We start from the raw sequence: 72,089 nt of genomic DNA, 5'->3' as shown, positions 1-72,089 counted from the left end.
TTGTGTTATTGTTAGATAAACTTTGATAATTTTCTAATAACATTCTCTCTCTCTCTCTCTCTCTCTCTCTCTCTCTCTCTCTGTATCTATCTATCTAAACGAACTATTTTCTTTAACAGGAAGATGTTTTCCTTCCTTCCTTCCTTCCTTCCTTCCTTCCTTCCTTCCTTCCTTCCTTCCTTCCTTCCTTCCTTCGCTACTCACATTTATACCGCTACTCACATTTATACAAAACCTATAACTGGATGTGATCTTCTATATTTGTAATAAACCACTGGCAGGCAGGTACTTTGAAATCTGTCAGCTTCACATGCCTCTAAAATCTGCTGGGGATGATATTAATGGAAATCCTCTACATTCTTTGAACTGCAATGATAAGCCTGAGAGCTTCATCCTATTTTATATGACTCCAGAATGCAATATTCTGCAGCTCTTCATTTTGTTTACTTGCTCCCAAGGAGAAAAACAACAGCCTGACAATAGAAGAGGCAACATTTTGGATGCAAAAAGAAAGAAGTCCCTGAAAATCAGGCACATTTGGGGAGCATGAAAATCATTATTTTCTTTTTTTCTTTTTTCAGAAAGGAATGTGAGACTTTTAATGTATTGCCTCTGAGAGATCAGCACGTACGGCATAAGTGATGGAACAACAGACAGGCTCCTCACTCTAGGGAATTTTAATTTTCTCTTTTATGCAGTTTCTTGAATCTGAATAGCTGTGATGAACACCTTCAGTATATTCTTTTTTACCTTCTCTTTGCCTCCTCTTCCTTCAGCTTTGTGATGCTAAGCACCTGGTTCAAATTTTATTTCAGTCAGCAACTTCCAAGCTACTTTCTCAGCCTCAATCACCACTTTAATAGCATGGGGATAATGAGACTGACCGACCTTACGTTGTTATTGTATTATTGATATAATGTGTGTTCAGCACCTTGAGCACTGAAAGTTGCTCATCATCATTACGTTGCTTGACACTGCTTTCCTGGTTTCCCTGTGGTTCACTGTACCTCAGTTGCATCAGGGTCGGGGGTTCAAGCCCCATGTTGGGCAAAAGATTCTTGGGTTGCAGAGGTTTGGACTAGATGGCCCTTCTGGTCCCTTCCAACTCTGCAATTCTATAATTCTTTGCATGTATATGCATATGGATGTTTGGGTGTGTGTGATTATCCATTGCATTTCCCAACAATACAATGTGCTTAGAGCAGTTCACAGAAGATTGACCAACTTGAATACATTACCAATTCATTAAGAATTTGTTAAAAACATGCCAAATATTCAACAAGCATAAACATGTGGAGAAAATGCATGGAAGAGTCTGTCCAAAATTTGCCAATCTCCCTCTCTACGTTTCCTTTGCTGCATAACAATTCTGGGTATCATTTGGTGGCAGCAGTTGTTGCTGGAATAGTAGTTTCCATGTTGCTGTGCTGATGCAACGTACATGGTTGGCTCATAATGCTGTGTGAAACAAAGCCCCAGATAAAACTTAAAATACTAACAGATGCAAAAGAAAGAGGGGGATTTGCCCTGCCGGACCTAAGGTTATACTATGAAGCTGCATCCTTCTGCTGGATGAAGGATTGGTTCTTACTAGAAAACACTGATGTCCTAGATCTGGAAGGGTTTAACAATGCTTTTGGGTGGCATGCATATTTGTGGTACGACAAGGTAAAAGTTCATAAATTGTTCAAAAGCCATATTGTTAGAAAAGCTTTATTTAATGTCTGGATTAAATACAAAGACTTACTTGAAAATAAGACCCCGAGGTGGTTATCACCAATGGAGGCCAAGGCCTCAAAATTACTTAATATGGGAGGTGGCTGGGCAAAATATTGTGAGATAATAGAAAGAGATGGAGACAATTGGAGGTTGCAGAGCTTAGAAAAATTAAAACACAAGGTGCGAGACTGGCTACACTATGCCCAAATTCAAGAGATTTTTAAAAAGGACAAAAAAAATGGTTTCCAGGTGGAAAAATCGAAATTAGAGACAGAACTACTTGAACCTAAGACGAAAGTGCTTTCAAGAATGTATAACTTGCTGCTTAAATGGAACACTCAAGATGAGATAGTTAAATCAGCCATGATAAAATGGGCTCAAGACATTGGGTACAACATTATGTTTGAAGACTGGGAACGGTTATGGACCACCGGTATGAAATTCACGGCATGTAGTGCCTTGAAAGAAAACATTATGAAAATGATATACAGGTGGTACATGACCCCAGTCAAACTTGCAAAGATATATCATCTGTCTGTTAATAAATGTTGGAAATGTAAGGAGGCTGAAGGAACATTCTTTCACCTCTGGTGGACATGCCCTAGGGTGAAGGCCTTCTGGGAAATGATCTACAATGAGTTGAAAAAGGTATTCAAGTATACCTTTCACAAGAAACCAGAGGCCTTCCTCCTGGGCATTGTGGGCCAGAGAGTGTTAAAGAAGGACAGAACCTTCTTTTTATATGCAACCACAGCAGCAAGAATTCTTATAGCCAAATACTGGAAGGCACAGGAGCTACCCACGCTGGAAGAGTGGCACACGCAACTGATGGACTACATGGAATTGGCCGAAATGACTGGCAGAATCCGAGACCTGGGAGAAGAGGCAGTGGAAGAGGACTGGAAAAAATTTAAGGACTATTTACAAAAACACTATAAGTTATATGAATGTTGAGAATTTGCTAAGTTTTGGGAAAAACATGCTTCAGTGATTAGATTTGAAAATGGTGGAAACTAAGTTATGATCGTGAAAAGTCCAAATTTTAGAGTAATGTTCCCTTTTTGGGATTGAGGATAGGAAAAAGTGAGCTAACAACATATACCCTAAATTTAAAATATAATTAGATGAAAGTACAAAAACACATGAAACAAGGTATCAATTTGCTGTCATTTTTCTTTTATTGTAAAGAATGCAGGATGTGGAGGATGTGGGGAAGTCCAGTGGATCATGAAAAATTGTTTGAAAATGTTAATTTTCTTTCTTCTAATTTCTTTTTTCTCTTCTGTAAAGTTGCTTATGCTGAGTTATTGACGATGTATTTGACCTTGGAAAAAAGCAATAAAAAAATTTATATATATATATATAAAAAAACATAATGCTGTGTGAAACAGGACAAATGATCATGTAGCAGCAGCAAACCGTTCCTTTCACAGACCCTGCACACTTATTTGATGGTACAACGGCTCCACCGGATCAAGACGTCTGTTTTATACTGACCTGAGGGCAAAGCACAACACATTTCTCAAAAAGCTATACATTTGCAGAAGTGACAGAGAAAGAACTAAGAGCTGCTGAATCCCTAGCATTTTCCATGCTGCAGGTAAAAATAGAAAGCAGGTATCTTTGTGTACAGCCAGCTTATTGGTTGCTTGGCATTCAGCTTATTGGTTTGTAGAAGCACAGTGCTCAAACTAGGGAGGGAAAAAAGGATTAAATAATCTCTACCCAGCACTGCAGTAGATCAACATGCTGGATAATATAGAGTCTATTGGTGTCGTGGAAGTAGAATTTATGTAAGAGAGAGCTTTCTCAGGAGTTGGATGAGAATGCTGAAATGTCAGTTTGCTCGATCTAAGGCTTGTTGTAATCTACTACCTTCCTTTCTAGTGCAAGGCATGCATGACCTTAGCCTCATTTTTTGAAAAAGTGAATTCAAACCATTATGTCCCATTATGATAATAAATTCCAAACAGGGGAGGAGAAAAAAAGATGAAATAGTCTCTGCTCAGCAGTAGATCCATGTACTGAATAATATAGCATTGTGAAATTTGAGTTTATATGCATAAATTTCAATTTTACATTAAGTGGTCCCTTTGGGGGAACAATGATAACTGTTACAAAGGAACAAACTATTAAGGGGGCTGCAGAACTTGAGACCCATCAAGCTGATCGCAGCCCACAAGGGGAGACTGGCATGGAGAGAGTCATTACCACCTAGCAGTCATGTGTGGTAGCCTGAGAGTGGCTTGATATTCCTGATATCCTTGCTTTTTTGGGACTGACCAGTATCTAGCTATTGGCCTATCATGTTCAGCTACATGAATGCCAGTTGTGTTTGTGCAGGCTTGCCCCATAGATGCCCGGGCCCTCGCTAAATGCAAAGGCCTTCTAGACATCTGAGATTCCATGTCATTCCCTTTGAAGTTGTGGTGTGAATCCTCAAAGGACTCACAGAAACACGAGATGGGTATCAACAGGTCTGATCAGTGACCCATCCTGTCTTCTACCAGTGCTGGCTTCAAGCATTTTTCCTTGTTGTCCTATCAGCTTACACCACTGCTTTCTTTTCTTAGTATGTGCTGTGTACACACACACACACACACACACACACACACACACACACACTATCCATAGACTATTCTAATAGGGTCTCTTGATCCTCATTCATTATAGCATTCCACATACCCTTTTACGCTTGCCTAAGCCTTAATGCCTCTTTACCCTGGACAGCTGGGACTCTTCACCTCCTCGTTCCTGCAGTAGAGTCAAATGTACAGTACTTCTTGCTAACAATTTCCATCTCCTGTAACAGGACATCAGGGGCTGGTTGGGACTGCAAGGTGGACACTGTGATTTGATTGGATAGTAGTTTGGGACCATTGCTTTTATCATAGCTGATCATCCCATCCCCAATTACCCATTGCCAGGGGCTGGCCTGAGGAGGAATGGTGGGGGCTGCCCCCACTGCACTTCCCAGAGAAGAGCGAGACAGTATAGATTTAGAACAGTGGTTTGCAGAAGGGCAAAGTTCAGAGGTTGCAGAGGGGAGAAGCTGGGAAATATTGGGGGAGGAAGAAGATGCACCAGGGGAGAGACAGCTGACAGACTCAGTGTCTTTGGAAAGCATGCCCCCACTCCCAGGCCCTGGCGAGCATTGAGAGTACAGTGGTACCTCAGGTTAAGAACTTAATTCGTTCCGGAGGTCCTTTCTTAACTTGAAACTGTTCTTAACCTGAGGTACCACTGTACTCTCAATGCTCGCTAATGCCCCCAGCTGCCACTGCGTTGCCGCCACACGATTTCTGTTCTCATCCTGAAGCACAGTTCTTAACCCGAGGTACAGTTTCTGGGTTAGCAGAGTCTGTAACCTGAAGTGTCTGTAACTCGAGGTACCACTGTAATAGAACAGAAAGCTCAGAGGCAGAAAACACAGATCAGCCAGCGCAGGGGTTATGTTTGATAGGAGAGACAGAGGGGGTGGGACTTTACTCGGAGCAACACCATTATCTAAGAGCTGCAGCATTGCTGTGTCTCTCACTGTGAATCTTGAATATAAGGCTTGGTAAGAATTCTTTTTTATCTGCTTCTTGGCTGCCACTGTGGGAGGGATCAGATTCCCTGGCCCATTGACCTTGGGCCATTCCCTACTTCTCAACCTATCTTACCTCTCAGGCCTTGTGTATACAATTGTGTTTAATAATAATGGTATTTTAAAAATTTTATATCATATCCTGCTCATCTGGCTGGGTTTCCCCAGCCACTCTGGGCGGCTTACAACATATATAAAAACACAATAAAACATCAAATATTAAAAAACAAAACAACAACAACAACAACAAAACAACAATGACCTTAACTGCAAAAGGAGACAGAACGGGGAATAGACACACTCCTATATTCTATGCTATAGAACACCTCCAATTGGTTTGCTAAGCTTTTCTGAACCAACAGATTATAAATCAAGGAAGAGACTTTGAAAGTAGATGATAGGAGAGTAAAAACAGGAAAATTTTCTGCATCCACTACACTCCCACTGCTGGTTTGGGAATCGGTGTACCCTGGATGTTAGACACCATCCATATCTATCTTGTTGTTTCTTATGAAATACTGCATTTTCACATAAATTTCCTCCAGAACTAGCTTTGATGTGAATTTAGAAAAATGACAACCTAGCTGCATTTTAAGACAGCAATGTGTACATAGCAAGGGGTGTTCTGAATATAATATGAGATAACCCCTGTATACACTGCCCTAAGGTCTTTGGAGGAAATGAAGGAGGCAAATGTGTTGTAATAATATATGATGAATGGGCTGTGTACACGCCACACATTTAAAGCATATTCCCCTCCTCCAAGTAATGCACATTAAATGTACTTTAAATGGACGGTGTGTAGGCTGCCTGTGCCTTTGTCTCTCTTTTTGCTACCTATTTTAGCAGCTAGTTGAGATGTTCATGAATGGCACATTTTGAACTGGAGCCAGAATAGCTGTGAAATGATCCCAGGTAAAACTGCTTCTAAATACTTGTCACTTTGCCATTATGCTCTTTGACTACACACCTTAGTTTTGTTTAGCATCACGCAGATAGAAATGTGATTGAAGCCAACATAGTACGCCTGGATTTTCTTACCGCGTTGCCAAAATTAATATTTACCAGCTCAGAATGAGGGCCAGCCTTGTGTATCTGCATTATTTTAGCCTTTTTATCAGCTTAGCACCCATAATTGAGAACCACTGTGTATAAAATGGATTTGGCACACATAATCTTAGCCATCAGTCTCATTGACATAATTACATTGTTTAACAGGATTAGGATTAAAGTACAAATTTGCTACAATACCTTTTGCTTTCTATATAATTTTTTTTTTACAATATTTTCAGTTTAGGCAAGCTTCTTCTTCTTCTTCTTCTCCTCCTCCTCCTCCTCCTCCCCCCCTTCCTCCTCCTCCTCCTCCTCCTCCTCCTTCTCCTTCTCCTTCTCCTTCTCCTTCCTGCCCTCTTCCAAATGAATATAGTCTGAATGGGTAGTCATTCTCCTACATTATTATGCTATTTGAGAAATTTTAAGATTAGTTTGAGGGTGAATGCTACAGAAAATAACGAACACTAGCCCTTGGAGGGTCAATGGCGCAGGGTGTGCCATGTTGGACTGCCATCATGATTTTTCAAGGCCATGCTGATTCTGCTTCCAACAGTGGAAGTTCCAGCTGGCCGGCGTTTATCTTAGTGGAAATAACAATAAAAAAGCCAAAGGAAAATGCATTATATAGGGAACTACCATCTAGCATTCGCTAGGACTTTTGTGTGTGGCTTGTTTGATGAGCAGTAAGCAAAGAAGAAGATGCAAAGAATTGTTCACATTGGATGCACATACAGAAGACATATCCTGGTTCAATATTTTTCCTATCGCTATCATGAATCAAACTTCCTTCAGCATCACAAATGAAGGTCCCTTGGATGATTTGCTCAGGCCAATTCTCTGTCTCATGCTAACTCTCACTGTAATCTTTTTGCACAGGATTCTAGGTTACAATTCCTTTGGAAAACCTCACCAAAACTTTCTTGTTGGAATTTTAGCTCTAAATCTTCTTTCACCAGTACATAACAGTCTACTGAAGGCACTATTTCAAAATTCTTTGTCATGTGATCATAGTAAAAGGCCTTTCCCACAGGTCCTGAGGCAGCCCACTCATGAAAGGAATTCACAAACACATCCTTGAAAATCATAGACATCTCATTGGGAGCCACAGGCACCTTTTCAGCAGGCAACAACTGCCTCCACTGGACCTTAGCCAGCTGAGCTCCCTCCTTCTTAGTGTGTGGCTTCTTTGCTCTCACCCAAGTCTGTGTTCCCAAAGGCAGGCATTGAGGAACTGTCTAGGGTGATCAAGTCAATGATTTGCTCCTGGATGGTGGTCTGAAAGTGCAATCATTGCCAAGCTGCCTTGTTCAGCTGAAGAAACATCTCCTCCGGGGTGACTACCATGAAATCTCTGCCAATGTGCTTCCCTGGGAGCTGACTCCCTGGCTGAAATCCTGGAGAGCCACTGGCATTCAGTATAGACAATGCAGAGCTAGATAGATCAATGGTTTGATTTGGTATTAGGCAGCTTTCTAAGTTCCTATGTTCCTAGGGCAACCTTGATTGCCGCTAAGTGTCTCCAATACAGAATATCCTCGAGGAAGATAAATAGAAACATGAATCTCCTCCACCACAGTGACAACATCCACATCTCAGGCTCTTTCTCTCAATCTCCCTCCAATTATTGGTCTTCACTTTGCACTTTTGAAAGGCCTCTAAATAACCATTTCTGAAACCACTGTATTTCAAAACTGTTTGCAGTGTTGATTTTCTGACTTCCTTCTATTTAAAAAACAAAACTAAACAATTCTGTACAAAAGAATATGGAACTTCTGGCTTCCATCCCACCCCCCAAAAGACATGCTTTCCCTGCAAGCAAGAATGGAGCTTTGAGGTCACCTTACACTTCATTTCCAAACTGTTGTCCAAACTCAATTGCACATTCAGTAGCAAGTGATGATGTGGGAGAGGGGAAGAAATTATAATTGGCCACTCCTGTACGTTTTGTCTGCAGTAAATGAGTAAATGTCAGCTATAACTAAAATGTCAAAACATTCAAAGAGAACAGGAATTCAGTTTAGACTGAGCAAGGTTGTCAAGTTTAGGCAATGAAATATCTGTGCTCTTATTCCCATCAGCATATTCCTTATCAGCATCTTCTCATTTTGCTGATGATGAACGATGCAGTAATGGGATACTGAACCTACAAATGTGAAGAACCCAAACTGAGAAACGCTGCACACACAGGTATGAGGTATGTACACCCCACAATGTCCTATGATGCAAACAACATATCGCTACCTGCACCCCATTCTCTGAACGAAACAGTATTGAGAGAGGAATGAATTGGATGCCCTGGCTGTGATTTGTTTGATCAGATGATTTGAATATGCCTTCAGTAGACATATGCACGGAGACACAGATTACTCAATAGCTGTTTAATCTGCAGTGAGTTGCCAGGTGATGTTCCTGGGGAATAATAATCGCACATGATCTAAAGCACTGCATATGTGACCAGCCTCTTGAAATGGAATTCTGTCCTGGCACAAACTGGCTGCTCACATTTAGTCCTGCAGGAATCATTGGCAAAACACGCCTGTTTCTCTCTTTCCCCAGCCTCTGATAGCAACAAAGGGGATCTCAGGACCAGACTACTCAGGACCAGACTAAACTGGGAGGGGTGGCTAACACCCCAGAGGACAGGATCACACTTCAAAACGACCTTGACAGATTAGAGAACTGGGCCAAAACAAACAAGATGAACTTTAACAGGGAGAAATGTAAAGTATTGCACTTGGGCAAAAAAAAATGAGAGGCACAAATACAAGATGGGTGACACCTGGCTTGAGAGCAGTACATGTGAAAAGGATCTAGGAGTCTTGGTTGACCACAAACTTGACATGAGCCAACAGTGTGACGCGGCAGCTAAAAAAGCCAATGCAATTCTGGGCTGCATCAATAGGAGCATAGAATCTAGATCAAGGGAAGTAATAGTGCCACTGTATTCTGCTCTGGTCAGACCTCACCTGGAGTACTGTGTCCAGTTTTGGGCACCACAGTTCAAGAAGGACACTGACAAACTGGAACGTGTCCAGAAGAGGGCAACCAAAATGGCCAAAGGCCTGGAAACAATGCCTTATGAGGAATGGCTAAGGGAGCTGGGCATGTTTAGCCTGGAGAAGAGGAGGTTAAGGGGTGATATGATAGCCATGTTCAAATATATAAAAGGATGTCACATAGAGGAGGGAGAAAGGTTGTTTTCTGCTGCTCCAGAGAAGCAGACACGGAGCAATGGATCCAAACTACAAGAAAGAAGATTCCACCTAAACATTAGGAAGAACTTCCTGACAGTAAGAGCTGTTGGACAGTGGAATTTGCTGCCAAGGAGTGTGGTGGAGTCTCCTACTTTGGAGGTCTTTAAGCAGAGGCTTGACAACCATATGTCAGGAGTACTCTGATGGTGTTTCCTGCTTGGCAGGGGGTTGGACTCAGTGGCCCTTGTGGTCTATTCCAACTCTATGATTCTATGATTCTACATATTTAGTATAATTTACTTTCTGTAACAGTTGCTGCAGAGACCCCCAATCTGCAATTGGGCTGTCATGTCTTGGCATGGGGAACTCTAACCCTTTCCCCCATGCTGCAGTTCCAGTTCAGGTTGTTTCTCTCAAACTAGTCTGAGCCATGGAGGAGGCCTAAATTCTTCAGTTTGCAAGTTCCCCCCTTCTGTGACTAGTTGCTGCTCTGGGACAGACAAAATGGATATGGAAGAAAGAGCCCCAGTCCACACACAGCATCCCCAGTCCAAATTGGGGGGGGGGGGTCCCCTACAGCTACCTCTACAAAACGTAACATGTCATTGAGTGATCCAAACACAGAGCTGCAATGTAAAGTGCAGTTTGGCCCTTAGCTTACACCCTCTGTTGCTTGGAAGAAGGTGCTTTGCTCTCACCTGCTGCTGATTCAGTCAACACATGGGTCAGTTTAAACATCTCCCTTACCAAGGCTGGCATCTGGCAGCAGTCAGCTAAATGTTTCTGCCTACAAGACACAGCTATCTTAATTAAAAAGAATGAGCTACTGGAAAAAGTGTAGGAAGGAAGAGTAAAAGCGTGAAGGAAAAGATGATTAAATGAATGCACATAAGCTTAGCTGTCCAGCCCTAAAGCAATTAATTACAGGAATTGTTACAGAGGTTTTTTTGTAAATCACAATTCCAGCATTATAAAGGTCTCATGTAGCTTCAAGCCTTAGTTTCACATCGCTTTGCTTTTCCATTGTTGCACAAGACATTGCACAAATATGGTTCAGGAAAGGACTTATTTGTTCATCTGTTCCCCGGTAACACCCTTAGCATGGGAACTTTTGCATTGCAGAATTATGAATATACACAAACTGTAAATAATAGGGCTTATATATTGGGATTAGTTTAGCTCATGCAGATGCATAGGCGCCGACTCCATGGGGCTTGAGGGGGCCCGAGCCCCCTCAAAAATTTGTTTGGGGGGGCTCAGCCCCCCCAATAATCTCCGGCGCCGGAGATTATTGAAGGCTTGTAAACCCTTCAATAGAGTCCCGAAACCCCTCAATGAAACATCAGGATTTCTCAAAGAACCATCGCTGACCAATGGGCATTGTCCAAGGTGAGAGGCAGCCAATCCGAAGTCAGGAAGCAGCAGCCCCGTGTCTGGAGCGATCCGCCAGGAGAGCGCAAGAAACCGAGAGCAGAAAGCGGGGAAGAAGCGCGCTACAAAATGTAGCAACAGCGGATACAATGTTTCCTCCTGTTTCCTTGTTTCTTGCAAGACAGAAACAGAGGGCGATCCAGGGCTCCCCTCCCTCCCTCCCTACCTCCCTAGCAGAAGGTCCTTGGAGCTGATTAATAGGCGCAGCACGCTCTCCCCTATTCGCTCACGAGGAGGCGGCGCCACTTTATTTGCATATTCATGAGCTTATTTATTATTCATGAGCTTTCCCGGGCCCCCCCAATATTTTTTATAAGTCCGCGTCCCTGTGCAGATGTTGATTGTTGCTGCTGTTGTTAATATGAGTTCTTATCCATCCTTCACCATGTGTCCCAAAGCAGGTTATAACCATTTAAAAATACAACATTCAAATCAGTTTAAAATGAGTTACAGTCAAGAGAATAGAATGGGTCCAGAAATATGTATCTTGGGTAAATTGGTGCAGCTTCAGCATGCGATGAAAGCTACATAATTAAGGTACCACCAGGCAGACTTCTGAGGGAAGCGTAAGGATCATGTGGTCTCCCTCTGCTGCTCTTAACACCCAAGACGGTCAATAGGAAAGGAGGTGGTCTTTCAGATATTGCCCACATTACATTTGAGCTTTCACATGGTGTAAAAGTCACTTCCAGAGGTATAGTAGAGTATAGCAGAACTATATTGGACTATAGCACAGGTTTAGCACTCATTTCCACATTCTTTGCAAATGGATTTTTTCCTGGAAACAAATAACACAGAAATGAGCACTAAACCTGCACTAAATTCCACTGTTGTTTCAGAAGTGGTTTTTGCCTCATATGAAAGGTCAGATACAAAGCCGAATGTACCAGTTCTAGAGAAGTCATGAAAATGAATTGCTGTGTGAATGCAGTCAAAGTCCTTGACATAGACCTCCATCAAAAAGTGAAATCCCATTGAGGATGTAATCCAAACCACACTTCTCTGGGAGTAAGCCCCATCCATTCAACAGGATTTACTTCTGAGTGAACACAGACTTGATCTTGCAGTTAAACTCTTGCAGCCTAGAAAATGCATAGGGAAGAACTGGTGGGGTGGAGAAGAGATTGAATATATTAATATATTCCAGGCAGCTTTTGCATGCTATGGGTGATATATCTTCAGGTGCTACACCAGTGATGGATTCGTGTCTTTCTGTAGCTCTAACTTTAACCCCCCCCCAAAAGCATTGTACTGTAGTTCATCTTACCTGTTGCTTCTAATAAGATTAAGAAGCCCATGAAAGACTGAATGTCATGGCTGCCCTTTATAACTGATTCTCCAACTTTCAACGCAAACATGCCACTCTCAACCACTGCATCTTATATAAGCTGATTAATGTTACATTCTGATTGTACATTGCTGTTTTTTGTTCATTAACAGTGAACGTCAGACATAAGAGCAAAGTCACCAAAGTCATTTTTTAAAAGAAATATTACGCTTGCAAGCTTCGGATAACTCAGAATTATGTTCTTATGACCATTCCCAATGGAACAGATGACCTCAAAAACTGATGATTACATGCCTAGGCTACTCATGATGGTAAATGTAGATCAATACCATGTAGAGGTGGTCATTTAACAAGATAGACTTCTCCTGGGTTCTGCACTGCAAATGGGAATGACTGCCCACCCACCCCTGCTCTGTTCTTTCATATGCATTCTCTATGGTGCACATTTCGACTTTGCTATTGGGGGCAAGGGGGTGTTCTGTGCCAGGGACAGGACTAAGCACTGCCTCTATCTTGGCTCCTTTTAATTAAATGGCTCAGTGTGGTGTAGTGGTTAAGAGCGGTAGTCACGTAATCTGGGAAACCGGGTTCGCGTCTCCGCTCCTCCACATGCAGCTGCTGGGTGACCTTGGGCCAGTCACACTTCTGTGAAGTCTCTCAGCCCCACTCACCTCACAGAGTGTTTGTTGTGGGGGAGGAAGGGAAAGGAGAATGTTAGCCGCTTTGAGACTCCTGAAGGGGAGTGAAAGGCGGGATATCAAATCCAAACTCTTCTTCTTCTTCTTCTTCAGTGGGGACTGGTGAAGGGATTGGGATAAGGGAAATAAAACCTCTCATCTTCTGCACTGGAGGTGTGCGCCATACATAGCAGAGAATGCAGGAGGAGGAGGAAGAAAGACTTCTTGTTTTTATTGTTTTATCAGTGATTGCCACATAGTGGCAGCAGTAGACAGATACTCAGTGTCTGCCTGTGGTCTGTTCTCGCTCCAGCTACTTTTCAAGAAAGCCCACTCCCCATCTGAGTTGCCCCTGATGGTGGCCAAATAATGCTGAATTGTGATGGACAAGAAGCAGAAAATTATCACCTTACAGGTTATTCATGCTTGCTGGCCTTGGTGTTTTATTTTCCACATCCTCCTGTGGAAAGAACCATTTGCCGTGCCATGGCTGAGGACGGCTAATTTTGCTGTTCTGTTGAAGTCGGGGACATTTTTGCTATTAGGCTTGGCATTTGTACACCTGCAAGGCAGGATGGCAATCTCTTTGACATAAAAGGGGTTTAAAAGACTTTTATGAACACATAACCGAATGGAGACAGCCTGTACTGATTTTTCTGTCCGGCTAGAACCATGCAAAACTTTAGAATCAGTTTTTAGCAACATAGTTCACTGTCCAAAAATAAAATGCCCACTGTTTTAGTTTTTTGCATGATGCCCTAGAGTGATGCTACTTTGGGACATGGTGCATAATTAAAACAGTGGGTGGTTTGAATCTGCCCAACGCAGGTCATAACACAGCTGCCTGTCACTCCCTGGGGTGGGGGGCGGGGCAATGATGTCAGGAGCCCCCACCAGACTCTGCTCTCAACTTGAAGCCAACCCTGATGCCGTATCACAATGCTTTACAATACCGTTGGCACACAATGTGAACTCCCAACTGAAAATACAGATTCCAAAGTATCAAGGATTTAAATGTGTACAGTGGTACCTCAGGTTACATACGCTTCAGGTTACAAACTCCGCTAACCCAGAAATAGTGCTTCAGGTTAAGAACTTTGCTTCAGGATGAGAACAGAAATCATGCTCCGGCGGCGTGGCAGCAGCAGGAGGCCCCATTAGCTAAAGTGGTGCTTCAGGTTAAGAACAGTTTCAGGTTAAGAATGGACCTCCGGAATGAATTAAGTACTTAACCTGAGGTACCACTGTATTTTAAATTTGACCTTAATCTGTAATGTTTTGTTTTGATATCTTCCAGTGCTCTATTTGATGCTTTGAGTTGCAAACTGCTTTGAGTTTAAATTTAAAAATTATAAAACAATATATAAATGATTTAAATAAATAGATAAGTAAATAATTTTTACTGTACATGGCCTTGTGTTATCTATATCTATATCTATCTCAGTTGGTGGTTTATAAATGTTCTCAAAAATAAATGAATAAGCATATCCATGGTACAAGCTGGCTATATGCAAAAGATTGATGAGAGGAACAGAGGAGTCTGCTGTACATTGAGTTGAAACTGCTTTATGCTCAGTCAGATCACTGGTCCCTTTAGCCCAGTATTGTCTACAATGGCTAGCAGTAGCTCTCCAGGGCTTCATGCAGGAGTATTTCTTAGCCTGGGATTGAACCTGAGACAGAACAGATGATCTCGCAGATGGTCTTTCCCTGTTCCCGAGGAGCTAGCATGTGCAATGCTTAGAGGCTTTATTGCAGCTGAGTGGTATATAAATGTTGTTAAATAAAAACAAATCAATAAAAGATGGTGGAGGATCTGCCACTCCATCCCAGGCCCATGGAATTACAGTGGTACCTCGGGTTAAGTACTTAATTTGTTCCGGAGGTCCGTTCTTAACCTGAAACTGTTCTTAACCTGAAGCACCACTTTAGCTAATGGGGCCTCCTGCTGCCGTCGCCCTGCCGGAGCATGATTTCTGTTCTCATCCTGAAGCAAAGTTCTTAACCTGAAGCACTATTTCTGGGTTAGCGGAGTCTGTAACCTGAAGTGTATGTAACCCGAGGTACCACTGTACCCTATTGTTCACAGAACCATGAATAGTTAAAGAATGGTAAAAGAGAAGATTCTGGGTTCAAGCTGCAAAGCAAGAAATCAGAGCTACATTCCTGATTCTTTCTTTGAAGTGGAGCAGACCCAACCAAACTGCCAAAGGCAGGGGTGTTTTGGATCCAGTCTGCAGCTCAGATCCAGTTCTCCACTGATGCCTTGCAGTCAGTCACAGAATCTCAGGAGGAGCAAGTACTGGCAAGGCATACAAGCTTATCTTCACATGAAAATATAGCAGTTGGTTTGGAGGCTACTGCTTGGATGCTTTCCTGCTACGTGAAGCCATGGTCATCTTCAACAACAATGGCCAATAAGGCAGATGATGGTGACAAATGTAGGGCACACTCAAAGCCAAATTTAAGTACATTAAAGTGCAACTGAGTTTCACTGCAGACATTTCAAGCCCAGGCTTAAGCACTTTCAATCAAATGCCCTCTTCTACTGAAATCAATGGGAGTTAAAAGTGAAGTATGGCTGGATCAGGCCCAGCATGACTAACCCTGTCTGGGATATTTCGGCACTCATCCACATGGATGCATCAGGAGAGCGAGGGTTTCCGAGAAGTAAAAACCGCTGTTTCCCCCCTGCCATTTGTAATGTAATTTGTGGATAGCAAAAGCCAAAAATGGAGAGTCCCGGCAATATTTGTATGCCATTCTTGGTTTTTACAGCTGCCATCAGTCAGGACTTGTCACAATCTCGATTATTTTTAAGGCACATTAGGCATGGTCAGGTATTCTGTCTTTTGGCATTGGACCTTGTTGGGGGGAGGCCAAGATTTAATGGAATGACTTTCTAATTATGGGCCTGCTTATAGAAATTCATCTCCAACACCTGTTTCCTGGGAAGCATCAAGGAAAGGATGATGCTGATAAATGGGCCAGGGGGGGCTTTTGTACAGCACCTAGAGCGACTGAGTATACACACTCCTTTGTGCAGTATGCAGTATACACAACATATAGCCAATGGTGTACGTACACACACACACACACACACACACACACGTACACACAATGCACACACATATATCCATAGTAATATAAAGCATTCATATTGCTCTATATCTGTCATGATTCCCATTGATTTTAATGGGGCATCCATGTGCATAGCTGTGTATTCTGGCCATAGTATATTATTCCTGCTCCCAGTAAAGCAAGAAGATAGAGGTCATATGGGAGGGGAAGGATCAAAAGGGAAGAACCATCCCAGCACCAGCCTCTAGGTGGCCGAAGGGGCAGCAGTATTAGATGCTTCTCCCCATGTGATCTTGTCCCTCCTGTATGGTCTCTATTCACTTATGTTCCCAGGAGCATTGTGGGGTGTACCCATGGGGGAGTGGCAGTCATCCTGCTCCCCCGACTTAAGGATCAGAACTTGGAACAAACGCTTCACTGGTTCATCTCTGAGGCTGGTTCAAGCTGCTTATTCTGACTTTTCAAGTCCTGCGTGGCTTAAGGAATCCCTGCACCAGACACCAGCCTGCCTGGATGGTGAGGCCACTCTGTTATATCGTGCTGTTCCTTCACTTATGACAAAATGTAGTAAGCCAGTAGCCAACCCTACTGCTTGGGGTGGGGGGCATCCTGCTCATTCTGCTGAATGGGGTCATGCCCTAAAGTCCAGTGACTTTTCCTTGTCCAACTGTGCAGAGTCGGTGACACCCAGTTGTGCCCAGCCGCAACCACAACAGCCCTCTGCTTGCATAACAGAACTTCCCGTGTCTCGTCTTCTCCTTGGTGCCCCAGATCTGGAGAACTCCCTTTGCTTCCACCCACGCAACGTGGTCTCACCCACTAATCCAGTTTCACTTCGACCTTTTCCCCTTTGAAACTTTTTGTTTGTTTCCTTGCCCTTTCCTGAAACCCGGATACTGCAGCCACATCAGCTGCGCAGAGTTTATCATCACCATCACTTTAAAGAAAACCTGACCCCCTTGGGTTCCTCCCTTGAGTGGAAAGTTTGATTATTAGTTAAGATCATTGAATTTGAGGATATTTCTTTCCATAGATTTAACACCGAAAGGGGACGCGAAAAAGAAAGGAGAGATGGGGGTGGGGGGTGGGAATGGGGGCCAGAGAAGGAAACAAATGGGGGAGAAGGTGTTAATGGGAGTATCGACCGCTAGGGGCCGATCGCGAGCTGGAAAACCTGAGGAACAAATCAGACCTAGCCCCGCCGTTTGTCCGTCAGTGGATAGATACGTAAACACAATTGAGAATTGGGCAGGCGACTTCTGCAACGGGGGACCGGGCAAGAGAGCGCAGCGCGCGCGCCGCAGCAGACTTGTTCCCAGAAGAATGTTGAACTAACTGATGCGCAGCGGGCGCTTGGATGGGGTCGGAGAATTCCGGGAGGGGATAAAAAAACACCACCCTCTATCGATTAGCATATAGATCGTTTTCTGTCGGGGTTAGGGAGAGGGGAGGAAACGGTGCCCAGGAAGAGCAAGAACAACAACAAGTGGACGCCGCCAGCCGAGCGACTGACTTTGCACGCCGAAATTGGGAGGTGGTGGTGGGGAAAGGCGAAGGGGCTGCAGCTTGGAGCGCGCAAGCCGGGAGGAGGGAGGGGAAGCGCCCCCAGGCAGCAGCAGCAGCGCATCTCCTTTGTCAATCCTTGCGAGAGCAACAGCCTGTCTGGGCGCGAGGAGGGATTGTTGGGAACGGGTGATTTACAACAATTGCTCAGCTCCAAAAGAGAGAAAAGCGGGGAGGTGGGGGAAGGCTGCGCTTGGAAAAGAACAGCGAGCTGTACACGCAACATCCATAATCCGAGACCATTGCAGACAAGCCCCGGCGCTCACCCCCCACCCCCGCCCCATTCTTCGTCCCCAAAGCGCCCCCCTCCTTTTTGTCAACTTCTGGGGTTTCTGCACATCCTCCTCGATTTGGTCAAGATCAAAGCTGAAAGGAGTGGCAGCCAGGTTAATTTTTTGGGGGGTTTTTTTGCGCCCGGAATTTTGCATCGCCCAAAGCCTCCAGGAGTCTTTTTGTTGTTGTTGTTGCCTCGGCTCGCCCAGAAGAGAGGAGAAGGCGATTCGCCGTCGCCCCTCCGCTTTATGCGACCCCCACCCCTCCCGCGCCGCGCACCTTCCTCCTTCGGAGCGCAGTACCTGCGAAAACAGGTTGCCCAGAAAAGCCTCCCCGCCCCCGCCGACCAAGATCTCTTGCTCTCTCTTTCTCGTTTTGCAGATCCCGAGTGCTGCCTTTTCTCAGCCCGTCGCGGTAAGTAGACAGCAGTGCCTCCCCACGGCCCCCTCCCCGCATGATGCTTAGGGGTTATATGCGCTATCTTTAAGAAGATTGTCTCGGGAGCATGTTTTTAAATGCTAAGTGTGTGCGTGCGCGCGCGCGTACGCGTGTTAGAGCTTCATTGCCCCTGCTGTTTGACTATTCCTCATGCAGCACAGCCACCCTCTTATAATATTTCCCAACGCTCGCCTTTTGGGTGAAAATTGCCAGCATCAACTTCCAAGAACGAAATTTGATTTTTAGCGAGAGCTGGGATGTTCTTTATACCTAATGAGTTCCAAAGATGTAGCATGCAAGCTGGCGGACTTGGATTAATTATGTATTCTGCTATATAGGTATTGTTACAGAGGCTGGGTGGAATTTATGTGTGGTGCTCTCATGATCCAATTATTCATAATACGTCTGCATCCATGCATTTGTAGCCATGGTGGGTACCTGGAAATATTTCCTACCTAGATTTATGCAACCCACAATTTCTCTATTGCATGGACAATAGATGTGTGTGTATGAGAGAGAGTGAATACCTTTGTTATCCAGAGATAAAAAATGACAGTCTAAATGTACCTTGCAATATAGATTTGCAGTCAAATGCTCTGTGTGAAATAGTGTATGGAGACACAAACCATACATAGCTATGCACCTTGCTGCGTTGTGTGCAGGAACACCTAGTCTGCATTCATACCTATGCTATGCACAGGTATATTAATACATATATATGCAATACAGAGCTACATCTCTGTAGCAATAGAGATTTGCATTTGAAATCCTCTCTCTGGAGATAAAAGAACACTGTGTGAGATGTGGGTGTGTATATGCCTTCATATTCCTCAACTATATCTATATATAGACAGATGCACACAGACCCAGAAAAACTGTGCATGCAGTGTGGGTGGGTGTACAATAGTAGAGAACGATGAGGAGTGAAAGTAGGCAAATCTGAACCCTTTAATATGAAATACCATCACGTGCATCTATAGAATATGACCCATCCTTTTCTTTTGTCGCCCCCCCCCACTTTTTTTTTTTGGTCTGTGTGCATGTATGTGTTTCAGGATAGACATTTCTACTGCATGAGAGTAACCAAAGGGTGATCCACTCCTTCCTCTCCGATGGGGAACTCAGAGCCAGCTTTTCAGCCTTCTTGTTGTTGTCCTTCTCTGGCCGCAGTCCCTCCTGCTGCTGACTTGGGCGATGCTTTCTCAAGCTTAAGACGTTGCTGACAGATTGGCGAAAGCGAGAGTGTGTTCAGACCTCCGCACTGTGTAAACAAAGTGAAGACTGGAAGTTCCTTCAACTTTCTAAACAGCTGTGTTCACCAGCAATTTCATTGCTAGGCCAAAACATCATGTGGAGGCAATTCTGGGGATGTTGGCTATTTTGCACTTGATTGTCCTGAGGAACTCAAGACCAGTGTTTGTTCTCGAAGAGTTCTTACTTTGCTTAGGTGCACTCCTCGCTTGATTCAAAGTGTCCACAGAAAATCATGAACTTGGACCTGTGGATTTTGTGTGACCCACTGAAGAATACCATAAGCAGTGGGATCTCAAGTGTCAAAGGACATGGTCCAGGATTATCTCTTGACGACACCAGAGGACTTTTACAAACACACCTCCATAATTTGTATCGCACCTTCTGGGCAGTAAGACGTGGAACACTTCTCTTTGAGAAGTAATGCAGAGTGAAAACCCAGGTTATGCTAACAAGGAGGGACGATGCTTCCGAGATACTGTTCTCCAAACCTCGGTGGTCACGCTCTTCTCACGCAAAACACCCAGTGATGACTATTGAGAAACGGGACATTTTCTTCCCCTCTTGAGTGTCCTAAACAAAGAAATCCAACATGGAGGTTGCAATGGTAAGTGCAGACAGCTCTGGGTGCAACAGCCACATGCCCTATGGATATGCAGCCCAAGCAAGAGCCAGAGAAAGAGAGCGACTGGCGCACTCCAGGGCAGCGGCGGCGGCAGCTGTAGCGGCTGCAACGGCTGCTGTAGAAACGGGGGTCTCTGGAGGAGGAGGACCTCAGCACCACTATCACCAGGAACAGAGTCGTGGGGCCTCCTCTTCCTCCTGTGGTGGGAACACATCACGTAGCAGTTATTGTCAGAGCAGGAGGAGGAAGCAAAGGAGGAAAAAAGCCTACTGTCTTGGCAGCAGGGAGTTTGGTGCCTCTTTCCCTTGCTCTGAGTTGCTGCCCCTGAGTGGCTCAGAGGAGAAGATCCTGAAGGACTTGAGTGAGGAGGACGAAGAGGATGAAGAGGAGGAAGATGACGGGGAGGATGAAGAAGACGAGGAAAGGAAGTTCTACTGCAGTGATGAAGGAGGTGAAGATGAGTATTCGTTTTCCGATCAGCTTCCTGATGACGGTGCTGGGCCCGGCGGCTACACTTCCGTCCGCTACAGCGAGTACGAATGCTGTGAACGAGTTGTCATCAATGTTTCTGGCCTGCGGTTTGAGACTCAGCTGAAGACCTTGGCTCAGTTTCCCGAAACACTGCTGGGTGACCCAGCAAAGCGGGGCAGGTACTTTGACCCTCTCCGGAATGAGTATTTCTTTGACAGGAACCGCCCCAGCTTTGATGCAATTTTATATTACTATCAGTCCGGAGGGCGTCTGAAAAGGCCAGTCAATGTCCCCTTTGACATTTTCAGCGAGGAGGTGAAATTCTACGAACTCGGGGAGGAGGCCATGCTGAAGTTCAGAGAGGATGAAGGCTTCGTCAAGGAAGAAGATGACAAGGTACTGCCTGAAAATGAATTCAAGAAGCAGGTGTGGCTGCTCTTCGAGTACCCTGAGAGCTCCAGCCCTGCCCGAATTATTGCCATCGTCTCGGTTTTGGTCATTTTGATCTCCATCGTCATTTTCTGCCTGGAGACGCTGCCGGAGTTCAGAGATGAGAAGGAGCTGATTTTGACCTACAACGTGGAGAATGTGAATGAGACGTTGCAGATGCCGGGCGGGGGACACACGATTTTCAACGACCCCTTTTTCATTGTTGAGACCGTTTGCATCATTTGGTTCTCGTTTGAGTTTACAGTGCGCTTCTTTGCTTGCCCCAGCAAAGCAGTCTTCTTCAAGAACATAATGAACATCATAGACATTGTTTCCATTTTGCCTTACTTCATCACCCTGGGTACAGACTTGGCGCAGCAGCAGGGCAGCAACGGCCAGCAGGCCATGTCTTTTGCCATCCTGAGGATCATCCGCCTCGTCCGGGTGTTTCGCATCTTCAAGCTCTCCAGACACTCCAAGGGTTTGCAGATCCTGGGCCACACTCTCAGGGCCAGCATGAGGGAACTGGGCCTCCTGATCTTCTTCCTTTTTATTGGCGTCATTTTGTTTTCCAGTGCTGTTTATTTTGCAGAAGCTGATGAATCTCTCACTCATTTTCACAGCATCCCAGATGCCTTTTGGTGGGCTGTTGTGACCATGACTACAGTTGGTTATGGGGACATGAAGCCCATCACTGTTGGTGGGAAAATAGTCGGGTCCCTATGTGCCATTGCAGGTGTGTTAACCATTGCTTTACCAGTGCCAGTGATTGTCTCCAACTTTAACTATTTTTATCACAGAGAGACCGAAAATGAGGAAAATACCCAGCTGACACAAAACGCAGTCAGCTGTCCGTACCTTCCGACGATACTCAAGAAAATCAGAAGTTCATCATCTTCGTCCATGGAGGAGAAATCAGAGTATTTGGAGATGGAGGAAGGGGTTAAAGAGTCTCTTTGTGTGAAGGAGAAAAAGTGTCAGGTCACAGGAAATGGCAGTGAGACAGCAAAACAGAACTGTGTTAATGCAAAATCTGTGGAAACGGATGTTTAACTTTGACTGTTTCCAAACCCATTTATGCATTAAAGTGCACATTGGTTTTTAAAAAAATGAAATATGCAAACAGGAGTTTAAAAAAGCATATAGAAATATGCCATTTACTTGTTAAACATGAATTACAAAGCATTAGTAAACTTGTATTGCATATCAAGTCAATGATATACCTTGTGGAGGGGGTTTTACCTGAAATAGTTTCAAAGTTTATATTTTTACTAGAATGCAGGTGTTTTGCACATGAGGGAAACAATTTTACTTTTAAGGAGGATGTGTTTATCCACCTCACTCACTGCCCAGTGGTAAAAGTTAGCATTTCAAGGTATTTACTATGTAAGAAGCAATGAAGTTCAGTAGCCATGCATTCATTTGTTAACGCTTTAAGAACAGCTACCATGATTCAGTGGATTCCATAATCTTTGATTTTAAAATGCTAAAGATGGTTGTGGGAAAAAAATTATTGTATTGAAACTTCAAATTTGATCCTAAAATATTTAAAGAATCATTGTTTTTTTAAAAAAAACAACAACAAACCAACCAACCAACCTGGATATGTAATTGTTGAAGATACTACCAAACCCCCAGAAAATGTTTATTTTTATAATGCTTTTTTGGAGACCTTGTGGCATTTGTTGAATGGAAGAATTGAAGTTAGAAAATGATTTAACAAGGTCTGGATGCAGTGGAAAAGTGACTGGATTGCTTTTTTTGCACTACTTTATATGCTGGAGATATTCTGACAGAGACTTCATACTGTGAATGTTTACTAATGTTCAATGACAATCATTGGAAGGGTGAATCCTGCATATTTATTTTCTTGTATTATTTTTTGCGCGATGCTGATTGGCTAAGCAGCTGACTTTACATGAATTCCATAGTCTTTTAATTATGAATATCTGTTATCTGAACAAAAAAGGATTGTGAAGTAAAATTTTATAATCATTTCCCCCCCTAAATCAATCTTCTTCAAACCATCATACCAAGTAATAATAACAAGCTCACTCATAAAAGTTGCTTAAAGGATAGAAAATGTATTCTGAATAGGGGTTGTGTGTGTGTGTGCGCGTGCATGCATGTATGTATGTACATGTGTTTGCACTGGAGAAGCAGGGAATGGGAATCAAATATAGCAATAGCCACAGATAAGCAAATCCAGGGCAGAAAAGATTTCACAGGATCAGGTAAATGAGGTTGCAATGTGTTGTATGTTTTTTTTTTTTTTTTACTACAATCAAAGTCTATGAGTAGCAGAATGCACTTTGATATTGGTTAAATATTTCTGTGGACCAGACATAGCAATATACCGTTGAACTGGCAAATTGGGATCAGCAATCTTTAACTTGCAAATGTGCTATTAGTGGGTCAGAATTTCTCCTCCCACCCACCTTTGCGTGCAGCATGCACCCTGTTTTGAAACAGCTTTAAAGATAAAAAAGTGTGAGATTTGTAATAAACTTGATTAAGCCTAGGCATTAAAACAGCTAAGTCTATATTCACCCCATCTGGTTCCTGACTGGGCCAATGCAACAACCTTTTCATAGCCAAATGACTCATATAGACAGTGGGAGCTGTGGTGTTGCTGTGGTTCCACCACGAGACTCACTTTGCATTCAGGAGCTGAGAAGGTCTTCATAAACCTAACCCATACTTGTGGAGGCAAAGAACAGGAGGGATGATGAACCCAGAGTTACTGATGATGGACTATATGAGTTGGGAGAAGCCTTGTGGCATTTCCACTGTTAATACAGTTGACTTCATGCTATTTATAAAAAGAATGTTGAGGCTAGGACTCGGAATTCTAAAAAGCAAAATCCATTTACAAAACATGCATGTATACCAATGCAATTGTGGGCAGAAAATAAATGTGTGCTTTAGACAGAAGAAATGCTTGAAAATACTAGTACTGAAAGAATATATTTTCTTGGGATCGAGAAAAAATATAGATTACCCAAACTGGTACTGTACATTCTCAGTCACACTTTGTCATAGTGGCTGATCTTTTTTCTATAATTGAGGTTTCAACCTGTAATTAGTTAGTTAGTTAATTAATTGGGTTTTTTTGATTCAAGCATTTACCATGGGTACAGGTGCCACCTTAGAAGTTAAATTATTTGTTTTTTTCCTCATATAGGAGCGAATTGCATCTTTTAAGATGATGCCTAATGTCACGGTCTGAAAGCATATGCTCCTCTCTGTGGAACCACTGTTTTAGTTATATGTAAGTTATAATCGATCACTTCAAACTCTGCAGTTAATCAAGTAAGGTTTATTCAAGATGATGATGATGATAATGAATTTCATTCAGCTTGGGACAGATCCTCTGCTTTGAATCTTTGCAGATTTGTTCATTAATCCTAAAAAGAACTGAAATAAAGATTTACTACATTTCCCCATATCCCATTCTGCATTATGCAAATCTGGAACAATTTTTAGTACTAGTGCATTGTGTCTGATGCTAAGACATGGTGGCATGAAGAACTAAAATAAATATTCATAGAATTCGAACTCATATTCTCATATTCTGAATATGAAATGTTACTGCAAAATTTAAAGTTTGAGTACTCTAGATATAGCATCTCTGGTCCAAGTATATTTTTGCCCATATCAAATGTGGAATGCCATAAGTTGCCACTCATCAGTTACTAAACATCATTGCATGTTATCTATCAAATCATATCTGATACTAATCACCACTTTATGTCATCTAACAGATACTGTCGAATACTAAATGCCACTGCATGTCAGCTATCACTTACTACAAACTACGAAATGCCATGTATATGCCAGCTATCAAATTCTGCCAGATACAAACTATTGCATGTCCACTGTTCAGTACTGTCAGATATCAAATGCCAAGATCAAATAGCAGTAGATGTTGAATATGAATATCAAATAATCAATGTTTGGCAAATATAAAAAGAATATCCAGGTAGGGTTTAAACCTGTAGTCCTTCAGAGATGGTAGATTGGATCTATTCCTCTGATGTCAGAGACAGAGATCTGACATTGGAACTTATTTATTTGTTTAGAGGAGCTGTCCAATTGCTGTACAAATTAAATTGTTAATCAAACGCAGATAAAATTCACTATATATACATAAAACCACCATAATTAAAAATAAAGATTAAACATTCAAAACAAATATAGGTAACTAAATTATGTGTCTGCATAAGTTTGCAGGGGAAAAAACCACCCCTTCTTTTTGCTGCCATCAGCTCCTCAGCCACTCTAGTCCAGCTGATCTTGCAGTTCTGACTTTGAGATGATAAAAAGGGGAATGTTGCAGCGGAGTATTAGGAAGCATATTGGGCTCAATGGACCCAAAGCCACCCCAGTCCCCTGACAAGCCCCCAAACAAGGAAGAAATCTAGACATGCTTCTGAGCTTGACAACATCTCTCCTTTCCTTTCCCCTTTGAAAAATCTGGAAAAGTTTTTTTTTATAAAAAAAATTAAGCAGGAAATGAATAGCATTCCTCTTACCTTCCAGCTTAGGAGGGTATAGGATATATCCATTTGTTTCATCCCCGCCTTAGAATTGCACTGTACATGCATTACTTCAACATTCACCAAGGAGAATTCTGAGAAGAAATTGTGGGAGCAAGCGGAGTGGCCAGTGCTCCCAAAATTAAAACACGAGAGTTCTGCTCACGCAGCAAAATCTGCTCCAGGGTTCCACAACCCTTCGGAGGAGATTGTTAGGGTGGGAGTCAGGTTGCAGGTAAGGAGGAAGTTCCATGATGCAAGCAGAAATCTGTCGCTTAAGCAGAAAGATAGCATTAGCTACGACCCATAGGTCTTCTTCCTGTTTCAGCCACATGGATGCTGCCTGAAACATCTGAGTGTTGCATGTTGCCAACTGAATGTTCGTTCACCTCATAGACTGCCCTCTGCATCGTGTTGAGAATTTCTGTGTCACTGGCAACTACTGGGGATGGTGTGCAAACTCCCTTTGCAATGCAAAGTATTTCCACGGCAGGCTGCTCAACAGATTGTTCCTGTATCATGAAATATAGTAAACTGTTTCAGCAAGCATCCAGTTAGCTGGTATAACCTGTAAGTTGGCTTTGCAGCATGTGCTGGTGAAGCTAAGCTCTTTCTCCCAATGCAACGTTTTCACCATGTGAAACAAGTGTTAGAAAGAGCAGCAAGCATTTCCTGGGCACTCAGGTGGTACTCCTTTTTGAAGTTGCTTTAGTCCTTGCGGTCCTGATTTTGTGACATCCATGTCTTGAAGCAAGCAGAAAACAAGGTTGCTCTTCTTTTTGATGGCTCATTTGCTTATACTATTTTGACCCCACCTTTCCTCGAAAGAGCTCATGCAGAGTGGTGTACATAACAACATTTAGCAGTGGCTTGCTGAGTCAAGGCAACAGGCAGGTCAGTGTAGTGCAAATGCGCTGGCATAGCCAATTTGCCACTCCTGCCGACCCACTTGCACCTCTCTGACCTCCCTGTCACCTCCCTCTCCTTCCTAGTAAGGGACAGTGACCCACCTGCTGAGAAGGTAGTGTGATGTGTCGCTCCCCCCCCTGGGTGAGGCACTTATGATAGCATTAAATTTTATCCTTACAAAGTCTCTTGGAGGCAGGTTAGCCTGGGAGATGGTGACGGGATCCAACTCTCTAGTTGAAGTCTTATACCCAATTCAGTTTCATCACCCTAGTTCTGAATCAGACAATTATTCCACTAAAGCGGCAGTCATAATTTTGAGCATTGTTGTATAGATAGGGAGGATAAAAGGCGTGTGTGGATTGATTTTTCTAGTAGCTTTCGGAAACAGAATTTTAAAACTACCCATGCCATGTTTTATATTGCTTTTATAGATAAATGCTGCATGATAGCTCTTTAATGTGCAGACTTTCTTGGGTTTCAGGGTTTACTGATTCCTGTCAACAATGCCCAACTGAGGGATTTGCAAGGCTGTCATGGATGATGTAGTACAAATGAAGTACAGTCTGCTGCAGAATTGTTGTGGAAAATTCTATACAATCTTGTAACTTTTGTTTTTTTAAAAAATGGTATTGCTTCTCATGCTTGCAGTTTTAGTGCTAAATCATGAAACAATCAATCAAGGAAGTGTCAATCTGGGCACAAGTAGTGCATGCTGGGTACATGGAAGATAACATACACAGGGAGACACTTTGAGGAGTGATCAGTAAAGTTAGATTTAGCATTTGCAGGGAATTGAGAGAGTTTATTGGCCTCTGCAGTCAGTGGATGTTGTAGGTTGAATGTAGAGAGAGGTGGAAAATAAATGTCGAAAGAAATTATATTGTGAAAAGTAGGGTGTGAGATCTAATTGAAAGTTTGGATGTAAAACCCCAAAGGAGGAAATAATCAAAAATCCCCACAACCTTCATAATGTCCAAGGACACAGAGTTGTAGCCAATTAATTTCCACACAGAGTAGACTTATTGAAGGTGAAAGAGGTGAGTTAGTAATGTCCATTAATTACAGTGGGTCTGCTCTTGAGTATGAGTAACATTGAGATACAACTTGCAGTCGGAAATCTGTTAACCTTTCAGGATAAGGAAGCAGACGACTGAGAACTTATTTAAAAAGTTGTCAATGAACGTGTAATAATTGGATTCATATAATTGTTGTGTGGCTAGAAGGGTTGTGAAGCTTAACTATTCATCCATATCCCTTCCCTGAAAAAGAAAACTGAATGGATTATGGGGCATAAGAAGAGCAAGTGCAATGCACCATACTGTGGGTACCTGTAGGACAAGTTCAGCTAAACACAGTCTTCAGTTGGCGTGTTGCAACTGAAAATTCAGTGGAAAACAAAACAATATGCTTTTGGTGTGACAAATAATCAAGAACCATACATGTGTTTCCTGAACTAAGCATCCCTCACCGATGCAAACAGCATAGGAGCTGATTCATGCCTGCATGTGGTACCACTTGATAGCTCATCACTAGTTAACTTACTATAACTGAGAGCTGGCTACACATCCAGAAAAAAAAATCAGGTAAAACCCTCCTGGGTCAGCACTACTTCAGAACACAGGGGAGAGACTTCGTGTTTGAATACTCAATTATTTTAAAAATCCCCTGAGTGCAGAGAATGGGCACATAAACTAAACTTTACCAAATAGGTGAGCTCTATCTGCATTCTGAAGAGGCATCGTCCCAAGGATGGCAGGACTGTTTCTGACTATGTACATCAGCTCTCACTGACTTGCAGCTGAAAGTGTGGGTTGCTTTCTTTGAAAAGTATTGTGATTTGAGGTGATGTGAAGTGATATGAAAGCTGTGCCTACAGTGTTTGATCTGTGATAGCTGTTTCAAAGAAACAAATGTTGCAATCACCCATATGAATCTGCTTGGGACCTAAGATTGTTCTCAGAGGCCCTGTTCTTTGGTCCACCCCTTAGGCCGATCGATTTGCTAGGTAACAGGACAGGGCCTTTTCAGTGGTGACCCTACACCTGTGCAATTCTATTTCCTGAAAACGCTCCTTGGGGCCCCTCTCTTGTGGCCTTTAAGAAACCCATAAGCACCTCTATTCCACCAGTCTTTTTAATGATCTTATTACTGGACCCCTATATATAATTTTACTAAAAGGTTTTTTGTTTCAATCATAGGTGTGTTCAGCTGTTTTAACATCATTATAAGAGATTGCGTTTTAAGTATTGACCTTGATAGGGATTGCCATACACACACATATTTAGATATTTGATCAGGACTCAGTTAACACTTGGGGGGGGGGGGATCAGCTGAGTATGCAGCTGAATGTGAGTCGCTCCCAGCAAACATTAGAATGAACATGCATAGAGAGTGAGAAGAGCCTGCTATTCTAATGCCACTCCTTCAAACCCACATTCACTGAGTCCTGTCTGAATGTCTGAAAAGGGCTGTTCAGTGATATACAAATCAGGGATGGGGAGTCTATGGCTCTTCAGATGTAGTTGGGCTACTGTTCCCATCAGCCTTCAGCGTTGGCTGTCTGGATGAAGCTGATAGGAATTGGAACCTAAACATCTGGGGGTCCATAGGTTCTCTATCCCTGGTGTAAACCACTCCTAAGTCACTCATTGGTATGGGAAGGAGTTCTGATGCTCAGCTGGCCCAAGACTGTACAACAACTATGATGACATGCTTCACTCATGATGTGTGACCAAAAACCAGTACGGGTGGGGCTTTGATCTGGCCAACCACCAGATTGCTTTCTTTATCTCTCAAAAATAGTATACATTTAGCTGCTGAGTAGCAAGGTGTTTTTCCTATGACTATTTCCTGCACTCAAATAAATGACTTTATGTGGAATTATTTTGGTTGTCAGGGTAACAGCGGATGAAGCCTCCCTTGCTTCACTTGGCCCAAACTGTTCAGAAATACCGATTTAGGTCGTCTTCATTAAAACTGTTATGCTGTTATTAAAACATTCTTTCTCAATGTTATTTAACATGGGTGATGGCATGCATTCCTGCTATGGGGGACAGAAAGTGTCATGGTTTAATGAACGGGTGGTGTAAACTGAGAGTTGCTCCACTACAAAAGCGCGATCCTCTGCCAATATAAAATGACATTTATTTATTTTTTGGTTAACATTCTAGTCAAAGTTAAGCACTTCTTAAAGACCCTCTGAATGGATGACAATTCAGCACATGCTTAACTTTGACACTGATATCCCAGGGGTTGAAAAGTACTGAATTTTGGCTGGATTGTCTCTTATGTTCTGCAGCCAGGATAGCCAACATGGTGCCCTCCAGATATTGTTAGATTACAATCCCATTGCCCCTGACCACTGGCACCATATTGGCCACCTGGTCCTACAGGGCTCGATTTATGGGGGAAAGCTACTGGGAGCCTTAATGAAACCCACAAGCAATTTCCCCACTAAATTGCCCATCTCAGTAGCCTTATGACACAAAAGCAAAGGGGGCCATACAAAATGTACAACCAGAATGTCCCACATCTGCCTCCACATACAGTAATTTGAGCACCAATCTTTTGATTTCAACAGAAGTGCATTCAGTAAATAGTATCTTTGGAAGGCAATAGTTTCCTGTACGTTTGGTTACCAGTGTTTTACAAGTCGGCTGAAAGGACAAGTTCTCCATTTCCTTATTGAAAAAGTCCCCCCCCCCTTTCTTTGTAACAATTATGTTGGAATTCAACATTTGTTGGTTTATGGAAATAAATATCTAAGTTTCCTTCCCTCAACAACCCGCCCCCATCCCAATTTTTTTATACTGAAATGAATGTTGTGTTTATGAGAGCTTGCATTTAGATCTGTTGCCTTTGAATGATTCAACACATAAAGCCTACTAGCTGCAGAAAAGCATTACTTGTGCTTTGCTTTTATTTGAAGTTTTAAAGAAAGAATGGGAAAAGGGTTTTCTCCAATCTATATTCTTCTATGGAGAAGAATGTCTATTACATTTTAGCCAGCAAACCTGCTAGCCATACCATTTTTTACCTCATTCTTGCTATTCTTGATCTATTGAAGTAACGGGTCGTTAATATTGCACTCGAACTCACATTGGGAATGTAAACAAAGTCCAGAATCCTGTTCTCACCGGGGCCAACCAGATGCCTGCAAGCATGACCAGAGCACAACTGCACTTTCCTCACCTGCAATTCCCAGCAACTAGCATTCAGAGGCCTACTTCCTCCAACAGTGAACGTGGAACATAGCCATCATGGTTAGTGGCCATTGATAGCCTTATCCTCCATCACAGGAAACATGTAGTTTCTAAGGATTATTGGATTAGAGAGCAGCTTTAATACTTTCCACTCTTGCGCAGCCGTTACTTGTGACTATATGCCTAAAATGACTTCTTCTTCATGTACACAAATCAGCTGATAATGATACTACATTATTACTACTACAGGGAACGGTAATTAAAATGTTTGTAGTTCGGTCTTTGTGGTATCAGGAGCAAATACAAAGTCTTACATTTCCCTTGCTATGCTTCCTGTGCTTTCTGATCAGACGTTCGTTGCTTTTTTATTTTTTAAAGGTAATTAAAGCGCTGTTTATTTTGATGCTTGCATTAACTATTATTTGTAACTCTTTTCTTCTGAAATTAGAACATACCCCGGGGGCTTTATCTGCAGATTCTTGGCTAGAAACTGCTACATAAAACTTACTGGAAAAGAAACCTGTTGAGTTTCTGTTTAGAATCTGGTAAAGCGTTCTGGTTGAAGAAAAGTAGGTAAGTATGATTTTTCTTTTGTCCCCCTTTCTCGTTGTACTTATGCTTGAAAGTTGCAAAGGTACATTAGGGTTAAGAGCTCCAAGTGAAATGAATGGGAAGTTAAATAGTTTATACTTAGTGGGATAGTTCCTTTGGGCTATAGCCAATGTTAGTCATGCTGAGAGTATGACTAGCAGTGGAGATTACCCATAGATTTTAATTTAGTTATTTTATCTTGTACTAATTTATTGCAGATTAGGGTGTTGCTGAATGTTGAATGGGATTTGCTTTTAATGACTTCTTATCTATATCACAAGGCAAGAGAACAGCCCTATTAAAGTGAATGGAAATGCCCTGTATTTGTAAGTTACAATGCGAAATGAGCTGGAAATTTTTTAAAAAAATGTCCAATAGCTAATATTTTATCATTAATGAATCTATACAATATTTTGTATTTAAAGTGGCAAAATGAAGTTTGGGATGAAGATAAATCTGTGCATGTTGATTTTCCTAACCATGCTGTTTTTGGCGCTTGGTTCCTGGCATTTGACTTATTAAAATGGATGCTATTCTATACTGATTAGAAATAGTTTGCTTTTTAATTGGATTTTTTTAAATATACAGTGTTTAGATTGTTTTTGTATATTCATTTTTATTTTGCTGTGACTGTGGTGCATGTCTGTTTGCCCATAGTGGTGGGATACAATTTCAATAAATACATTGAAATACATTGTCATGTGGCAGTCATAACTGCTTGTTGCCATTATATTATGATGATATATCAGTGCCAACAGAATGCTCTTAGTAATGTTTAGGGCAGAGTGTGCTCTAAGAGCCAGCAAACAGCTGCAGTAAGAAATAAGCAACCACGTTGTGGCTAGAAAGTTGTGAGTGCTGACTAGAGGAGATGAGGATGATGAGGGTGACATAGCAGCAGCAATGGAAAAGCAGCACATATTATGAAGACCTGAATAATTCTATGACCGGATGTAAGAGGGTTGCAATATTTTCAACCATTTAGACTGCATTATTTGCAAAACAAGCTATTCTGTAGCATTACAAATAGAGAAAATATGGTAACTATGACTTGCTTTCTTTTAGTTTTATGAGGTGGGTGCCTTGGGAATTTCTTCCATGTTTAAAATGAATTGTGAGGACTCATTTGACTTGGAGGATTGATTTTTAAGGTGTGCTATAGTTTTGCTACTAAGCTTTATATACAGGCATGGTCTTCTGTTCATGTAAGCCTTTTTGATCCAGTGGAGGTTTTCATCAATGATTTCTCTCGCCCAGTCCACCCTGCAGCTACTTGTGCCCTCAACTCTACTAGGGGTTTGGCAAAGAAGTGGTGTGCAGGGCACTGCAGAAAAAATGGGGAATGTGCAAAAATGGCCTTTCCCCTCCTCCATTGGATCAAAGTGCTTACCGTTAATGGAGAAACAGCAGTGGGTGTTACCCTATAGCTTCACTATATTTTAGACACAGGTGGGTTTCTTAGGAATGAACTCTTGAATTTCAAATATAATGGTTTGTATTCAATGAAGTGATCCTGTTAGTGCCAGGACATCTGCCTGTGCAGTGGTACGTTCTCTCCTTCTCCTCTTCCCATGTCCCCAACACCCCCAAAGTCTCTTTTGGGTTTCTTCCTCCCTTATAGAACAGATTTGGGTGGGCAGGGTGCAGTCCTATGCACTTGTCCCTGATTGGCCTTGTGGGCAAGACCAGCCCCAAATGGAAAGTTCAGTAACGCCAAAGGTGGGTGGCAACCAGTGGCCATCTCCCCCCCTCCGCCACACAGGAAGATGATGGCCTCCCAGGACCAGCTGTGCTGTGCGGCAAATGCCACCCCCAACTGGAGCTCCAGATGAATGGATTCCCCCCCTACCCTCCAGAGCAGATTTTGGGAAGGTGTGGGAGCAGGCGGGAAGAGGAGAGGGAGAGGGAGTCTCACTCTGCAGGTGGAAGTCCTTGCATTCATTGCATTGGATAAAACCAGTATGAGAAGTCGCCCTTTATTTGGCCACAGTTTCTCTGGATCCAAGAGGAAGAAAGTGGATTGAACTGCCAAGCTCCTCATTAGCTTCCAAGAGGCTGAGATTCCACATTGCAGAATGTGAGGAAGAAACTGTTTTATTATGATTCATATTGGTAAGGATTCTGAAAACGCCACTGTTCTGAAACATCACCTCAAATTAAAGCTATATGGGAGCGAGCATGTAAAAGTGAGAGTGTAAGTGCATTCATAGAGTTACACCAATGTCAAAAGTGAGATGCGTATCACTTTGTGTTGTGCCTCCCATTGTTAGGCAGTTACCTGCTGTGATAAGCAAAAAACCAATAAACTGTGACATCTCTATGAAAGCAGTGTAGCATGTTCAGATTATCAAAATGGCAGCTGTGAAGCCCGTTTGAAAGATGCTGTGTGTGCATTTACTGTAGGTGCCAGAGGGATTCTTCCTTGCGATATAGCAGGACCAGCATGCATGAAGTTTAATCCCCTCCATTTGTTGTTTTCTTCATGTTAATACAGCTTCTAATGAAATCAGAATGTCAACCAGTGGCAGTTCTCCACCAATATAGAGAAGCATGCATTAAAGATGCCCACAAAGGACAAGTGATTTGAACCAAGGTACTTTTCATTTTGCTGGTCAAAGAAAGGATATTCTTGTCAGAAGGAAAGGTTCCAGAAGGGTAGCGTGGTTCAGAGATGTGTAGCTGCAGATTAAATAATAAGCGCTAGAAATGAGATCTGAGTTTCTAGTGAGTTCAGTGAACCAGGGCTTCATTTTATGCTTTTTATGGTCTTCATCCTGAATGGTGCTGTGACATTTTGCTCCATAATGAAAAGCAAAGGAGTTTAAGATTATAAGAATTTTGCAGCAGAAGATCTGGGCCTTCTCTGAGATTACTGTATCTGTTCTGCATAAGAAGGCTGAATTTTGCATATTTTATAGCTAAGGATTGAAATGAGCTGAAAGTATAATCTATTTGTTCTTTTTGCATTCATGACATATGAACTGCACATCTCTATAGTCAGAAAATGTACAGGATAACCTGGACTGATGCAGAAAAAGATGGCTGATAGCCTATTTAAGGAGTGTGTGCCATATTTTATTATGTCCCAAATAAGAAAATATGATGCTTCTGACAAATATTATTATGGCAATAATCCTTCTGTCTCATTTCAAGTTGTATGGTTTAGGTATTATGGAGCAATTTAAGATTTAATTCCTCATCCATTTACTTCCATTAGCTGTTTCTAGGCATTATTATGATATATGGCTCAGAGGCCACTAAAGACTAAAAGCCACAAAAATTGCAACTAAATAGAGGCCATTCACGATTTAAGGCTGGGACACGGCATTCCTCTTCTGCATGTACAAACAGTTTCTGTATGTGGAACAGCTATTTCCCCCATGCAATCACCTCAGTCAAAGGAGGCTTTCCTGCGGAAAATCAAAACATGGAAGGCAGACCACACTGCTGATTGTGCACATAGCTAGGATCTTGGGCTTTGGTTCTCTGAGCAGAAATGGCAGAATCAGATTTTATTTCTCCTAATCGCAGCGCTCTGGCTTGCAGCCTTAGGGTGGATTTCAACATTGCGCTGTGATGAACATTCCGTCTGTGACAGCATTCCAGGTTGCCAGACTGAATGACGCCCCCCCCCCTCTTCCTACCATGTGCTGTTCCAGAGTTTCACCCACACACCCCAGAGCAATTTTGGGGTGCACTGGGGTGTGTGCAGGGAGAGGCGGGGAAGCCCTGTGGTGCAAATGGAAGTCTTTCGATGAATCCCACTCTTAATCTTTTAAATTCATAGGATCATTGTAGAATATTGAACGCCAGGCCCAATGAATGAATGAACATTGGAAGTGAAAGAATGCCACCCAGCAGAAGGTGAGCATTTTATGTTGGTCTTCATCCTAAGAACACAAGAAGGGCCTGCTGGATCAGGCCAGTGGCCCATCTAGTCCAACATCCTGTTCTCACAGTGGCCAGCCAGATGCCTATGGGAATGCATTGAAAAAGTGCTCCACAAAAGCTTATAACACAAATAGAACAATGATTGGCCTTTAAGATGCCACAGGACTCTTGGTTGTTTTTCCTGTGGTGTGGCTAACACTATAGCATTTTGTAGGTCCAAATAATATCGAATGCAGCTGTGCTGCATTTGTTTCCCCCCAAAATAAACAACTGAGCAAATATGTTGGAAAAAATGTAAGATAAGAAAACGAAACCGGTAAAGAAAGACACTCACAGGACTGAAATAAAACTCATAACGTTTATTGTAAACATTTGGTTAGACCACAATATGTAATGCTGTGATATAATAAGGTATGCATGTCTAAAGTATAATACAAAAATTTATTAAGGAATTACAGACATTTGTAGAATGTATATATAGTAATCACGCTTAAGTAAGAGCAATTTAGAGAAGCCAGAAGATGGGTGGAGGGAAGTTAACTCGGATAAGATATAGATTGAAAGGAGAATAATATTGTTAAGCTGTATTGTGTTTAAGATATTTGGAAAAAAATAATAAAACTTATTGGAAGAAAGAAAGAAAGAAAGAAAGAAAGAAAGAAAGAAAGAAAGAAAGAAAGAAAACGAAACCAGAAATCTCCAAGCTGTTTTAACTGCAGAAGCTTACATAGGTGGAGGGAACCTTTGATTGAATGATAGAATCCGAGAGATGGAAGGGACCCCATGGGTCATCTAGTCCAACTTCCTGCAATGCAGGAATATGTACCCATACGAGGCTCAACCCGTGACCTTGGTGTTGTCAGCACCATGCTCTAACCAACTGAGCCAACCTGCAATATATTACTGAACTACAGTAATATCCATTAGCCATGCTTGCTGATTGAAAACCTTAAGGCTACAGAAATAGTCTTTGGGCCTTGGTGCCAGATTCAGAGACCTTGAAGAAGGCAGTCCAGTTCTTGGCCTCATGTCTGAGTTTTCAGCATTCTTGGAACTTACTTGGCAACTTTGGCTTTTGTCCTAATGTTCAAATAATGGGATTTAACAGTGTTGACTAGACGGCCCAAATAGAAACAAGGGAACAAAATGCATGCCAACACTGTATAATGTGCCCATTGTTCTCTAACGCCTGGCTTAAATAACTTTCATCTTGGGCCAGCTGAGAACTGCTTGGCCTTGTATGTGTTAGCCCTATTCACATATTATGCAATATGTACAGGGATATTTGCGCCAGCCCCGACTCCTGTGTCCTGTAAGGTCTCGCTTCAGACCACATGAAGATCTGAAGTGGGTTTCTAAGCTGAAACCCCATTCAGACCTTCACCTATGGACGTGTAAGTGGAATACCACATGCTTTTGAAACTATTGCTACATTCCAATACTGTGGAATGCTAGACAGAGCCTTCCTTAGTAGTGCTTTGAAATTTCTGTGTACCTGTCCAAAGTTCTGATGAAAATTTTCACATGTATGAGGTTAAGTCTATCCTTGATTAACGTTTAAAAACTGCATTGATATTTTCTATCGATGAAGCTTTGGGGAGTCTAAAGGGTCACATTCACAATATGCATTTGTGCTGTGATTCCACTTTAAACAAATTCTTCCAAACAATTCTGGGAGATGTCATTTGTTAAGGGTGCTGGGTGACCCCTATTCCTCTCAGAGATCTATAATTCCCTGTGAAGAGGAATTGATTTGGCAAATTGTAGCTCTGTGAGGGAAACAGGGGTACCCCAACAACTCTCAGCACGTTTAACAAGCTATGTTTTACAGGGGGCAAGAAAGCCAATGACAGTTTAAAGTAGTTTCATAGCGCTTTAAATGTATGGTGGGATTGCAGCCAGTGGCTCCTGGACAATATTTTATTTGAGCCTTTCTTTGTTCCCCTGGTGGTACCCATTTATCTTTGGATAAGCCTGTTTGTGTCAAGGATTGTGTAGTCATGAAAGTTCTTCATGATTTGTTGCAGTTTGTTTGGAACACTGTAATGATATGCCACAAGGCAAAACAGGTTTCTGTTGCTTAGAGATTAAGATCATGATTCACAAATGCTACAATTTGTACTTGGAAATCTTGCAAACAATGAATGACAAAAGGCTGGAAGAAGAGAGGTGATTAGGAACGATATCTTGAACATCCCACCAAATTGCTCAAGGTTCAGTTCTCTCCCTGCTGGGTTATAGTAGTTGATCATGCACTGTATTTGCAGACCATATGGATATATATATTCACTACTTTCCCGGTTGTCTTCATTCATCCAATGAAGTAGGCTGTTAATTATGAAATAAATCCATTATGCACCTCAACCCTAATTATATTTACTCAGAGATAATCTCATTGATTGCCACAGTAGTTTACCTCCAAATATTTTTTTCCTTACAGTAGTTGCCTTACAGAAAACGGGAATGCACATAATTGGCATCCACTCACTGTGTTTAGTCTAAATGTACCATCTTTTCTCCGAGACCAGGCTCAGAGAAACCAGTTCTGAATGTTGGCAGCAAAGCAGGCTAGGCACAGATTTGCTAGGCTTGAAACCATCTGCCCCCTTCCCCAGAATAGTTTTTCAACTGTTTGAAACCTAATTGAGCTTTTTAAAAAATAAATTAAGTGGATGAATGAATGTAAGCATACATGCAGCAATTTAAAAAATAAAAAGGCAAACAGCCCACCTCAAGTGTGCTGGGGGGAGAGGAGGGAAGGAGAGGAAAGACAATCAGCTGAATTAGCATTTGATTTGCTCATTAATTCAGCTGTTATTTGCATGCAAAACACAGAAGGAGTAGAGGCTGCAGGGAGAAATGCAGTGTCACTCTTATAAATATAAATCTCCATGGTCTGCAAAGTGCCATTTTTTGAATGCTAGCAATTAACAAGGCTATTCTTTGAAAATGTGTGAATTAGTGTTGTGAGACAGTAACATGTGGTGCAAAGATAATTTTTATGAGCCAGGAATTTGTATGGCAATTGCCATATATTAACTATAGGTTTTGAAGGTTGTTGCTGAGCTGTGTATTTGAAGGCCAGGCTAGCCTTGAGTGCAGTGTGACCAACCTGATGGTGAGAATTTCCTGTGCCATGTATGGGGGATTTATAATACATTAGTGATGGTCTTCAACTGCTCTTGCTCCCTCACCCCCGTGACCACTTCTCCCTGCCTCCATTTATTCCCCACAAGAGGAAAGACAGTTGTGTGGTGGCCACCTCAAGGGCAAAGCATAGATAATGCCTTTCCTACCCAGAATGCACTTAAGCACAGCAACCCAAACTACAGAAAGTCAGTGTAACTTCCTCCAGATTGCTAAGTCATGAGACTGAGGTGAAGGAAGTTTGAAATAGTCCCAAGTTGGTCCTTCCCTTAGCCTGTCCCTGCCACACCACAGCTTAAATTACACTGGCACATGTTATGGCAGCACATCCCTGTCCCAGTTGGGATGAAGGGTTTAGGTTAGCATAGTCTTAGCTTAGCTGGGAAGGGCTAAGATAAGTTGAATCCAAACTCTCTCATTCTGGCGGATCTGGAGTTTGGACTGGGCTGTCAGCCCCCTCTTCTTTTATAGGGATTTGGCTGAGATATAGTTCTGACCTTCAGGCCTGTGGCTATCATCTCTTGTTTGGCCCTCTGTCAATGATTGGGATTTGGAAATGTGGAGTTGTTTCCATTGGAAGATTATTTTTTTGTTCTTTTGTCTAGGTAACATTTATACTATAGAGGGGAAATGATTTTGTTTTAGAAAATTCATTGGGACAACTTAATTTCAGAAGTGGTCTCTCACATTCTCTGACTGTGGGTCATTGACTTAGTTTAGTCCTAAATACTTAAGTTAAGAGGCCCGATCTGTGTGTTTAACCTAAGGCCTCATATATTAGCAAGTGTGCCCATGTCAAATCTAATAGCCAAAACATGAAAGCAGATGGAGGTGGAAGAATTTTGAGGGGAAGTGTTAGCCTCTGTCATGGTAGCAGGAGGTTCCAGGGGGCTGTCAGTAAAGGCATGGATCAGAACTTTCCCCTCCATCTTTTCAAGTGCAGATTGTTCTCTTGTTCTTCTGAACACCGTGAAATGTGACAGCCTGGGACTTTACGTTTCGAAGGGCTGATCTTTTATAATGTAAAGAACTCAGACCTCTTTGTTTTGATTACATACACTCTTTCATCAAGGAGGTGGCTCAGCTCACGTGTTTGCTTGTCATTAATGCGACACTGCATGATGCATTGGTGCTCAAAAACACATGCCTGCAGTCCTATTTAAGAGTCAAAGGATGCAATACAGCAAAGGAGTATAGCTTGTTGATGCTGTTCGCAGCTTGCAGCTTGTTTTTGCAGATGCCATTGCCTAGTTCAGACACATCGCAGAGGGTTGTGGCTGTTGCATCGCTCAGCTCTATGCAACATCTGTTAGCTAGGAATTTCTGCCAGGTATTTTGTGAATGGCAGTTGAGAACACCTTGGGTTTGATTTCTGTAGCTGCACAAGATCAGGCCAAATGGTAACCTGCCTGCTATTGCCGCTATGTTTTACACACCTGGGAGTTAAGGAAGGATTATGCTGGAACTCTTTTTTAATGACACCAATTTCCATGGTGTTAAATAAGAGATAAAATATAGAGAACCAGCTCTCTTTTTGTGATATTCCATACTTTACTTAGCAGAAATTGTTGTTGTTTAGTAGATTGCTTACCTGTCCTTTGCCATAAGATCCCAGGCAGGTTATAGCAATTTAAAAATGCAATATTAAAAAAGCTAAAACAGATTACAATAAAACAGGATGTGTCCTAAAATACATATCTCAGGTGTCAAAGGCAAAGAGGAGCATCTTTGGCTTATGATAAAAATCACATAATGAAAGCACTGGATGCAGCTCTGTGAGAAGGGAATTCCACAACTTAGGGACTACCGCAGAGAAGCCACCGCCCACTAAAGTTCTGAGGGTGGTGGAACTACCAAGAGGGGCTCCTCTGCTGATCTTAGCACCTGGGAAGGTCTGTAGGGAAGGAGGCTGTCTCAGATATTTGAGGCATAAGTTGTTTAGCACTTTAAACACTAATGTGAGCACCTTGAACTGGGCCTGAAAATATGCTGGCTAAAATTATTTAACAGAAGAAAACAAAGAACCCATATATCTGAGACAATGCCGTTCAGAGTGGGCGAGGTATAAATATAATAATAATCATCATCATCTAATGCATTGTGCTATTATGAAAACCAAACTGTTCCTAAGATATTACCCTCTGATTATACCTTTCTACCTTTTAGACTTATCTATCTATCATCTATTTATCCATCAGCAAGTTAATTCTTTTGGTAACTTGAGAGCTTTCTTACTGCACCTGCTGTGAAACTAGATTTGTGCCCCCACAAAAACCCCACATCCCTGAACTGAAGGGATTGTCAGTTGAGGAACAAAACTGAGCAAGGGGAGGAGGATTTTAGCAAGAGGAATACTGTATATATAATTGGGAAGAGCACAGATTTGAATGGAGAGAGTGGTGACACTGTAGGCTAAAATGTGCTGTGGTCTCAGAGAAGATACATTTATTTAGTCTTACTAGTATGGTTTCTTCCACTAAATTCCAGAGTCAAGGTTGAAGTCATGATGTTCACTAAACTGTGTACCATTCCTCTGCTTTGAGGCTGCCTTGTTCTCCTTGATAAGTATTTGTGCGAGTGTGAAAGATGTGACCTGCTTTAGCAATTTGGGTAGCTTTTAGGAATTAGTAAAAATGTAAGCTGTTCGCACCCTCAGGCCTCTTCTGCTTTTGCAAGCTTTGTAGCCACATCTGACCTGCAGCCAGAATGGTGTCCACTACAGTTGACCTTTGATCATAGATCGTTGTGGCTTTTCCTCTAATCACAAACTCTGCAAACCAAGTCCTTACATCTCTGGTTGCGAACAGCAGAAAAGGTAGGCAGACAGAATGCTGGCTATTAGCACCCATGCAGTGAGTTTTCCTGTGTTCTGGGTAGAGCTCAGTAGAGTGTGGATTAGATCTCTTTGCAGCTGTTTGCAGCCAGCAGGAGGTATTCTCTACAATATCTTTTAGCAGTCACAGCTATCTGAGCTGCTTTTTCCCTTAGAAAAACACACTTTGTGCCTGCCAGCATCCCGTGTCTCTCTCTCTGTGGGTATGAGAGAGAGAGAGAGAGAGTGTGTGTGTGAAAGAATGGGGTGGCTGGACCTTTTTCTTTTGCTTGAGGGATGCATTCACATTCAGCCACCCCTCCTAAGGGGATGCACGCCAGTGGCCTGTGTGGCCTTGTGTGCCAGAATCTGGGGTGGCTACACTAACTTTTGGCCTCTGGCAAGCAGTTCAAGATTTTCCAAGGATGAATGGGACTAATAAAGCATGTTAAGTCACAAAGTCTCCATACCTTCAGCTTGTCTATGCCAATCAGCCGAGAAGATGCGATATCATCACTTCTTCACTCATCAAATGATTGAAGTGATGACTGGAGAAGGTCACTTTGCTTTTCCTCATCAGGGCTCTGGGCCTTGCCCATCCTGGCATTATGTTTTTCTTTATACAGTCGTATCTCAGAAGTCGAACGGAATCCAAAGTGCAGCTTCTGATTGGCTGCAGGAAGCTTTTGCAGCCAATCGGAAGCCCCATTGGACATTGGGGTTCCAAAGAACGTTTGCAAACCAGAATACTCACTTCCGGGTTTGCAGTGTTTGGGAGCCAAAACGTCTGAGTACCAAGGTGTTTGGGATCTAAGGTACGACTATATTGCTTTCCCTTTTTGCTGCTCTCAGCAAAACCAGTGGGGGTCTTTGGGGGCCAGAAAAATTTGTTTGTGGGGGGTGGGCCAGGCCCCTGAACTGGGGTTCAGCCACCCTCACCCTCAGTTTTAGTGTCTTGTATTTAAATTGTTTTTGAACTATTGGTCCCCCTCCCCCAATTTAGTATAAATATACTGTGGCATGCCACCACAATCTCTGAGCTGTGTGAGATTCCAGGGGTCCCAGGAAATCACCCAGGGTCCTATTTTCTTGGAATGAGGGACAGCAGAGACTGTGGTGTTTTTATGATACATGGTTTATTTACACATATGTACAACCTGAGTCTTAGATGGACGGGTTCACAGCATTAAAACCCTAAGAGGTCTTGCTTTTCCCATTGTCACAGCCTTGGATTCAAGCAGAAATCAAGCATCTTTCTAGTTTCTGCCTGTTTCCAGACCAACTCTCACACACAACTCTACTCTAGCCATTGTCTTTCTCACTACCAACCAGATGAGGGAAGCCCCCTCCTCATTTGTGCTCTGGCACAAGGCCACTTCCTTTGTTATAGTTATGACCCCATACTTAGGGCCGTTACAAGTTAGCTGGCCTGGCAAGTTCAACAATCCTCCATTAGATTTTAACCCTCGTTGGATCTAGGGGATTATAAAAGACTCTTGAATCATACAGACTACTTCCCAAAAAACTCACAACACTATCAAATAGATAAGATAGAATGCTGATGTGGTAGGATTGACCACTTCCATCTACAGGAAGGATGTTGTATCAGAATGTTTCATATGCAAAACACCAAAAACAACTCCCTGAAAAACTCATTGCAAACAGAAAACTAATATGTCTGGAGGCAGCTTCTGGCACAGTGGTTGCTTGATGTTTTGGTTTTCGAATTGCACAGAGCTTTTAACAGAGGGAAGTGTTAAAAAGCTGTGTGGTCCATCTAGTGCCACAACATGCTACTCTTTCGTTCTAGGCCCTCAAATAGGCCTAGGACAGAAAGACACATGGATATGGAAGGTTAAGGGACCTGAATAGATCTTATCAGACTGAGCTGCTGACAAGTGGCAGTGGAGACAGTGAAACAGATGCTAAGGTGACCTTGTCACAGTGTGGAGGAAAACCAGGACTGATGCCTCCTTCTTGCTCAGACTGTGAAGCAAGACTAACCAAAATGGTTTTTTTTTAAATATATAGTGGTTTGCCCCATGGAGGACCTTAAGGTAAAGGTACCCCTGCCCGTATGGGCCAGTCGTGTCCGACTCTAGGGTTGTGCGCCCATCTCACTTAAGAGGCCGGGGGCCAGCGCTGTCCAAAGACACTTCCGGGTCACGTGGCCAGCGTGACGAAGCTGCTCTGGCGAGCCAGCAACAGCGCAGCACACGGAAACACCATTTACCTTCCCGCTATAAAGTGGTACCTATTTATCTACTTGCACTTAAGAGTGCTTTCAAACTGCTAGGTGGGCAGGAGCTGGGACAGAATGACAGGAGCTCACCCCGCCGCGGGGATTCGAACCGCTGACCATATGATTGGCAAGTCCTAGGCGCTGAGGTTTTACCCACAGCGCCACCCGCATCCCTGGAGGACCTTACAGCCCACAAATAATAACATATTGGGGGTCCTGGGCCTCAAGGAGATTAGACTGGCCTCGACCAGAGCCAAGGCCTTTTCAGGGCCAGGGCCCTGCGGGATCTGACATCTTTCTGCAGGGCCTGCAAGACAGAGATGTTCCACCAGGCCTTTGGTCAGGGTCCAGTCTGACTCCCCTTTTCTCCTTATAAGAACTTGTATGAAACTGGCCCCCAACGTTTCTCACATCTCATATAAGAACTGTACAAACAGTCAGGCTGGTGAGCATTTAAGGTCCTCAATCCTAATCTGTGGGTTTCTGATTCTGATTTGATTTTAGGATGTATTTTAATTGATTGCCTGACTTTATGTTAAAGGTAAAGGTACCCCTGCCCGTTCGGGCCAGTCGTGCCAGACTCTAGGGTTGTGCGCTCATCTCACTCTAGAGGCCGGGAGCCAGCGCTGTCCACAGACACTTCTGGGTCACGTGGCCAGCGTGACAAGCTGCATCTGGCGAGCCAGCGCAGCACACAGAACGCCGTTTACCTTCCCACTGGTAAGCGGTCCCTATTTATCTACTTGCACCCGGGGGTGCTTTCGAACTGCTAGGTGGGCAGTCGCTGGGACCGAACGATGGGAGCGCACCCCGCTGCGGGGATTCGAACTGCCGACCATGCGATCGGCAAGTCCTAGGCGCTGAGGTTTTACTCACAGCGCCACCCGCGTCCCTGACTTTATGTTAATATGCTATATATTTGATGTTAGCCACTCTGAGTCCGGTTTTGGCCGGGGAGGATGGGGGTATAAATAAAATTTATTATTATTATTATTATTATTATTATTATTATTATTATTATTACCACCATCACCACCACCACCATCATATTTACAACCCCAGGTTAGTATTGTGAAGAGTCTGCCTTTCTGAACTTGTTAGTTTCCCTGTATTTATTTTCTTTGGCTAGAACTTTATGGTGGCACACAAGATCAATTGCCACTTAACATCTGTCACGTCACAGCTTCAGAAGTTGCTGAGGCCATCGGTCCTGCCATTGAGGTGGCCCTGTGCATTGTGGGTGTGCTGTAAGTCTCCATGCCTGTGGAGCTGTGCACAAACCTTGAAAAGGGAAGGTTTTTTAGATGGACCGTTTCCTTTTTTTGCAGATACGGTTTTATGCAACTGTCTCATTGCTTTCCCAGCAATATCACCAGTGCACATTTTCAGGGTCATGGGGAGCCATCCCTCCTTTTGTCTGATAAAAGAAGTGGGGGCTATAGGCAGTAGCTCCATTGTAGGCTGAAGAAATGAGCTATCTGGCATGTTCTATTTGGTAAGCTAATGTAGGTGTCTGCAATTAGCATGTACAGTATAAGTGGTCTGCATCACCAGAGGAAAATACAAAGATTTCTGGTTTCATGAGTCTTTGCTGCGTGGAAGTGTTCTCTTTTGGAGGTAATTTTAGTCATGGAAAGGACTGTTCGTATGGCAAACACAACATTCTGTTAAAATGAGCCAAGCCTTTGGCAAGTGGGTCAGTGCTACATTTTCTTGCTCAAGGGAAAGTTTCTATACAAAACGGCTTTTACCTGCATTTAATGCTTGCTCCTGGCAAAGCAAGACGAAGGAACACATATCCTGCAGCTCACAGGGAATTTCTGTGCCTAATTGCACGCTTCTAAAGTTACTGGATATTGGTAGCATTGTGACATTTCTGACTCCCCAGGGTTTTGTCCCAATCTTTTGTAGAACTTGGGGGGAAAGGACCCACCAAGAATCTTACTGTCTTGACATTTGTTTAATTCTACAAATATTGATGGGTGTTTTGTGCTAAACACGATTTCTTCTCGCAGCTGCCGTGCAAAGAAGCCAGTTATGTGGGCAGAACCTCAGTAAGAGTAGCAGATTGCATGAGATCCCAGAAATATGAATTAATAATATTAATTGCTTCACTGTGGATGCTTCATTTAATTGAATAAACGTGGCAATTACCCTTTCCAAACCACATGCAGCAATGTCAGCTTTGAGGTTTCAATGGTATATATTGCATTTTATATGCTAGTAGATTTTATTTACGCTGCCTGGGTTGGGAAGCTTTGCAGCACTGGTTCTTTTTATCCAGTGTTGCTGTTCCTCCTGCACAGCAGACCTCTGCTTGCACAAAGGGAACTCTTCCTCCTCAGTTCCCCCACACCCTAAACACCAGGACTGGGGCAGATTTTTGGGGTGTTCAGGGAGAGGAGGGGAAGATCCCAGTGCATAATCAGAACCCTGCTTTTGCATTGATGGAAACAGCCCTTGGTTCCTTTTGCCTTCTAGGCTACTTTGTATTTTGAGGGAGGAAGGCCACAGCTCAGTGGTAGAGCATCTGCTTTGCATGAATACATATCCAGGCGGACAGGCAAGCTTCGAAAATGCCAGTAGCATTTGCAAACTTTTTAAATAATTCCTATGAAATGATTCCTCTGGAGGAGCCACATGCATATTCATCCTTCCACTGTAGCTGTGGTTATTTGGGTTGGGATCATTGACAGGCAACACAATCCCATGCATGCTTACTTGGAAGTAAGTCTCATGGTGTTACTACCTAATAAATGCCTAATTATTGCTTGATGTCCCATGATAGGTTTGTATGGTAAATATGATCTGATAGGTTTGCAAAATTCTGTCACCTAATTACAAAAGCTGCTGCTGCCAGTTTCTTTTTTGGAAAACGTAAGAACCCTTCATGAGAAATTGGTTTTCTAATGTTTGTTGGTAATTAACCCCATGTGCCAGGCAGTGATGTGTGGGTTGTTGTTTTTTTTTGGGGGGGGGGGTGTTGAGAGGGAACTGATTTGGAACATTTTTCTGGAAAATTTACCAAGGAGGAAAAAGTTCCATGCAAATTAATTCGCAACTGGGATATATATATATATATATATATATATATATATATATGATGCTCTAGACAAAGATCTAATTTAGTATGCTTATTTTACTTTTATTTAGTTAACAAAGGTAAAAACTAACCTTGCCTCATACTGCATCTGCAGTTGGCGTCTATTCAATGTTACTAATAAATAGTAACATACTAACAAAAAGAACAGAAAAATAAAGCATTGGAGAAAGTTCCAGAAAATTGTCTGTTTTGGGAAAAAATTGTCTGCTTCACTTCGCTGGTGCCAAATTCCTTCCTGCTTTTTTGAGATGCCTATGGAAAGACTTTAGGACGGTGTTTACCTCATTTTCAAGCCATTTCTCCTTGCATTGTTGGGCAAAGTATGAGCCAGATGGTCCAGCACTGAGAGAATTCTTGTTCAAGGACTTATTCAACAACAACCCCATGTGACTTAATTACAAATCTGAATGCTATTAACATTGGGATTTTATTCCCTTTTTAGATTTCTCATGCATAAGGCATACAATCTGAGTAAAGGCTGGTGTTGGGCCTATGCTTGTTTGAGTGTTTAATTATTACTGTTTCAAAACACATAAGCAAGCCCCATTCAGGCATTGTGTGAGATGCTAATCCTACCTCCACTGTTGGAAGAGTGAGGCCAATTTAATATGCACAGCCTGGATTCTTCCCTTCAGACATTTCCCCAACACATGGGCAGCATTTAGAAGGGGCTGGGAGGAACTGGGCAACATTGGGGGGGGGGGAGAAACTAATGTTAAAACCTCACAGCCACTTTCAAGGTGCTTTGCCCTTTAACGGTGAGTAATGCATGAGGAGGGCTACAAATACTGCTTCAATTCAAGGCAACAAGGAATGGAAAAGTAAAATCCATACAGCTCATAACAGGCTTTCAAATTATTTATTATGATTATTTATTCATATTCTGGCTTGATGCCTTGACTTCTTGTGGTTTGTACAAACCACCATTTCTCAAGTCTGGCCATAACAGGGGAACTGTGGTTTAGAACAAATCAGGAGTGGAAGCTTTAGATCTCACCTTCTTGTGTGTGAAAGGGAGAGTGGAGCCCAAGGCTCATGTTTGTGAGAGTAAATAATGTTTTTTGTCAGTACATCTGACACGAGCCTTTGTAATTTATAAGGGGGTTGTATTCAGCATCAGTCCTATTCACAGTAGACCACTGAAAGAGCGGACACGGCTCCCTTATTACTTTCATTGGGTCTGCTCTGAGTTGAGCTTAATTGGATGCAATCCAAAAACACTGCTTTACTTCACAAGCTTTAATTAAATTTGTACATATGAAGTTTACTTGGATGCAGTCAGACTCTCGATCTATTTGGTCCATCTCGGTTTACCCTGTCCAGGAGCAGTGCAGAATTTACCAATTCTTGCTGCTTGAGAGCCTTCTCTCTTTGGGTGCCAAGAATTGAAACTAGAACCTTCCAGTGACAAAGAACAAGCTCATCGGCTGAGCTGTGAATCCTCCCCAAAGTATGTCAGTCATCTAGCGTGCCAGAGTATTGAGATGACTAGTAAAGGTAAAGGGACCCCTGACCGTTAGGTCCAGTCGTGACCGACTCTGGGGTTGCGACGCTCATCTTGCTTTATTGGCCAAGGGAGCCGGCGTACAGCTTCCAGGTCATGTGGCCAGCATGACTAAGCCGCTTCTGGCGAACCAGAGCAACGCATCGAAATGCCATTTACCTTCCCGCCTTAGCGGTACCTATTTATCTACCTGCACTTTGATATGCTTTTGAACTGCTTTGTTGGCAGGAGCAGGGACTGGGCAACGGGTGCTCACCCTGTTGTGGGGATTCGAACTGCCGACCTTCTGATCAGCAAGTCCTGGGTTCTGTGGTTTACACCACAGCACCTTGGGTGCAAATTGTATTTTGACAATGTAAAGACAAAGATGGGTGGAATTCAACATCACACTGTGGAACATTTAAGCACTGCAGCTTGCCAGACAGAAGAACCCCTCATCTCCTCCCGCACATGCTGTTCTGAGTGCTCTTCCAACCCCTTCCCTGAATCATTTTTTGGGATGCCGGGGGATGCAGTGGGGAGGAGAAGCACAAGCAGAAGCCCTAGCACTGATGGGACTCTTTAGGTGAATCCTGCCCCTGAAATCTACACTGGATTCAATCACTTATAGAACAAGCCCACCCTGCCTACAAATGCCGAAGGGTCTGTAGATGACTCCTATCCTTATATTAAATGGATTAAAATTTAAGACCCCCTCCCCGGAAGGTGTTCTATTAATTTAACTCTGAGAAACAATGCTGAGTAGGGGTGGGGAAGGATGATGTGGATTCTTCCTTTCAATACGTACAGTATCTTTTCTTTCTTGGGCCCTATGTCTTCCTTGGCCTATCTTCTTTGAAATGAACAGAGATTTCATATAGCTCAGATCCATTTGTGGAACTTTGGGAATTGCAAGTGACTTACACACCATACATTTCAAAGCACCCCTCTTCCTGAATCCTGGGAACTGTAGTTCATAGCTCTGTGAGGAGTAAACTACAGCTCCCAGGATTCTCCAGGCGACAAATGTGCTTGAAATGTGCTTGAAATGAATGGCGTGTACATAGCCTTATTTAACTTTTTTTTTTAAGTGCAAACTTGAAACATAGAACTGCATTTCTTTCACCACTGCACAACTGTATTTAAGAGTATAACCTTTAAGGATGAGTAACATTGCCTTAATTTAGAAAACAAATTGCTACAGCACTTTAAAGTGTAAGTACCTTTTATTCAGAATCATTCATTATGCAGATATCCTTTGTGTGTTAAGAGTCACAGCTGCTAGCTGTTGCTGGAGGAGGGGAGGACTGATTCCCATGTGCTCCAAGGAAACTACAGCAGAGATTGTTTTAAGGAACTGATAAAGAAAGAGCAGGATAACCTGAGCTATAAGTAATCCTTTGATGCAGTTGGCATATGAGGTACATACCATATATTTAAAACACAACTCCACCAAGAATCCTGGGGAATAGCCTATGTTTTGGGGCAGTCTACTACATTTATATCCTTCCCTTCCTTCAGGGAGCTCAAGGCTGTGTAGAAGGTTCGTTCTTCCCAAGATGGTTCTTTCTTTTCTTCTCACTAACCATGTGAGGCAGGGTAGGCTGCAACTGGTCCAGGGTTACCCAGTGAGCTTCATGGCTGAATGGGGATTTGAACACTCTAGTCCAACACTGTAACCTCTGCAACACCATGACTCCCATTACTCTTTGTCGTCCCACCCTTTTCCCGCATTATGTTCCTAGGGCAACACCATTCTCAGCAGCAAATCTGATATTTGATGAGTCCAACCCCTGCATTACAGCGAGTTGGACTATATGACCCTGGGGGAACCTTTCAACGCTAAAATTCTGTAATTCTATGAACCGTCAACGCCTCTCCAACCTGCATGCATTTCCATGGCCAACCATTGGCTGCCTTCATCATAGCAAGTGGCATCAGAATGCCAAGCATGATGCAAGAAGCTGAGTTCACCACAATAGGAAGCAGTACACAAGGCAAATGTCCAAGTGATGGAATGTGTATCAAGTCATTGCCCTTCTTTGTTATCAGAATCCACAGGGTGGTTGATAGAATTCTGTGTTGACTCTTAATACAGCCAATTTCTAGGAAGATTGGGAAAAACGTGTTTTAGCCTATTCTTAAAGCTCTCCATATTGCTTGTGTTTGGAGTTGCCTGTAGGTAATGATTTATTTACTACTGGCTCAAATGTAGTTGCATGTTCCAATGCATAATGAAACTAGGCAAGGGAGATGTCTAATGAGCGATTTTCCATTTCCTTCAAATCACATTACAGCCAGCTGTAGGCTCCAGTTACTTGATTCTCAAAGGAGCCAATCTTAAGCCAACTGTGACTCATCTAGAATTAGAAGAATCCTGAATTGGCTAGATTAGACTATCATTTTCATGTTCCATATTAGGTTTGCTACAACTCTCAACTTGTAGTGATGACATAGTTCTTTCACTGGTTACAGCAATCACTGAAACTCTGGTCATTTGGAATTGTAGCCACAGGTCTCTTTTCTTTAATGAATGCTAAGTCATACAATTTTTAAACACAGCTTATACTTTTCTATTGTCTTCTAAAACTCCATGTCTGTAAGACATAATCCACCGAGTTTACGGCCTGGTTTAGATGTAATGGGAAACCTTAGCTTCCCAAAAAGTGAAACATGAGCTGAGGCTTATGGGTGCCTTTGAGTGTCAGAGAAAGAACTAAAAAGTGGAAGATTTCATGTTTAAACTAACCACAGTTCCTTGTGACAGATGAACTTGAAAAAACTGTGGTTTGTTTAAACTCTGGATAGTGAAAACAAACCAGGATCTATAAGGACAAGAAATTTGCTTTAAAAGTAATGGTGGCAACAACAAAGTGGTATCTGGATGTTGAAAGGATGTTGAATTGTGCTGGCGGCTTCTTCTTCTTCTTCTTCTTCTTCTTCTTCTTCTTCTTCTTCTTCTTCACTTATACCCCACCCATCTGACTGGATTGTTCCAGTCACTCTGGGTATAGTTATAGTTTTGATTTTATGTCAGATGAGTTTGTTGACAGAAGACATAACTCTCAGGAATACATATTGGGTAAGACCCATTGGAACAAAATGGTATTACCAAGAGCCATTGAGTGATGCCTGTTCATTTCATTGAGAATTGCACAGGAAATGTTTCATGACAGCAACAGGAACATGTACTAGCAGCCCAGTTATAAAGCTATTTGTTGAGAGGTAAGCCATAGTGAAATTCACTGAGTTCAGAAGAAGTATGCTTGAGATAAAAGCTTAAAACTGCATTGCCATGCACACTCACCAACGAACTCAGTGGATTTACTTTTGAGTAAACAGGCATAGGCTCAGGCTGGACATGTACTAAATAACATGAATCCTATTGGGGTGTAATTCTCTATAGCCATTAGCCCTGCCCTTGCCATTACATCCCCATCAATTCCGCCTCCCCACTGACTATGTGTTTGGTGGTTGCCTGTAGGGTGCAGCCTCTCTATGCATTTTGGCTCCCCCTGTGATTTAGAATATGTTGCACTCAGGTTCTAATTTTTGAGGAAACCTATGTGTGCGGAGCAGGCTCCCCATTACAGGTATACCCCATTACTGTGGGCCCATGATAAGGAGAGCCAGGGCCAGAGAGTGTAGCCCCACCTCTCCCACTTCACTTGGTAACTGGCAGTGCTTCTCAAGTTTTCCCTGGAGCAATGCTAAACATGGCTTAGATATTATTATGGGTGGGTTGGATGGGTTGGGGACTAAAGTTCAATACAGTCATACCTCGGCTTGAAGTAGCTTTGGGATAAGTATTTTCGTTTTGCGCGCTGTGGCAATCCGGAAGTAACAGAGCGCGTTACTTCCGGGTTTCGCCGCTTGCGCATGCGCAGACGGTCAAAATGACATCACGCGCATGCGCTGAAGCGGCAAATCGCGACTCGCGCATGCGCAGACGCGTGGATGTGGGTTGCGTTCGCTTCTAGATGCGAACGGGGCTCTGGAACGGATCCTGTTCGCATCCAAAGGTACCACTGTAGTAATAAGGCTCCACCCACCAAACCCATATTCATTTTTCACCTGTAAAGCTAGTTCATAAATCCCCTGCAGCACTTAACTGTCATAATGTAATAAGTGCTGAATTTTATATGATTTTTGGTAATGTTTAATAGTTTGTCCTTTGCTGAAAAATTGCTACAATAAATCAGTATGAGTTCCAGTCTAGATTTCAATCTTTTAAGCCATCGAGTTTTCATTATTTCTCTAGACACAGAAATGTGCAGTCTAATGGATGCATGTGACGGAGGTGGTCTGATCCTACATTCAATCAGTGATGGTTTATATACGCAAAACCATTTTACACTAAAAGCACCCTTGTTCTGGTTAAAGAAGACAGCAGAGTCACTACTGACTTCATCTTGAGTCTTAGGAACATTTCAGGAAGCACTTTTTCATATATGAATAATCCCAGGATAATCCCGCCAGCCCCTGTTGAAATAACAACAACAACAACAACAACAACAACAACAACGTACTAGAAAATGTCTCTCTCCTCCCCAAGAAGTAGTCCATAGTCTCAGGTTCTTTCCATGTTTCCCTCTTGCCATTCTGCATGACGTACTTCTAACAGCTGTCACTCCACCTTAGCCTGTGGGAAGGGTTGTGGCTCAGTGTAAGAACACATGCTTTAGATGCAAAGGTTCCAAATTCAATCTAACCCCCCCCCCCATCTCCAAGTAGGGCTGGGAAGGACCAAAACCCCAGAGTGTTACTGTCAGTCACTATAGACAATACTGAGCTAGATGAACCCTAAGCCTGACTTGGTATTGAGGTATGTTCCTAGGACCATCTTCAGAATGGGATGAAACGAGATGTGTTGCCATATTCCACACATGACAGGATCCAAAACACACATATGCATCTATCTGTATGCTGGTTACTACTCTTAATAAGAAAAAAACAATTGAGGGGGATGATTTTTCAATAGAGTGGGATGCTTAGCCCCTTCACCAATTTTCAAGTCCCCTCTCAAATTTCTTTCCTCTTTGGTGTTCTACATATGTATTTGGAAAGTTAAAAAGTGCGTCTGAAACCCTGTCGTGGGAAGGGAAATGCAATGGAAAAATGGCAAGCAGGGAAATGCTTAAGTACCTCCCTGCTTCCACTTCGCAACCAACAATCACTCTCCTGTGAAGCTACCATTTCCCATGAAAAGAAGGTGTGGGGATATAAAGCATATACATGTAACATCTAGTTATGTCTAAACATAGTCTTAACTTCCTATGCATTGCATTCATTACTTGGAAGCATTACCTGGATTTCAGTATAGCTTCCTTTCAACCCTTTGGAGTTAGCATCACATACAGTTTAAAAGTATTTTCTAGATTGCCAGGAGAAGCCTGGGCTTTGCTAAACAGCTGAGATGAAGCGAATAAAACTGATGTTACTTAACTTTGAATTAATATGGAACATGAACTAAGAGTTAACAATGTTAGATTATTTCCTGGCATTTTCTCCATACTCAACCCCACCCCCTGATCAGAACACCCCAAAACAAATCCCATTCTTCTTTTTGCTAATGTGCATCTGTGTGGACCTCACATTACAGGCAACAACAATTTTGCATGCGTTCAAAGCACGTCTGACCGTGCACACATGCATCACTGCGAACCCAGACGTAGCAGGAAAAGGGGGCAGGATGGGGCAGGAGAAGCTTATACGTGCTTTACCATTGTTGCATGATTAAAAGGTAAAGGTAAAGGTACCCCTGCCCCTACGGGCCAGTCTTGACAGACTCTAGGGTTGTGTGCTCATCTCACTCTAGAGGCCAGGAGCCAGCGCTGTCCGCAGACACTTCCGGGTCACGTGGCCAGCGTGACAAAGCTGCTCTGGCGAGCCAGCGCAGCACACACGGAAACACCGTTTACCTTCCCGCTAGTAAGCGGTCCCTATTTATCTACTTGCACCGAGGGATGCTTTTGAACTGCTAGGTTGGCAGGCACTGGGACCGAGCAATGGGAGCACACCCCGCCGCGGGGATTCGAACCGCCGACTTTTCGATCGGCAAGCCCTAGGCACTGAGGCTTTTACCCACACCGCCACCCGCGTCCCTTGCACGATTACCCCCCTGGAAATCAGGAGGTGCCCGTATAATGAAAATGCAGATTTTGTAGAAAGCCATTGCTAGCCATAAATATTCTGCGAGAAACACTAATCTACATTTAAGACACAAAAGTTAACCTGGCAGACTGCTGATTGGCCATATTCTAGGAGCATTGCTATCAATTTGTAATGCAAATAATAACAATACCATCCTGGATCAAAAACACTTTGCAGACCACAGCAGCAAGCATGCTTTGAAAGCGGAGAAATCTCATTCACTAACTGGTGTGTGTGTCTCTCTATATTGTTGCTAGTAGATCAGCTGTTAATCCACTAGCTATGGATCACCCATCAGGAATATGCAATATAGCCAATTTTTTTTGTTTGTGGCTGTTTTCCCTACCTGGTATTGTGAAAAATTGCCAAGCACCCTATAGGGCACAATAAGTGGCTGGTGAGTTGCATTTGACAAGGCAAGCTGTGTAAGCTTAAACCAGTTGTACAGACCTGCACTGGATTAGGGCCTAGCTTTTGCAGTTATCAGAATTCCTTGAAGATGGCAGCATTTCATCTCTTCTAGGAAAAGTGGTATATGGTGGTTCCTCCTGTTCTTTGATTTACGTTTTCCTATTCTTCCTTTCTTGTCCAGCCTCAATTATCTCAGTTGCTGAGAGGCTAGGGGGTAGGTAGGGGCTGCACAAGTCTTCAAATCTGAATTGCAAACTGTGGACATTATTTGATTATGTCATTACATATGTATATTTTTAGATGATGGCTGCCAGGCTCTGCCACTCCAGATATACTGCCCCCATCCTCTAATAAAGCATTGGCAGAATACAGAATGACAGATACCCTGCTCAGAAAGCTTTCGGTCCCTGTTCAAAGAGTTTAAATATCAGAATGGCAGTTCTTTAGGAGAGATGCTCAGTAATCAGATATGGCTACTGGCTCAGCTAACTCCAACCTGCCTCAATTTTGTGAATGCACAGGGCTCAAATTCTGTTGCAGAAAGTGGAGTGCCCAAGTGACTGGTTTTGGGACCTGTGCTTTTTAACTTGTTCATAAATGATCTAGAAACAGGGGTGCGCACTCTGGTGGCAAAGTTTGTCGACGAAACCAATCTGCTCAGGGACATTAAAACAAAAAGAGATTGTAATGAGCTCTGAAAGGACCCTCCCCAACTACATTTGCAATACTGTGTACAGCTATGGTTTCCTTACCTCCAAAAGGATATTGTAAAATTGGAAATGTTCAGGAAAACATAAACAAAATGTTCAAGGGGGTGAAATGCCTCCCTCATAAGGAAAGGGTACAGCATTTGGGCATTTTTAGTTTAGAGAAAAGGCAAGTAAGAGTCAACATGACGAAGTGTATAAAATTACGGAGGATAAGGAGTGAGTGGATGGGGGAAAGTTTTTCTCCCTCTCTCATAAACTGGAACTTGTGGACATCCAATGAAGCCGAATGTTGGAAGATTCTGGACAGATAAAAGAAAGTACTTCTTCCAACAGTGCTTAATTAAACAATGGCATTCTCTCTCACAAGAGGCAGTAATGGCCAACTTGAATGGCTTCGAAAGAGGATTGGCGGATTAATAGAGGATAAGTCTATCAATGGTTATACTTTGAAAGTTGCTGGAAACTGCAAGAGAGGAGCTTGCTGTTTCCCTCAGTTCCTGCTTGCAGGCTTCTCACAGGTATCTGACCGGCCGCTGTGAGAAGAGGACGCTGGACTAGACGGGTCACTTTCCTGACCCAGTCAAGGTATTTTTATGTTCTTATGACCAGATGCCTATGGAAAGCCAAAGTAAGACCTGAGAGCAACAGCCCTCTCCTTACCTGTGCTCCCTAGCAACCAGTATTCAAACATACCGCCTGTGGTATTGGAGGTGGAACCTAGCCAGCCTCTTATTGGCTTATTGTCCCATTTAAAGTATCTTTCTGCAATGTAGCCAGTATTATTTATTTATTTGTTTCAACAATTCATTTACTGCTTAATCACCACCATGCCTAAGCAGTGGTAAAGCCAAAGAGCATGTGACTGCACAGTCATGTGACCACCTCTACTTTTCTTCAATGCTGGGTCGCGGTGGACTATTTGATATGGCTGCGAGCAACATTTCAAATGCAAACTGGAGCAGGCTGAAAAGCTTTGCAGAGCTCAGAGACAGGCATGTTTGCAAAGCATTTAGTGATTTTTTTTTTTAAATGTTACACTAAAGACATTATAGGAATTCATCATACTGGATGTATGTCTTTACATTTGTCTTGGGTAGCATGTCTACCTTTGGTCCCCACGCACGCACTTCTCATCTGTGGCTCCAAGAAGCTGTCAACAAGCGACAGCGGTCACATCCAGGGAACAGCTTTGACTGGCCAGCTAAAGCCGGTAAGGGTAGCTGATGCATCTCAAACCAGAGGTGAGTTAAGAGCTTCCCCTGCATATGAAGACGGGCTCCAGTGGATTGAGCAGTGGGTCCAATGGTCAAGAATTGGACCCACTGCATGTGCTGTAGAGTCAAGGGAGGGGCAGATGGGGCTCCTTGACCTGGGAAGGTAGCCCATCTAGGAGATGGAAAACTCTGATCCTAAATCTCCACTGCTTTGTGGGATATCTTTGGGAGAAGAAATGACTAAGCAATAAACCCCACAAAAATGTGGAGTAGAGTCCCTTTCAGGAACTCCTGCAGCCAAGCTGGTGCCAAATGCATTGCTCTGCTTTCCTTTGGACCACATCAGTGGGGCTGAGAGGGAGGTCTCATTTGGGCAGCCCAGGACCTCAATACACACTGCTCAGGCTTCCACCCTGGGGAGGTTACTTCAGTGCTGCTAAAGCAGTGATTTGACTCTCCCCACCAGGGGGCACCCTGCATTTTCTCTTGAGACAGGCAGATGCCAACATATCTGTCTGAGGTCATGTTCCCATGGGCAGTTTCTTCAACTTAACACAGTCTTAATGCACAACTTCTGACAGTTCCGATTTTTCTGCCATAGTCCATCTTTTCTGGTATCCACCCAGAAAAATATGGGTGGCACTAGGTATATGGTATAGGCACTGGGTGGCACTGGGCTTGTAGCAGGGCCACCAACTAATGGAATTAGTTGACCAGGGAGAGAAGGGAAGGGAAGAAACTGCTTCTGTATTCTCCTCCTCTGAGTTTAGCAGATTGTGTTTGTTTTCGAACCCATCCTCCTCTATGGGTGAGTGTGGTTGTTCTCTCTGGATGTCTTGTTCTTTTTTCCTCCCCCTCTGGGGGTGATTGTTTCCCCCCTCCTCTTTGGCGGATGGTTGTTTCTTTTGCTTTCCCTCCTCTTCCCTCTCTGTGGAGTCTGTTTGTTCATTTTCTCCCTCCTCCAGGCCAGCCTCCCTCCTAGCACCCGAGAAATACATACACACAGGCTGTGTACACAGTCCTGTTTACTCTGCATCCAGTGTGCACCTTCCACTGGTTTGGGAAGCACTATACACACATGGTAGCCACAATCCATATCTGAGGATATGTACACAGCAGCTTAAAATGCCTTGAGGTCATTTCTCCCTTGCTATGTTTCAAGTTTCTTATTATTATTATTACTTTGATCTGCACATCAGAGGGGGGAGACAACGTCTTCACCTGATGCACATTACCAGATTTGTTTTCCTCTACCAAACTCCTATTCAGTGAATCTGTCATCTGCACAAGTGCCATGGCTTCCTGAACTGTAAATACCTTAACTTAATTGTGACATGCTTTTTCAAATCAGGTGGAAGGTGGTTTCAGAGAAATCACATCGAACATCAGTATTACTCAAGGACCCACAAGTTGTGTGTGAATTGTGGCTAGTGTCATGTGCACTCACCTTCAAACTCCAGCAATGTGTGTGGGTCTGGAGTAAATGGTAACGTGTACACAGACTATTATGTAACTTTCCTGTACAGTGGTACCTTGGGTTACATATGCTTCAGGTTACATATGCTTCAGGTTACAGACTCTGCAAATCCAGAAATAATACCTCGGGTTAAGAGCTTTGCTTCAGGATGAGAACAGAAATCGTGCTCCGGCGGCGCGGCAGCAGCAGGAGGCCCCATTAGCTAAAGTGGTGCTTCAGGTTAAGAACAGTTTCAGGTTAAGTACGGACCTCTGGAACGAATTAAGTACTTAACCCGAGGTACCACTGTAGTTTCATATGAAATAAAGTATTCTGATGCATTGCCCCCCAAACCAGCTTCAGTTGAGTAAAACAATGGCCAAGATGCGTTTTAAGCCAGTAATGTGTACACAGCCTTTGTGTGAGCACATAATTTGCAACAGGGCATGCTTCCTACAGTGCCCAACTTGTGACTGGTAGAGACTCCCTAGGGCAGCAATACTGTGGTCATGTACACAACACTTTTTAAAAGTTCCAAATGTGCCCATAGTTCCAGAAACAATGAGGACTTCTGGTCCAGAGAGTATTACGCTAGATGGGTCCAAGCCAAGTCAATTAGTCCAAGCCAACTTCCAACGTGTCCAGCTTTTGTTGCATAAATATTAGTTTTACAACACTTAAATAGCAGTATACTGTAATGTCATTGATGTTTAAACTAGAAGTGACAGGGAGAGGTATGCATCCTTTCTTCATTTTCTTTAAACCAAAAAGCAGCCTTTGAATATAGGGGTGGACTGAGAAGGGGCACTGCTTTAACTCTACTTTTCCTGGCCATTTTCCACCTCAAAATGCCCCATGCTGCTTTTCTTTCCATGGGGGAAAGGTATGTATTGTCTCCTCCACAGGGACAAAAGGTGAGAGAGTTAGGTGTGCATGTGAGGGAGAAAGAGAACCTCACAGAGCTACAATTCCCAGCATTGTTAACAAACTACAGTTCCCAGGATACTATGTGGGGTAGGGAATATGCTTCAAATGTATGGCATCTACACAACCATAAATAAATAATTATATTAAATAATTAAATAATTATGAATGGGAAAATGGCCAGAGGGAAAAAGACTCGGCTCTTCTGCTGCTCCCCCCAGTGCTCAAACTCCCAAGGCTGGTCTCTTAATTTTAAAAAAAATGTCAGGGGAAAGACTCACACAACTTCATGTCATGTCTAGTTTCTCCTTATAAATTGTGATTCTTCCTCCAGCCACTGTGTCTATTCCAATTTGGAGTGCTGTGTGGAATGTAGCTTTGGTGGACCTAAGAGTGGACAGTATCTGTGATATCACTAAAGACAGGAAATGCCAGTGAGCACTTTTCAGTCGCTTGCCTCTTGTGAGCATTTAGTTATTAAGAGCTTCAAATTCAATGAATACAGATGAACAAGCCTCACATAAATCAGTATGAAGTGCTGGAATGCAAATTGGTACAGATAAATATTAACAGTGTACTGCTCATACCAAACGATGATATACAGGAACCTATTTTCTAAAAAGCTGTCATCATTGTCTCCTTTTGCATTCTGATACAGTTCGTGAGTTCGGGCATATTTAAATTTATTATAAGAATTATTTATAAACCACCAACTTTCAACATCATAAAATAAAAAATTAATAAAATATAGAACTACTGACCACTGAGAAATCAAATTAGTTCTTCAAAAAAACAAATACATTTTCAGCAGGCAACGAAATATCTACATTGTGGGCGACTGTTTCATTCCAATGGGAATAGTGCTGCAAATTATTGGTGCCACTATGCTAAAGACCTTGGATGATGTAGAAACTAAACAAATATGAGATAACTGTGGAACAGACAGGAGGACTTCTCTGGAAGATTGCAGTGATCCGTGTTTAAGGGACAAGACAGTCTATCAGGTAACCTGGTCCTAAGCCATTTAGGGCTTCATACACAAAACCTCAATACTTTGACCCTAGATTGGTAATGTACTGACAGTCAATGCAGAGATTTTAGTGTTGGAATAATATGCTCATACAGAGCTGATCCAACTGAAAGCCAGGCCTTAGCAGTCTGTACTATCTGCAAATTTATTAACTTACCTCAAGGGTAGCCCCACCTAAAGTATGTTGCAGTAACCAGTGTAGAGGTTACCAAGGTCCGCACCACTGTGACCAAGCTACCCCTGTTGAGAAATGGCTGGAGGTGATGTACAAGCCAAAGCTGGGGATGGGGACTGTTAGCCACTGAGGACACCTGTGCCTCCAGTGACTGGGATGGTCTAAGGTTACTTTCAAGCTATGTGCCTGCTTCCTCAGTTAGAGTGCAGCCCCATTAAAACAGGCAACCTGCAAACTTGGAAACCACTCACCCATAGGGCTTCTGTCTTACCAATTTTCAGATTGAGTGCATTGGCCCTCATCCAGTCCATCATTGATTCCAGACACTGGTCCAGGACTTTCACAGCCTCACTTGATTCAGGTGTTACAGAGAAGTAGAGCTGAGTGCTATCGGCTTCCTGGCAATACCTTGCTCTAAGTCTTCTATGACTAAAAATGTCTGGAGACAAGATAGTACAAATTCCAGAAGGCCAGCAGATAGTCACCCAAAGCCAAAGTCTCTGAATGGTCCTGCAGGTAAGAAGTGAAGTACAGTGCCGCCAATTCCCATCCCACAGCTCTGGTCAAGGAGGATACAATGGTTGATGGTTTCAAACACCATTGAGCAGTCAAGTAACAGCAGGGTTACACTCTCTGGTCTTTTCCTGATAAAGTTCATCCATCAGGACAATCAAGGCTCATTCAGTCCCAGAACCAGACTTAGACTGAAATGGGTCAAGTATCTTCCAAGGATGCCTGTAGTTGTGCTACAATTACTCCCTCAATCACTTTGCTCAGGAAAGGTGTATTTGTAGGTGACTGATTGACAAGCAGTTTGATCCAAAACAGTCCTTTGGAGCAGTTGCATAATAGCTTCTTTGAAAACCGGAAGCATAATTCTTCATAATAAGATATTCACTATGCCCTGAACCCATGGTCAAACCTCCCCAGCTAGCTTTAATCAGCCAAGATGGCCAGTGGCAAAGAGACTATGTGAATAGACAAATGCTAGCAAGCACCTTGTCAATGGGCCACATCAACCCAAACAAACTCTGTTAGACTACTGCCTGAATACTGACACCTTAAAACTCTGTTAGACTACTGCCTGAATCATAGAATCATAGAGTTGGAAGAGACCACAAGGGCCATCAAGTCCAACCCCCTGCCAAGCAGGAAACACCATCAGAGCACTCCTGACATATGGTTGTCAAGCCTCTGCTTAAAGACATCCAAAAAAGGAGACTCCACCACACTCCTTGGCAGCAAATTCCACTGTCGAACAGCTCTTACTGTCAGGAAGTTCTTCCTAATGTTTAGGTGGAATCTTCTTTCTTGTAGTTTGGATCCATTGATCCATGTCCGCTTCTCTGGAGCAGCAGAAAACAACCTTTCTCCCTCCTCTATGTGACATCCTTTTATATATTTGAACATGGCTATCATATCACCCCTTAACCTCCTCTTCTCCAGGCTAAACATGCCCAGCTCCCTTAGCCGTTCCTCATAAGGCATCGTTTCCAGGCCTTTGACCATTTTGGTTGCCCTCCTCTGGACACGTTCCAGTTTGTCAGTGTCCTTCTTGAACTGTGGTGCCCAGAACTGGACACAGTACTCCAGGTGAGGTGTGACCAGAGCAGAATACAGTGACACTATTACTTCCCTTGATCTAGATGCTATACTCCTATTGATGCAGCCCAGAATTGCATTGGCTTTTTTAGCTGCTGCGTCACACTGTTGGCTCATGTCAAGTTTGTGGTCAACCAAGACTCCTAGATCCTTTTCACATGTACTGCTCTCAAGCCAGGTGTCACCCATCTTGTATTTGTGCCTCTCATTTTTTTTGCCCAAGTGCAATACTTTACATTTCTCCCTATTAAAATTCATCTTGTTTGTTTTTGCCCAGTTCTCTAATCTGTCAAGGTCGTTTTGAAGTGTGATCCTGTCCTCTGGGGTGTTAGCCACCCCTCCCAGTTTGGTGTCATCTGCAAATTTGATCAGGATGCCCTTGAGTCCATCATCCAAGTCGTTGATAAAGATGTTGAATAAGACCGGGCCCAAGACAGAACCCTGTGGCACCCCACTAGTCACTCTTCTCCAGGATGAAGAGGAAGAGACCACTGGCACTGAATACTGACACCTTATCTGCACTTGCTAGAATAGCAGCATCAGGGTCATTATAAAGTTGAGCAATTTTACTCACAAAGTGTATTGCAAAGCTCTCACCGTGGGCAACCAAAAGATCTGCTGCTGCATTGACTGATCAGATGTCAAAAAACCTGAGACAACCTTTAAAAGCTAGGCTGGACAGCTACATGAGGATCCAATGATGGCTGTACAGGCTCCACCATGTCAGGGTGCTCAGGAGCTATCATGTCAGTAGTCTGCTTTATCTCACCATTCCATAGCAAGACTAGAGCTTCAACAGGATCACCAGCTCTATCCACCAAAAAGACACCCCAGAACTTCAGGAATCCACCTGATTTCATCAGTGGCTGAGGGAGGGCTATCTAGGCCCCCATTTTTCCATGGGGTTGGAGGTAGAGGGTTAAAATCTGTAATTCTAAGTTCCACCATGAAATGGTTTGACCATGACAATCCCCATATTCAGATCACTTTCAGTACCTTGGACAGAGACCACATTGAGGGCATGACCTGCTCTGTGGGTGATATATAACTCCCTTGCCATGTTAGTGCAAGGATTTCCACCTGCGCAAGGGACTTCCTGCTTCCTCTTCCTCTTTCTGCATCCTGTGCCCTCCCCAAATCTGCTCCAGAGGGTTGGGGGGGGGACTCAGAACAAAAGGGGGGAAATCCCACCATGCAAGTGGAAATCCTTGCACTAACAGGAGGCTTACTTAGCACTACATTGGACACAATCCATTGATCCTGCTGCTGTTCTTGCAATGGACTGATTGACCCACTGCCTTACCCCTCACTGGCACTGACCCACTCATCACTTTGGCAACAATAAGGCTTCTTACTTTTTTCATGCAATGGACTCACCATTTTATGGACGTTTTTTCTCCCTCCACCTCAGTGACCCTTTGTTTATGTAATCCTTTCTAGGGCATGTCCTTCCTATATTAGCATTAGAGAGATTTTTTTTAAAAAGTAGATAAGATATTGTTTATCCTGATTCCTCCTAAAGGTACACCTTCATGCACTGGTGTGGGGATGGATTATTTTGTCACTGGTGGAGGAACAGAGCTGGTGCTAGTAAAACATCAAATACCAAATCCTTTTGTTTTTCATCATCTGGAAAGGCTCAAATATCTCTCACATTCCCTACCCCTAGGGCCTTGCGATGACTTTTAAAGTGTTTTAGTTAGCCATTTGAGAGATCTCTGCAGATTTGTGACAAAAATAAATAAGAAGCAAAGCCTCAGGAATAAACATGACGAAGAAAAGTAGAACTATGTAGGCTGTCACAACACACAGCTCACTTCAATCTTCCACTCGCCAAGTTGTCACCCTCATCTGCCTTTAGGTTCTTCCCTTCTCAAGAGGGAATATTTCACTTATCCTGACAGCAGCCCCTGAAGTCTGGCATTCTGTTTCTCCACATGATGTTCGGACTGTGGCCTCTCACAGAGAAAGCTACCATACATTCGTCGATGTACATAGACTGCTTTCATCTAACTGTTTTGTTGTTATATAAATACCGATAACACTCAGGGTAAGAAGGTGGCCTACACGGGAATGAACTACTAAGTAGAACATTCCAGAATGTTTTAAGTCTGACCAGGAAGCAGCTTCAGATGCTCATGACCACAGAAGCCCTGTGCAGGTGACATCACATGTACAGTGAACACGTTGAAAGGAGGAGTTTGGGACTGCAACCTCTGACACCATTCCTGAATTCCAGTCGTTCATAAGAACTTTTGAACAGCATGGGACACTTCCACACACACACCAACACACACAACAATTCTTGCTGTTACAGCAAGTACAGAAGAGACAGAAAGACTGTGAAAGTTGTATTCATTCAGTAAAGAAGAAGAAGAAGACGACAAGATGGTAATGATGTGTATGTGAAGAGATGATAAATAAATATTCAGAGTGGGCCAAACAACAAGTGCAATGGATTTTTGTTCTGCTCAATAACAATTCATAATGTTAAATTATTCAAACATTGTGTGTTTATGACACAATGGTGTGTTCCATTCAAAAAGAAAAAGAAAAAAGACTCCTGTCATTGGGACTCACCTGTAGGGCAACCACTTATGCCAGTGATGGCCAAACTTGGCCCGCCAGCTGTTTTTGGACTACAACTCCCATCATCCCTAGCTAACAGAACCATGGTCAGGGATGATGGGAACTGTAGTCCCAAAACAGCTGGCAGGCTGAGTTTGGCCATCACTGACTTATGCATCACCTTTCCCATGGGAAATCATATATATATATATGCATTAAGTTTGATGGATGTACTCTGAATAAAACATAATTGAATACCACCTACTATGTATAGATGCAAATTAAGAAATAATTGCTACAATTAAAATAGAAATAGAATGTACATCTCACAAAAGTGGGGAAGTCTGTCACCAGGTGACCTGTGTGCCTTCTCAGTCTAGCCGGGTGTTAAAAGTATTGATGGGTAACCCAAGTGTCCTGCTCTCCTTTCGTATCAGCCCAGATGTGGACCAGACGATCCTTAAAGAAAGGGCTCATTCAAATATAGAGCTATCATCAGTTGAAGGAATACAGCAGCATTTAGTGGCACCCGAAAAGTCTTTTTTGGAAGGTTTGGGAGGACCTCTGAAACAAATTTTCAGGGGTGCATGAAGGGCTGCAGGGACAAGAGAAAAATGATAAAAGACCCCCCATTCCTATTAATGGACTCTTTCCACTATATCAAATGCCCTAGTTCTTATGCAAGGGAACTAACTAGATGCAACCTTAAGAGGCTTGCTTTGATCTTTTGAGCCAGTTCTTGCTCAAAAAAGCCAGCTAGAGGTTGTGTTAGAGAGACATTTCTGGCCATAGGTCAGCCAGTTCTTGTGCAGATACCACATGTACACATAGGAAGCACAGTATTCAGAAGCCCTTTACCCTGTGAGCACATCCCAGAGCACACATCAGTTGCACTTCAATTCTGTTGCCAGCAGGTGAGCACAACTGGCATGCCAATGCTCTGCTGCACAACAGTGCACACAGCACATGCAATATTTAAAGCATGAAGCTCCCCACATGTAAAATTGACATGAGTAAGGCCTTTCCCAAGACCTGTGGCACATGGATTGAGGAATACCCAACTATCCCTGAAGTCACTTTGTGAGATCAGAGCAAAACACTTTGCCACACATTGGTTTGCAAAGGAGATGAGCTGTGTGGCAAAATGGTATTTCATTTGACCTAGGAAATTCTGCACTCAGATAGTTTAACTGCTGAGGGTATTTGTTTAGGGAAATCCAGCAGCGACCAAAACACAGGCAAAGTCAGAAGATCAGAGTATGTACATGTTTGCGTGCTTAGAGTAAAATACCTTGTTAATCCAGAGCCCTGGGGAGATGAGCAATTCAAATAGCTCAGAAATTGGCTAATGCTGCTTTAGTTTGGGGATTTATCTGCTGCTGTCTTTTGAAATAATTTGAAATGATTAGGGGCTGCACCCCTGGTTGTCTTGCTCACCAAACCCACTCACTCACCTGCCCTGCCATCCCCACCAGCCCCTACTCCCTTGCCAACCCCCTTCCCTTTACAGCTTACATCCCAAAAAGCCATTCCCCTCACAGCTTGCCCCAAATACCCCTCTCTTTACATCCCACCAGCCCCTCTCTTTCCCTTCACATCTTGCCACTTGGATGGGAAATAAATGGAAGAAAATATTTTCTCTTCTTCATCCCCCCCACCCACAACTGCTGCTGTGGGAAGGAGAGAGAGAGAGAGAGAGAGAGAGAGAGAGAGAGAGAGAGATCTTCCTTTCAAAAATACAGGCTTCCTTTTCTCTTCTGAGGTTGCAGCAGAGGCAGATTGAGGGTGGCACGGCCAGTTCCACCTCACAGAGACTTGGGGGTGCCACAAGACATTACAACTATGACATAGTGAAATGAGCAGAAAGGAAGGCGTGCAGGAGGCACCAAATTTTGGGCTTGCACAGGTGCCGCTGAAATTTGAAAGTCCAAAGTCTATCCCTGGCTGCAGTAGCGATTCCAGATGGTGTGGATCACATTCCAGAAGAATACTGATAGTTCTAAACCCCAGAAGCAAACATTTTAGCCATGAAGGGCCGTAGCTCAGTGGCAGTACAGTTGTACCTTGGTTGTCGAATGCCTTGGTACTCGTATGTTTCAGCTCCTGAATGATCAAAACCCGGTTCTCAAACTTTTTTTGGAAGCTGAACATCCGATGAGGCTTCCGCTATTGTTTCTGGCATGCCTGCACAATCGGAAGCCAATTGGAAGCCGCATCTTCATTTCCGAACATTTCAGAAATTGAATGGACTTCCGGAACACATTCTGTTCAAAAACCAAGGCACAAGTGTATCTGCTTTATATGTAGATTCAATCTCCAGCATCTCCAAGGAGGTCTGGAAAAGTCCCATCTGAAACCAGTTAGTGCAGCCCTTTTCTTTTTTTAAAAAAACAAACCATTCAATCGAGTTTGACTCCTACGATACCTCCTTGGTTGGTTGACAAAAGCAATTTTGCAGCAGAAAAGAAATTAGCGTCACTGTGTTTTATTTTATCCCATTGTCTTGTTCTCCAAGATTAAAACAAGACAGCCTCCTGCATTTGTGGAGAAAAGATAAGAAAAGAAATCAGGACTGGAATATTGGAGGTTAGTAATTGATAAAGAACTTGGAAGACAAAGCAATTCATGGGTCAGCAGTATTTATGGTTAGTGAAAATTTGGAGGCTGGGCACAGTTTTAAATGGATACAATGATACTGAATATTATGCTAATTTACACCAGCCCCATGACTTCAAAAATCAAGCGCCAAGTCTTTCATCATTTGCCAGAGGTACCGATACCAAGACCCTGCTTTCAAATGATGAGTTGTCTGCTTTTATCATTTGGAAAGACTCATGTAATGACTCATTTAATGAGCTCCCAGCTTCTTGATATTCAGGTGCTGGTTTATAAATCTGCAGATAGCCACTCTGTTGCTGGCCTATCACTTTTTACAATTCCTGGGATGTTACAGACGTTGCCAGAATAATTTGGCAAACTGTTTCTTCCCCAATGTTGAAGTCTGTCATTTTGAAGCATTTGCATTTCATGCAGATCTTTTGACAGTGTCACCCATGTCCATGTGCTCTAGAAGCAACATTTCCAGCTTTTGAGAGGAGCAGGAAATAACTCTCCGGTTAGGGAATTTTTGGGGGGAGCTGGATTCATAGAACAGATATGCCTTGTGGGGGTGTGAATGTCATGTGCCCCTTTTAAAAATGGTTCATCCCTTATTTTTAGGACATTGCAGCCTCATAAACATAAAGATTACATACTGTGTTATTTCACAGTCCTTAGCTTCTGCTAAACATTATGAAACAGCTACCAGTAGCTGTTATTATTATTATTTTTTACACTTCCCTTGCAATTTCTGCAGTGCCATATAAAGTACTTGCAAGAGCTGTCACATGGAGGATGGAGCAAGCTTCTTTTTTCATGCTCCACAGGCTAGAACCTGAACCAATGGATTCAGGTTACAAGAATGAAAATCCCAACTAAACATAGGAAAAACTTTCTGAGAGTCAGAGCTGTTCAACAGTGGACCAGACTCCCACAAGACGTGGTGGACTCTCCTTCGTTGCAGGTTTTTAAGCAGAGGTTGGATGGCAACCTGTCATGTATGATCTAGTTGAGATTTCTGGATTGCAGAGGGTTGATTTGGATGACCCTCAAGGTCCCTTCTGATTCTACAATTCTATGATTATATATATGATGTGGGTGGCACTGTGGTCTAAACCACTGAACCTCTTGGGCTTGCCGATCAGAAGGTTGGCAGTTCAAATCCCTGTGATGGAGTGAGCTCCCGTTGCTCTGTCCCAGCTCCTGCCAACCTAGAAGTTTTAAAGCATGCTAGTGCAAGTAGATAAATAGGTACCGCTGCGGAGGGAAGGTAAATGGCGTTTCCATGCGCTCTGGCTTCCATCACGGTGTCCCGTTGCACCAGAAGTGGTTTAGTCATGCTGGCCACCTGACCCAGAAAGCTGTCTGGGGACAAACACCGGCTCCCTCAGCCTAAAAGCGAGATGAGTGCCGCAACCCCATAGTCGCCTTTGACTGGACATAACCATCCAGGGGTACTTTACCTTTTTTACTGGTGAAGGATGAGAAAAACACAAGTTCACTGACAGTCCAAGAGTATTTATTTAAAATAATTTCATACTCCTTCTGTTGGAAAAACCCTTCAGGTGGCTATCATTTATAATAAAAGCAAATTAATAATGCAGCATGCCTTAAAAAGAATTAAAATACAGATAAAATTAGAAAAAACATAAAACTAATATTAAAAGATCTCTGAATATATTTTTGACTTGCACTTCATGGTCCAAATGCTATTAGCATGGTGTGCTAGTAGAAGCCAGCACAAGGACTCCCACTAGTGCAGTGGGGGTTTTCTATCCTCTATTAAAACTAGCCACTTCAGCTGAGTTACATTGAAATTCTTAAAGATGAGATGGTTTAAGAGAAGTTCATATTACGGTTTTTGGAGACAGGTGCATTTAATTCATTTCTACACGAAAACTGCATTCCTTAACTAAGCGCATTCCTTATTTAAGCATATAATAACAGTCCAGGGGTCCTGAACAGTGGCATAGCAAGGGGTTCCGGTGCCCAGGGCGGGCAAGCTACTGACACCATCGGAGGCACCCACCATGAGCCAAGCAGGACCACACTGCACTGTCTGCCTGCCTGTCCATGCAGTGTGGAGCCCGGCTGGCCAACAATGCCCACAGAGGAGGAGTACTGGTTGCCCCTTGCCCAACTCCCTCCCTCCGCACCTGCTCACTGTGGGCCTGAGATGCTCTGCCACCTTCACTAGGGTGGAGTGGGGATCCCCGTGGAAGCTGGGTGTTTTCCTCTTACCCTTCATTTTGGCCTTTGTGGCCTTTTAATTCTCCACATATTGATTGCAATGGAGTCACATTACTCCATTACATTTTAAAAGGTAAAGGACCCCTGACAGTTAAGTCCAGTCACGAACGACTCTGGGGTTGTGGCGCTCATCTCGCTTTATTGGCCGAGGGAGCCGGTGTACAGCTTCTGGGTCATGTGGCCAGTATGACTAAGCCGCTTCTGGTGAAACCAGAGCAGCGCATGGAACAGGAGCAGTATCTATTTATCTACAGTGGTACCTCTGGTTGCGAATGGGATCCGTTCCGGAGACCCGTTCACAACATGAAAGAGCACAACCCGCGGCTGCGCATCTACACATGCATGGGTTGTGATTTGCGTGCGACATCATTTTGTGCATCTGAGCATGTGCGAGTGGCGAAACCCAGAAGTAACCCTTTCCGGTATTTCCGGGTCGCCGTAGGATGTATCCTGAAAGAAAGTAACATGAAGCGAACGTAACATGAGGTATGACCGTACTTGCATTTTGACGTGCTTTCGAACGCTTGGTTGGCAGGAGCTGGGACCGAGCAACGGGAGCTCACCTGTCATGGGGATTCAAACCGCTGACCTCCTGATCGGCAAGACCAAGGCTCAGTGGTATACACCCACGCCCCTCCATTACATTTAAAAGGAGATAAATTAATATACCGAGAGGTGGGACATTTTCCTGTGTCTTGGAATTGCTCAGGAAAATGTTCCCAAATCTTGTCATGGGGCAGATTTTGGATCATTTCTGAATTAAGGTGCTATGAACCTGGAGAGTTTACCCATCTTTAGTTGAACAGAGCATCACTGACTTTTGCACCTTGAATCCGTTTCATAATCTGGTGCTTCTGAACTTGATTTCCAAGTTACCTTTTTGCTGAAATTTCCAGATAACGGTGAGGTGAGGGGACTGTCTTTTTGAGCATATACAATACCTATCCCGTTACCACCAAGTCAGACTCAAGCTGTGCACAAGACTTTTAAAGCTCATTTGAAAGGATTTCTTTCACTCAAAGAATTCTGGGCACTGTACTTTACCCCTCACAGAGTTATAATTCCCAGCAACCTTTAAGAAACTACAGTTCCCAGAGTGCTTTGAGGAAGAGAATCTGCTTCAAATGTGCTTTAAAGGTACAGTGCGTACAGAGACTTATTGCCACCAGGACACTTAGGGCTTCTAGTGCAGTTTCCAAGCAGACTGCATACCCTGCCTCCTTTTCTGTTTCTGAATTAAGTATGGCCTTCATGCTTGGATCTCAATAGCAGCCGGGTTTTTATTTCCTCCTTTTATACTGGCTGTTTGGGATTCTGCCAGAACAGCTTGCCTGCCTGCAGCTTTCCATTTGCTTTTTTGAATGGCTGCCTTTTAATGGCTGAGCCCTTCACACATGCTCAGTAGCACATCCAGGACATCCGCCTCTTAATTGTAAAGGAACATCTGCTTAATGCATTGGGAGAGGAAGCATGTGACTGGTTGCAAAGGCAGAAAATGTGCCGTTGAGGGGTCTGGATCCATTCCACACTCTCCCTAGCATATTAAACAGTTCCGGTTCTATTAATCTCACAACACAGCTTTAATAAATGACATTATGCTTATGGTCATCAGCAACAAGGTCATCTGCCAAGTGCAAGGACTTCATGATGAACAATATATACCTTTTCCAATACCTGGCCCATTTAAGCACCATTATAATTTATCTAAATCCATTTTAAATGGAAAGGTTATAACGCCTGGAGGGTGCACGTTTTAACAGCTGGCAGCTAGCACCAAAGTTTTAATATAGTTTGGGAAATTATATTAGTTCCATTTTTTTATATAAAAATATATGCTCATTTCCAGGAGAGCCCTAAAGCATATTTATTATTTTCAACTGTTAACATTTAGGATAGATCTTGCTATGGGTTTTCATAGAAGTAATTATTGCATTTATTGACTAAAAATGCCATCCGGTTTTGGTAGGTTTCATTACACTGTATTGATGATTACATTATTTTCTGTATTTACTGGCAGACCTCTGCAGAGGAGAGTTTTTGAATACAGAAAAAAATCAGATTCCTATTAAAAGTTTGGAAAGAAGGATTATTTTTGGGGGGAGACACTTTTCAGGCAAGGTGGGTCTTGTTCAGAATGGTATGTCTGCAGGGGAACTGTTACCAAAAAAAAAAAGCAAAGTGTTCAGTTGGGGAAAGATCAACATATTTTGGGTGCAGTGGTACAGCTAAGTAATTTGGGACTCTGGACTTAATGGAGTAATGGAGGGCTCCTTTAGAGGACAGGTAATATTTCAGTTATTAAAATTAACCATTTCTCTTCTGTCCCCCATGCTTTCCAATTGCTTCTACATTCCCGATATATTAAAATAAAGGAAATGCTCTGAGCGTGCGCAGTTGTTTAAAACTACCTTAATTTTTAGCCCATTGAAACTACAGAAATAACATGAGGTTTGCTAATGCAGTCCTGGTAATAAACAATAAACAACGAATAAGCAATGTTTTGCAGTAGAAAAAGATAATATATCTGTAAAAAACAATAAAATAAAATGAACATCTGTAGTCATGAAAATGTACTGGTTGGCTACCCCCCAAATTTCCCCCCTTCAAAGAAGAAGAAGAAGAAGAAGAAGAAGAAGAAGAAGAAGAAGAAGAAGAAGAAGAATTATAAAAGTGACTAGCACCAGGGCTACTGGTCACTGTCCCCATCAGCTGCTACTCTGTGGGTAGTCATTTGGAAGCCCCCTGAGCTGCAGGGCCATGGACTTCTGCACTGAAACCTGGATGATGTCATCACGCTTTACCGATGTCACACAGGGTTCAGAGAATTGGGGAGAGTGGGTTGAATAGCAGCTGAATCCGCTGTTGGCCAGTCTATGATGCTGCTTAAGTCTCCTTTGTCGTCCAGCAATGCTGAGATGCCAGCGTGGTGTAGTGGTTACTTCCTGACAGTAAGAGCTGTTCGACAGTGGAATTTGCTGCCAAGGAGTGTGGTGGAGTC

General features: G+C 43.0%; 1 protein-coding gene across 1 annotated transcript; it reads left to right on the top strand.

Annotated features, from left to right (window-relative positions):
- The first annotated feature begins 17,649 nt into the window (after positions 1–17,649).
- On the top strand, positions 17,650–29,525 carry KCNA4 (potassium voltage-gated channel subfamily A member 4). Its single transcript, XM_083464147.1, has 2 exons — positions 17,650–18,282; positions 19,362–29,525. Exon 2 carries the CDS (start codon positions 20,150–20,152, stop codon positions 22,133–22,135), a length of 1,986 nt encoding a protein of 661 aa, XP_083320273.1. The 5' UTR covers positions 17,650–18,282; positions 19,362–20,149; the 3' UTR covers positions 22,136–29,525.
- Positions 29,526–72,089: the final 42,564 nt, after the last annotated feature.

This window comes from Podarcis liolepis (genome assembly GCF_965112155.1).
Source record: "Podarcis liolepis genome assembly, chromosome: 1".
NCBI lineage: Eukaryota > Metazoa > Chordata > Lepidosauria > Squamata > Lacertidae > Podarcis > Podarcis liolepis.
This window is presented reverse-complemented; position numbering and strand designations above follow the sequence as displayed.

Excerpts from the sequence above, each read along its gene's own strand:
- KCNA4 (XM_083464147.1), top strand. The coding sequence starts at position 20,150 with ATGGAGGTTGCAATGGTAAGTGCAGACAGCTCTGGGTGCAACAGCCAC.